The 72,089-nt window shown below is 35.5% G+C and overlaps 1 protein-coding gene across 1 annotated transcript; it reads left to right on the top strand.

Moving 5' to 3' along the window:
• Positions 1 to 11,701: 11,701 nt before the first annotated feature.
• On the top strand, positions 11,702 to 68,371 carry GABRA1 (gamma-aminobutyric acid type A receptor subunit alpha1). The gene is made up of 9 exons (XM_049647832.1): positions 11,702 to 11,993; positions 15,404 to 15,516; positions 29,917 to 29,984; positions 37,082 to 37,302; positions 39,557 to 39,639; positions 46,532 to 46,675; positions 55,938 to 56,090; positions 61,271 to 61,473; positions 66,641 to 68,371. The coding sequence occupies exons 1-9, from the start codon at positions 11,920 to 11,922 to the stop codon at positions 66,950 to 66,952; spliced, it is 1,371 nt and encodes a 456-aa protein (XP_049503789.1). The 5' UTR covers positions 11,702 to 11,919; the 3' UTR covers positions 66,953 to 68,371.
• Positions 68,372 to 72,089: the final 3,718 nt, after the last annotated feature.

Genomic DNA, 72,089 nt, shown 5'->3' with positions numbered 1-72,089 from the left:
ATCTCTCAAGGTCACCCAAAGAGTAACTATAATCTTTTAACATGGTTCACAGAACTAATAATGAAGGCTAAGAACAGAACATCAGTCTAGTGAAGCTGCTTTTCAAACACCATTTCCAAGTTCTGCCTTTATTCTACTTTGGCAGTTTAATTTTTTTTTTAATGATTTATTTATTTCTGAGAGAGAGAGAGAGAGAGAGAGAGAGAGAGAGAGAGATGGGGAGGGGCAGAAAGAGAGGGAGACAGAGAATTTGAAACAGGCTCTGCACAGTCAGAGTGGAGCCTGATGCTGGTCTTGAATTCACAAACCTTGAGATCATGACCTAAGCTGAAATCAAGAGTCTGATGCTTAACCTACAGAGCCACTCAGGTACCCCTACTTTGGTAGTTTAGAAAAGTACACTTTTAACTGAAATTAGCTTATAGAAAGAATGTAAATCAGACAAAATGCTTTGTCTGATTTACAATTCAATACTAATTGATATCTGTGTTTTATTTGAATTCTAAAACATTGATATTCAAATGGTCCATTATGGGATTAACTTCCCTGATAAAATAAAATGTTCCTACACAAATAAATAAGATCAAAATCATGGTATAAAAAAATAAATCTCTGCAAGAGTTTTTTCTGATCCTTTCTTGGTCTAGTAAAAGTTACTTTTCAATTTCAGAATTTGCTGAATCTGTAATAAATGACCCATTTTTCAATGCTCCCTACTGTAATTTTCTGAACTGCTTCCTTCTTCAGAGGTATCTGCTACAATTGTCAAAAAAAAAAAAAAAAAAAAAAGAATAAGAGTAGGTAATTTTTCTTAACTTATTATTTATTCATTAATTTTCATTCATTGTTTTATTTTATCTCATTTTTTGAGTTTTATCCCATTTATTCCATTTTATCTGATTTTAATATTAAGCCATCCCATACTTTGACTAAATATATATCATCTTATTTGCAAAATAGTTGAGCAGAAGTTGGATAGAGGATTTTTCACCTCCTGTCGCGGGGTTATGGTTGAGTCTTGCTTCCGCCTTAAGCATTTTGTGTCTTATGTTCTACCACCTGCTGAGTCGAATTTCTCTGAAATAATGAATTCACTTTCCTTGTAAAAGCCAATGCTTTCTTGCTTCAGGCTATAACTCCATGATGAAAAAAAAAATCAAATGGTCAATCTGATATTTAATAAATTTTGGCTGAGTGAGTTGTTCCAACTGCAGAGCCTTAACTTAATTGGTTACCATATATAAAAACATAATTTGAATATTTGAAAAGCTAAGCAATCTTCTAGGGTATGTTGTATGTTATCGCAGATTGTTGCAGTGTAAAGATTGTGTAATAATAACCATAACTACCAGTTGTTGCACATATTTTAATGTATTACCTATTTTATAGGTATTATCTTATGAAAATTCCATGTAAAACAAAATTATTAATCCTCCATTACAAAGAAGGAAACAGAAATTCGGAGAAGTGGCTAAGCAGTAAGTAATTGATGGAAAAATAAAATGTCTGACTCCAAGTTCCACTTTCTTAAACATGTTATTCTGCTTCCCTCTAGTAAACATTTAAAAAATTTTTAATTCATATAATTACATTTCTTCACAAATCACAAATTTGCTATCAGAAATACTTTCATCAGTCTATCATGACAGTTCTACAGCCAGCCTCTGAGGAAGGAAGTTACCTTCACTTACCTTGTTATCATGAATTTTTGGAAGCCACAAAATCAATGTCTTCAGGTTCAAATCTGGGTTCTAATTTATGACCCATGTGTGTCTGGGAATGCCCCCTATTCTTTTGAATCTAGGTTTTCTGTCGGTAAATGGCATTGTTTTGAAAATGCAATTGCAAAGATTATGTGGAGGAAAAACACCCAGTACGGTGTCTGGTATACTTTAGCTACTAAATAGGAGATAATCTCTTTTATGGGGGGAGGGAGTGGCAACTTGGAGTCCATTCCCTCATCTCCTTAAGTGGAATTTAAGAATGGTCTTCTTTATGTTGAAATTCTAACACTGAAAGTGAATAGTGACAAACAGTGAGCCCACTCCATTGCTTTCAGAATCACACTTCACATCTTTTAAAGGCAATTATGTGCTGTCATCTTTATAAGCAGATGAAGTATGGAACAAGTAAATATATCTTCAGTTGTCATCTTGATCCTTTATGTTAAGTTGGTATTGGACTATATGGTTTCTGATATTGTATCTCTTTGCCCATCCAGAGCAATGCTTTCTGAGCTAAATCTCCAGTTCTCATGGGGGACAATCTACATTCCTGAGATTTGCATGGGCTGATTGTTTCACAAATGAAATTACTCAAGAGTAATTATCACTCACATTTAAAACCCTTTTGTTCCTCCCTACCCCTGCCCAAGATCATAGGTACATTTAAAATGGAAGTTGTGAAATTTCTTCCAAGAAAAACCAGGGTGAATGCTATTGTAAGTGAAATTGGAAATGGGTTAGTTGACATTGTTTCATTGTAAATTATAGTAAAAAAAAAAAAAATTCTAATTGGTTCTATGTTCTACATTTAACGCAAAGCCAGTAGATAATTTGGGATATATTTGTGAACAATCATAATAAAAAATGCATCCATATCTACCAACTCATTTTTATTTCACTGCACAGAACACAATTATTGTAAACATCAAGAATTGGGAGTTACTGAACAGATGGGGCATTAGGGTCTTAATTCTTGATCTGTGTTCTAGTAAATCCTTCCATTTCATATCCTTTCCACAAATCCTGTGGCAATTCAGGGCATGATGAGTGATTTTTTTTTAAGGCTGCTTTAATGTTTATGTCACTTTTTGAGTTTTATGATTTCAAACAAATATGTGAATGCAACTGCCCAACAGGATAATGAAACCATATTAAAATCCTCAAATATTCTAAATTGGGTGTATCCTTACCATGTCAGAAGATTTTGCATCAACTAAATGCAGTTTCTTGGTACCAACAAGCTTATTTATTTATTTATTTTTATTATTTCTCACAAGTAATCTTTCTAAATTGATTCCCCAATTCAGATCTTTATTTTTCCTTTGTGCATGCTAAACCCTTAATAAATGATATTGATTAAATATCTATTCATTATGTTCACCCGAACAAAGAAAAATAAGGAAAAATAAGCATTCCGATGGGTTAAAGGAGTTTACATGGAGATTATGTGTACATATACACACTTTAAGCTGATTATGTGTACATATACACACCCTGAATACCTTAATTTTACCATAAAAGTAGAGAATGCGTGTTTCCTCCATCAAGTCATCTATTTTAAAATATCTAATCTAGGGTGCCTGGGTGGTGCAGTCGGTTAAGCATCAGACACTTGGTTTTAGCTCAGGTCATGATCTCATGATTTGTGAGTTTGAGCCCCAGGTCGAACTGTCAGTGCAGAGCCTGTTTGGGATTCTCTCTCTCCCTCTCTCTCTGCCCTTTCCCTGTGCGTGTGTTCCCACTCTCTCTCCTCTCAAAAATAAATAAACTTAAAGAAAATAACAATAAAATATCTAATCTAGAATTGTGACAACACTTTAATAGACTGTGCTCATGTTCTTACCCCCCTCCTGAATTACATTGCAATCTTCATGTGGCTAATGGAACCTGCAGAGTCTTCAAAGTTTTGAAAGTTATTGATATTTATTTGATATTTGAAAATAAATGATTTCTTTTAACTACCAGCTTATTATCATTCCTCTGAACCCTGAATAAATCTGCATTTTCCCACTTGGATTGATGGGTTTGACATCTGTGAAAAGATTTTGAAAGAAAATGGGGGGATGAATCTGGGTTACACATGAGTTGCTGATAAACTGAAAACTGCCGCAAAAGAAGATTGGATACTGTCCTGCTTATAAGACTCTTCAAAAGAGTCTGGTTTTTGTATCTATATTTTATTCCTAAAAGGTATTTGTTGGGTTTTTCTTAAATCTTATAGGACAGTGTTGTAAAATGTACCTTTGAAGGGGTCTATGGCTTAGTGTAGAAACTGTGATTGGCTCTATCTTGGAGCAGACTCTTCAAATCCTCCTGGTTTAGAGTATATGTAAAATATACAATGCCTAAGGCAGGTGCAGTGAGAAGCATTCTTTTTCTCAGAACACCCTAGAAATAAGAATATGGGCCTAAGGTTTAGCCTGGTGTGCAAGCTAGCTAGTCTATTAACTGGGAATTTTATGTTTCCATTAAGTCTAATGTGTAATGTAGGCAATATAATCATTATTGTGAGTTATGTGAATATGGTATACAGAATGTATAACAAGGGTAGAAAAGTAATGAATCTGTACTGGGGTGAAAGAGAAGGAAAGTGGCATTCATTGGATACCTACTAGGTGTTATGCAAGAGGACTACGTGAGTCACTTTTGTTTTCCTATATAATGCCTCAATCAACTAGTGAGGTAACATTACCTCATTTTAAAACTTCAGAAAATGAGGTTCAGAAAATTTCCACAATATACCAATGGTCACGTAGCTTTTAGATACCAGTGGCTTCAGATATCTATCCATGCGTGAGCAGTCACTGCCATGCTAACCTAAGTTCTACTTCTATAAAGATCACAGGAAGAATTACATAGTCTTTGTGACCTGTCAAACTGGTTGAGGCAAACAATCTTTAAATCCTTTTAGAGTGTTAAACAGTTGTGACTCAAATATGAGAAAATTTTTGTTTTGTTTTTATTATACGTACATTGTCTCTCACTGTGTGGAGATGTCAAAGTAGCCTTCCAGCATGGGAGAAAGAATTTGTCTAAGTAACCCAGATGGTAAATGTATCTAGGTTAAGGTTCAAAAAGTGGTCTATTACTTAAATCACAGTTCTTCTTCCCACTGAGCTATTATTTCAATACCAATTATAAAAGAAGGTATAGTCCTCTAGGGGCTCCTGGGAGGATCAGTCAGTTAAGCACCAACTCTTGATTTCAGTTCAGGTCATGATCTCAAGTTTCGTGAGTTTGAGCCCTGCATCGGGCTCCACACCAACAGTGCAGAGCCTACTTGGGATTTTATCTCTCCCTCTTATTCTGCCCCTCCCCTGCTTTCTCTCCCTCTCTAAAAAATAAGTAAACTTAAAAAAAAAAAAAGAAGTCATCGCTCTCTGAATGTGCTAGTATAGTTCATTAGCAAGATGGTCTGTATTATATACAGGGAAATTAGAAAAGGAGGACTAGCTTAGTGAGTGTAAAAATTTCATATGAATATCCGAGATTATATGCATAAATGCAGGTGTCATCATGTTTAACTGCAACCTGTACATTTACTGATACAGATTTATAACCATGCTTCATATATGTTACAGCATACTTTCAGTGTACATGTCTAAACCATGCAAAGACATTTAAAAAGACCACTTTATTCTAGATTGCAGTTGAAACTTATTTGATATTTCATTATGTTCACTTGTCTCTTCTTCTCCCTCACCCCAAATTATTTTGTAAATGATAAAAAGCCACACTGAATTAATGAGAACACTCTTGCTATTTTTTTTTTCTCATTTGGTTCACATTTAGTTGGAGAAAGTAAAAACATTTCTGTTGAAAAGAATCAGTACCACTTCTTCAATTAGGTCAGGGCTTCCTGCCATTTAAAATTGACAGAAAAAGCAAAATGTACCAGACTGCTACACTGGAAATAGAGCTATCAGGCCTCCCCAGGATCTGTGGTCCTAGGTTTGACCTCAAATCCCTTCGTCCCAGAACCAGTGACTGTTTGAGGGTCCCTTAAGGGAATGGCCTTGTAAGACAGAAGGGAAATATTAGGAACCTCTGAAACACTAAAGTAGGCTTGACGCTGTGTTGTAGTTTGATGCACTAGACCAGCAAAAGGAAGAATCTTGTCATGAATAAATATTATTTTTTAAAGATTTATTTTTGAGAGAGAGTGTGTTTGCACACATGCAGGAGAGGCAGAGAGAGAGGCAGATAGAGGATCTGAAGTGGGCTCCGGGCTGACAGCAAAGAGCTTGATGTGGGGCTTGAATTCACATACTGTGAGATCACTTGAGCCCAAGTGGGATGCTTAGCTGACTGGGCCACCCAGGCGCACTGTGAATACATGTTTTTAAAAAATGTTCAAAGGAAGGTTTTATGTAACTGATAAGAAGATGGTTAAACATAGAGTAAGATGAATACAACAGATTTTAACATGAGCTTACAACCAGAGTAAAAAAGGACATAAAGTACTGTGAAAGTGTGGTTAAGAAACTAAGCTTTGGAGTCAGAAGATCTGAAATGCATGAACATTCTCTACCCACATGACCTTTGGCAAATCTCTCACTCTCTCTAATCTATCATTTATTGAATGATTTGTAAAACAGGTGTATTAAAACTATCTCTCACAGACATGTTTTGGGAATAAGTTGTTAGGTTTATGCAAATTTGTTAGCACATTACTTGGCACCAAGTAAACCCTTTAAGAATATTAAATATCATGGTTATTACTATTTCAAGAATTTACTTCAATCAGGTGCATACACACTTTGAAGGGATTTATTCCCCTGGGTAGAAGAAAAAAAAACAAAACAAGAGTGTCAACAATTATTTAAAATGTTCAAGGAGCACCTGGGGTGGCTCAGTTAGTTGAGTGTCCTACTCTTAATTTTGGCTCAGGACATGATTCTAGGGTCTTGGGATCAAGCCCCCACAGGGGTGCTTCAAGCTGAGCATAGAGCCTGCTTAAGATTCTCACTTTCCCTCTAACCCTCTCCCCTGCTCACACACTCTCCCTCTAGAATAAAAAAATAATAAATAAATAAAAGATCCAATATAACAGGACAATATAAAGTAAATTAATTCCTTACTATTAATTTCTTATATTCCTATATTTATTCCTTGGTTTTATGTTCATATGTTAAAGATATCTTGATGGGAAATAATAAACACTGATAATCTAGAGTTGCAATTGCTGTTTTTGGAGTAGTCAAATTTTCAACACTTAAATGGCTACAATTTATTTATTAAGGGGCGCCTGGGTGGCGCAGTCGGTTAAGCGTCCGACTTCAGCCAGGTCACGATCTCGCGGTCCGTGAGTTCGAGCCCCGCGTCAGGCTCTGGGCTGATGGCTCGGAGCCTGGAGCCTGTTTCCGATTCTGTGTCTCCCTCTCTCTCTGCCCCTCCCCCGTTCATGCTCTGTCTCTCTCTGTCCCAAAAATAAATAAAAAATGTTGAAAAAAAAATAAAAAAAAATAAAAAAAATTTATTTATTAAATTCATTTATTAAAAACATATATGCCCAAAAGCAAGTTATACAAATATCATCTAGTAAAAACTGCCCTGTGAGTGTTGTATTTAAAAAAAAATTTAACATTTATTTATTATTGAGAGACAGAGAAACAGAGCATGGGCAGAGAGAGGGAAAGACACAGAATCTGAAGCAGGCTCCAGGTTCTGAGCTGTCAGCACAGAACCTGATGCGGGGCTTGAACTCACAAACTGCGAGATCATGACCTAAGCTGAAGTCAGACACTTAACTGACTGAGCCACCCAGGTGCCCCCATGTGAGTGTTGTATTTTAAATAGAAACTCATAGTATGGACATTTTCCATTTTATTAAGCACATAAATAAATTTTAAAAAATTGAGTAATATCACATAGGGAAGCTATGATGAGCCTCAAAGGATATCTTTAAGAGTACATTGACCTTTGTTGTGTCTGAACAGAGGAGGCAACATAAAATGATCTTCAAATTTCTCTTCCTTAAAGATTTATTTCTAAAATCATTTCCCAGTAACATTTCCCGTTCAAAACTCAAGATAGCAAAGCCGGTTGCGGAAGGTGGTCTTCAATTTTATATTCCTGATCATCTCAATCACCTGTCTTAAGTTGTAACTATGTAAGCTGATTGTATTGCAGCACAGGGTCAAGGAACGTTTGTAGCATCATAAAGCCATGAGTGGTATAGACTGACCATTTAGGTTTTTTATTTCACTTGGCCAAGCTCCGCCCCTATCCAAAACGTCTCCCCTGCTAGAAGTCTTCTTGGACAAAATGATTAGGGAGCTCATCAAAGTTCGGACCTTACTCACCAGAAGCATTACATGGAGGCACCCCACCATTTCAGCACCTCCTACCTAGTCGTGTGCAAGTGCTGAAGGGACAGCTCCCAGAGTTTCAGATCATTTCAGAAAGCACTCCCAGGAAGACAGTACCCATCTCCTCTCTGCTACAAACACCCATTCACAAAATCCGAAGAGAGAACTACAGTCGCCCCTAGTTCCTTGAAGATTTAGTTAGACTGATGTTGGAACACACCCTCCTTCCCTAAGTGTATAATTACTCGTGGGTGGAGAGCCACCAGGGAGGGTAATAGAAGAGGGCAGAGGGAAAAAATTAATTAATTTAAAAAAAAAGTAGAAGACGGTTTTGTCCTGACTTCTGAAAATCTTGTTAATTTTCTCTCCTCCCCCTCTCCCATTTTCCCAATCCGGAGAATGATGGAGTTCGAGGCAAGGCAATGATTCCGGAAATGGAGATATGACTCTCAAACCTAGAAATGATCTGGGTGATTTATTTAAAGTTAAATACGCCTCGCCCCGGGAACCCAGCACAATTCTTATTTAAAGGAGCTTGTGTTTTCTCCTACATAACGTAAACAGGCAAACAGTTGCCTCCAGAGGTTGAAAACCCGGTTCCGGAGCGCGTTTCTTGCTGTCTTCTAAGCTACAGACGAAGGTGGGGTGGACAGCGCTCACAACCTGTGAAAGTGCAAAAGCCTCGAGAAGCCCGGTGGCCAATTCCCTACTGGCCAGAACTCTTCCCCGCCATCCCTCATCATTCGTGACTCTGCAAGACACAGGGACTCAGACATGTGTGTGGGAGTGCGTGCGAGGGAGGCAGGCGAGAGGACAGCGGCTCTCCACATGTGCAACCCTGCAGCTAGCTCCCTGCACTCATTCATGTGCATGCAGTGGTTGAATCTTTGATCAAAGCTGGACTAGTTATACTTATCAGCTGTCTTTTTTTTTTTTTTTTTTGATGGGCACACCTTAAAACAGTGTTCATGAATTGGAAGTGTGAAAAGGTACTGAGTGGAGTCCCTATGCCTCTCACCCTCGCTACCCTTTCCTCTCTCATCTCTACTCCCCACAAAAAAAGGGAAAGCTTGCAGCAGATTGTGGAAGGATTTGAGTCTGCAGCCAGAGAGAAGGGGATTAGGGCCAGAGCTATGCAAGTTAAATTGTGCTGCATATAAAAAATGGGCGGATTGGTCTCCAGATCCAGAGGCTGGTACCACCTTCCTTTCTAAAATAAAATCTCTCTGGCATGAAGTCACCGCCTATTTCACATCCGGTTTGCCCTGGGACGTATTACTACTGTCTTGGTAAAGAGAAATCTTTTGTTGTATAGCTGCAGATCGGATACTGGGAAGCAAATTTGGGTGTGAAATCTTCAGCAAAGGAGCACGCAGAGTCCATGATGGCTCAGACCGAGTGAGTGAGAGGCAGAGCGAGGACGCCCCTCCGCTCCCGGCGCGCCGGGACTCGCGGACTCGCGCTGGCTCCAGGTTCTCCGCGATTTTCTCTCGCACACTTTTCCCGGGTCTTGAGCGATCCTGTGCCCAGAGGGGGCCCGAGGTAAGTGCGGCTTCGGACCGCTACACGCACAGCCTTGAACGTGGCTTTTCCTAGCTGGAGAGACGGGAATGCTAGAGAAAAAAAAGAGAAAGAGGGAACAGGACAAGAGCCTGATCCCATAGCAGGTAGAAACAACGAATGTTTTTCTTTCAGGGTGAAAACCGCAGCGATATAGAAGCATTATTCCCCCCCCCCCCCCCGTACCTCTTGTCTTTCCTTCTTTTCTTAGGCAGATATGAATTTATTCCGCGGGGTGGGTGGTGACATGTTGTTTTGATTTTTTTTTTTTTTTTTTTTCAGGAGGGAGCTGGGATGAGGTGGGGAGGGGCTTTGGGGGGCATCGTTTAAAGTTAAGATGCTGGGACAGAAAACCTGTGTTAATGATCCATCCTTGGGAAGGCACTTTCTCATTCTGGCTGCAAAAATGCCTCTTTTCTCCTTTCCAGTGGACGCTGCTAAAATGCCCTCTGGTGTAGGGGTCTCTCTGGTTCTGAACATAAAAAACTCAACTTATCATTTGATATGGGTGGTGCGGGATATAGGTGTTTGGAGGGTGTGTGTTTGGCAGGGGGGAGGTTGAAGGTGGAAAAGGGTAAGGAGGCAGCTTAGCATTTCTTTTAAACTATTATGTTTGTATTTGCAAGAAACTTTCTTACTCAACAACTCAAGTGCCATGATAGGTTTGTTTTTCTCTTTAAAATGCCAGAGGAGGACAAAAAGCTATGGTACCATGCCTTGGGATTTGTTTTGTTTCATTTACCCCTTCGGGAATCACCTTTTTTTTTTTTTTTTTTAATTTTACAAAGGCCAACAATTATTAATGGATAAGAGAAATTGTTTTTCCTTCATAACAAATGTTGAAGATTAATGCAAGAATGAATTATAACTGTGCAATTTAGATGCAATATTTTAACATAATGATATTTATCCAATAATTCTTGTCATCTGTGCCAAAATCAGTGACTAAATTAAGTAGAAACTATGAAGCTCACAGCTCTTATCTCTAGATCTAGACCATTTCACTCTAAACACATTAATTATGTTTCATTGCTTACATGCCTGTTTGTAATGGTTTTTACTGATATAAATGATCCCCAAGAGTGTGGAAAGCATTTGTGTAGATGTACTTAAAGGCATACCACATTAAACTATACAGTGCTTAATAAAAAACATGCTTTAAAAGACATGCAATGCATTAATCACTCACGGTACTAAGGAGTATAGATTCAGGGAAGGGCTAATAAATACCTCTAACATTTCTCATGTTATAGCTGCCATTAATTGTAGCAAATTAAATAAAGTGTTGCCACATCTGCTCTTACCCAGGTAGTGCACTGATTTTTAAAAATCGTCTCCACAAATAGGTCCTAGTTTTTCAAAATTCTCTAAGCTTTCCATACTCCTCCTTTCCTCCAGCATCCCACTATCAAGTCTAAAATTCGACAATCAGATGGTGATTGATTGCACTTTACCTAAGAGGGAAAAAAAGATTCCCTTATTCATGCAAAGCAAAGCACTCTAGCTCCCATCTGTCTGAGATGAAACATTTTCTAGCAGCAACCTGGCAGAATTCAAGAGGGCTTAAAAGATATGTGTGGGCATGTTTGTATGCATTTATGTGAGTGTGGTTTGTGTGTATGAGAGAGATTAGCACATGGCTTGACTGTAAAGTGTGTCCTTTAGCCTCACAGAAGCATTAGTGAGCATACTTAACAAGGCAATCATAGGCAGAGAATATAAGCACGACTTCAGCATTCAACAGTGTGTTTCTTATGTTGTTGTTTTTTTTTAAGATAAATACAGTTGCTTCTGAAACCAAGGTAAATCCAGAATTCAAAGATGAAGTCAGTCATTGAAGCATATTAACCAACCCCATTCCAGCTCCTAAGCATGTTCTCCCCATTATAGACACCAGCTTACAAATTTCAATGCACAGTTCAGGCGTGGAAACTCAAATCAGAAAGGTCAATATTCTCAAATGATAAACAACAAGAAGAGAGTAATTCAAGCTATATTAGAAATATAAAACCTGGAGGAAAAAAAAACTCACAGTTTTCATGTTGAGCAGTATTGTCACCTGAAAGGATTTCAACTTGTATTCTTTTACAGGAGAAATTAAGGCACTGATATATTTCTGAATGGAGAAATGGAAGGGAAAGTGGAGAATGGATGGTCCAGGTTTCCATTGCTTCCAATGAGGTGTCATATCCCAGTGAGGTCATTTCCTGACTTCAAAGCATTCATCTGAACTGCCTCAGTCAGCCCTAGTGGTTATAACCTGATGTTTCTTGCAAGAGACATTGATCTCTACTTGTTCTACTTTTCAGCTGCACAAGCCCGCGATGAAGAAAAGTCCGGGTCTCTCTGACTATCTTTGGGCCTGGACCCTCCTTCTGAGCACATTGACTGGAAGAAGGTGGGGGTACTTTATTTTAAATCTGCATGAGAATTTCTGTAACTTTTTGTTTATTCTTTCAGGGGGAAGAAAATTGTCCTTGGATGAATTCATGACTAAGGGAATCCAAAAAAACTTAACTGCAATAAAATTCCAACTAAGAATAAAGAAGAGCAGTATGAAAAAATAATCATCTTATTTGCGTGATAGTTAGAATACACTTAACACGCTTTTGTTAAAGGAATGTATTCATTCAACATTTAAAGCTTAAATTGAACTTTTTACTGTTCAGTTGTAACTGAACAAAATAAGTTGTTTCCTAATTCATAGAAAAAGTTACTCCAATTAATGTCTGTGTACTATGTGAGTTGATTTTCCAACAAGAAAATTTCTAGCCAGTTGTAAAGATCATAGAGTAACTTGTGACTATATGAAAGTGGGAAGTTTAAAATAATATTTGTAATCTGAAAGTCATACGTCTCTATAAATGCATGTGCATATTATTTTGAAACCATTATTTGTGTAATCGATTGAGGTAGAATATGCCAAACAACTATTTGAGAACATTAAGTAAAATTGAACTTTCCCATTTAAGCGTAACTGCTATGGAGACGAGTTATGATAAAAATTTAATAATGTGCTTAACCATATTCAAAATATTTACTAGTGATCAAATCAAGCATATAAACACATTATAGAAGCAATGATATAAATGACCAAAGAACCAAGAAGAGCTAAAGATTTTTCTTTATCTGCTTTTGTATTTCTTGCGTAGTCTACTCCTATGGCCCATAAGAACGTTTTAGACGTATTATAAACACCTAAGGTTCTTCAAAATGTAATGGAAAGTGAACTCTCATGAATTAAGGCGGAGAGAAGCACTAGCTGGAAAGATATGAATTTAGGAGGATTTTTTGAGTTGGGAAGTTGTCTGTTTTTATTTTCTGCTATTGTGTATGGTAAATAATGACTTACCAGATAATAAAGAGATTCCCTATAACCAGATACTCTTAATCTGAGGAGTTAAATGTTATTCATTGCTTTTGAAAAATTATAAGAAGTGTTACTATTGTAATGACCTGTAGATGGAGTTAGTGCACAGCGTTTTATTATATAGTGGTTCATATGGAATCAAAATCAGGTACTGTAACTGACATTTCTTTTTGAATTATATTTTCAGTTTAGGAAACCTTACATTGGCATAAGTGTTTAAGAGCAATACATAATCTTGTTCTTTATCCTGGGGTTATTTTCTGACAATTACAACTGGACATGGTAAATTAGAAGTAGAGATAAAAGAATAACCTGATTAGAAAAATCCCATGAAATAAAGATTACTATTCCAGTTGGGATAGCAGAACTAGTTTTCTGGGAGGGAAGGAAAGTCTCTTTTGGCTTTTGTATGACAATGAATACAATTGCTGGAAATGGCATTTGTAAGATAAAACCAGAGATAAAAACATTTCCTGAATTTGATATAAGCTTAAACACAAAGAAAATGCAGGAAAAGGTAATAGACAACCGCATATTCTAGGAATCCTATCAACAATCTAATTGTGCTCTGTCACGTCACCCCATCTCATCTTTCCCCCTTCTTATTTCATGCTTTCTTCCTTAGACCCCTTGATCAGGCCTTCCTCACAACTTAAAGTGTACTAGCATTTCTTTTCCACCTTTATCAAGATGACCTTCCAATATCCTTGAAAGATGCATACATGGCAGTTCGTTTTGTGACGAGTTTTTATAAATAATTGCATTCAGACAACTATTTTTGCTTTATTGGTGTTATCTACTAATGAGACACCCTGGAAGACACAAAGCTCAGTAAAAATTTGATTTAAAAAACTAGTAAGATGTTTAATTTTGCCAAAGGAGAGTAAACTCTCAATCTATATGGTATAATGTTGAATTTAGGAGAATGAAAAATTGTTTCATAGAGGTACATTTCATATATTTAATATCATGAAGAGCTTTTAGTTTTAATAGCTTTATTAAATTCAAATTTTATCAGAAAAATGTCCATTGAATTTTGCCAATATAAAATTAAGTACCTTTTAAAAAATAGTCTTTGTTTTTGAAATGTTACTTTGATTATGTTTCTTGTTCTGGTCAAATAAGTGTATCCTGGTTTCAATTACTAATTTTTTACATTGAGCAGTAATATAAACAAACAAGAGTGAAGCCGAAAGCATATTAAGTTGAAAGTATGAAAGTGATATTTTTGTGGTGTTTCTTAGTTTACATTCTGAACTCGTTTTTCTTGTACTCAAGGTCAGAGCTATTATTGAAATATATCAGTGAGTGTGATCCACCCTAAGATAGAAAACTCTTCTCTCAAAGGCTTTTGGAAGTGTCATCCTAATCATTACATAGAATATGATTCAATGAGCAAAAATGATAATGTGATTAATAGAAGAAATACACAATATTTGAACTGTGGTCACTATGTGGTTGAAACTCAAAGATTAATGATAAGGGGTAGGAACTATACTTGCAAATGAAAAGATTTAAATAGAAACAATTACTCCAGGATAGAAGAATAGAATTAAAGTTTTAGACTAAAAGTTGAAGAAAACTGAATTCGAGTTTAAGCTCTGCTCACAAATAGCTGTGTTTTCTTAAACAAAATCTAATCCCACGCTACAGTTTACTAAACCATAAATTAAGAATATTGGAACATGTCTTTTTCAAGGTATCTTTTATTTTTAAGACAGAAATGATACAAATTCAATTAGAGTTTTAAATAGACACGTCACAAAAATTGGTTCATAAACCTTAGGGGAATGGAAATTACACACTGACTTGAAACTATAATTATCCTAAGAAACAAGTTTTAACTATTTGTCTCATCTAAATACCCTGAGAGGATATCAGAAGGACAAATATATATATATATATATATATATATATATATATATATATATATAAAGTGGATTGAAGGAAGGTTATGTTGGTAGGTGAAATCTTAGACTAATGCTGCATGTTAATTAAATGAAAACAAAACTATTAATTTGATAGCTCATAAATACATTTTTTTTTAATTTTGGAAGAGGTTTGCCAGATTTTTTTTCTCTCCCTAGCATGCATTAACATTCTTGCTTGCCCAGAGAAAACATGCATTATAGCATTGTATATGTGCTGAAATTTATACATGTAAAGAGACAAAACACATTTACTGTTATTTTGCTTACATAGAAGAAATAATAGAATAAAGAACTTACCATCTGTGAGAACAAATATGAGAAAATGGTAAAAATTAAAATCTTACTTTTTTTTTTTTTTTTTTTTTTTTTACTTTACCAAAAGGAATTTTCAAATTAAGATTCAATAGAAAAGAAGGTAGGAATATCCAGGGAAGGGTTTATTTGGAAAAAGGTTTTAATAGAAATGTATAATTTAGATTAATACCTGAATTTATGCTTTTTTTTCAGCTATGGACAACCCTCATTACAAGATGAACTTAAAGACAATACTACAGTCTTCACCAGGATTTTGGACCGACTCCTCGATGGTTATGACAATCGTCTGCGACCAGGATTGGGAGGTGGGTCACATTATTGTGTTTTTATTTTAGAGAACAGTATTAAATATTTACTAATGAAGCCTTGCTTTCCTTCTAAATGATAGAGTAATAAGAATGGCAGTATGTAGTTTAATGGACTAATCCTATTTTTAATAGATGGCTCATTGTTAACTCAATTTACTAAGGTAGTTCTGTGCACATACCTATATGTAGTAAAAGGCAGATACAAACTTCTCATAATTACATTAAAAATGTTACATTTGCTTGTCAATCATAATGTTTTCTGTGCAATGACTTGATTATCCAGGGGAAACATGAAGATAATTTTCTCCCTTCCAGCCCAAAGGCTACATCTACTTCATTTGGCATTGCTATGTTTGCATTGAATTCAAGTAGATTATCTCTGAGCCTAATGCTCTAAACATTTATTTTGGAATATTACATATTGATCCACTATTTTGCATTAGATTAGCACCAACTCTAGGATAAAAGGTGAATGTGATAGATGGTAATTTTTTTAACCATGCATTTGAACTTAAATCTCAATTTTCTGTAGTAAAAATATATTTTTCTTTCTTTACCAATTAATTGGTTACACTAATGAGTTTCTACTTAGGAAGAAAATAGCACTTAATAATACAATATTTATAAAAATAAGAGTAAATAGTGTTAGCTATTACACACTTTTTTTAATAACCTTTGAATAAGATAATTAACCAATCTTATTTAAACAACGACTAATGAAACAAAACAAAATATTGATCTAAGAGTAAAACAAGGGAAGCAAGGAAATAAATTATTGTTTAAAGTCACATAGGAAACGAAGGTGAGGATCTATGATTTCCAGCTATAGCTAATGCTACACTTTCTCTGAAGCATTTGTTAGCAACTATTTAACAGGAATATTTAAATTACAATTAAGTGGCAATATTAAGAAAGTCAGCTCTTCTTTACTTAGATAGCAAACATATACAAATAATAAGCTTAAGAATCCAAATTTTGATTTTAAAACTGAATGGTAGACTGCACTTACAGTCTATTTTTTTTTATATTTTGAATAGTGTAATCACATAGATGGGGATCATGGGTCTGTTTTGAGGCTGCCAAATGCCCTTAGTGTCTCAGAGGTTTAAGAGGAACTGCTGTGTCAAAGACACAACTCAAATATATCTCAGAGGTCTTACCAGGTGTTTTTTCTTGTCAATTAAAACGTTCATTCTTACACATGCTGTACAAATTCCTTCAGGTGTGAATTCCACCTAGTTTTCCTTTTCTACATTCTTAGAAAAAAAATCTTAAGGAACAAATGTATTGTTAAGAAAATGGAGTGCATAACCGTGTATGTGATGTATTGCAGTAATGTTTGTGTATATCTAAACATCTCAATTGGCTTCAGGAAAATTGTCCTTAAATCATAAAATTTGAAATAAATTACAAAGACTGCAGGTAGGGGATGAATGTACAAAAAGAAAAACAGGATAGTGATATAACTTTTAGAAAAAAGACTTTCTAAAGTACTAATGGGCATGCATCTGATTCGTTTACTTCCTGCTCCATGACACCAGTCCTTACTAAATCAGCAGAATTTTATAATGCATCTAGAAAACGTTGTTTTCATTCTGGCTTAGGAAATTCAACATATGAATATGAGTATCCTCTGTCAGCTTGGTGTGCATAATTTTCAGTTTGTGAAAGGATTTTTAAATATATACACACACACCTTTAATGATCAGCTGTGTGGTTGTATAATACACACATACACACACACACACACACACACACACACACACACACCTTTAATGATCAGCTGTGTGGTTGTATTGTTGTTTGGAGTGTAAGTAATAGACCCTGACTGCTCATTGACATTTAATTATATATCTTAACTATTATAGACATGTGTATGTTAACTCTTTAATCAAATATAGTGTAAGCAGGAAGCATTTATCTACTTCTTATATGCATACCTGGGTCTTGGAGAGACACAGAACTCGAAGATATAAGGTAGACTAAGAATAAGTTGAAAAGCTAATTTTCAAGAACTGAGATAATGGTAGATTTGTTAACAGAAACAACTACATTGATTCACACTGCAACATTACTACTTTGTTAGAATTTACTTTTAATACTGATTTAATGCCTCCTAATAACAAAAATAGACATGTATTTAAAGAACAGGAATAGTAGTTAGCCAAATGTAGTCGAGGTATATTCTTTTTAATTGAAATGGATAAAATGTGCTATGATAATAGAGAATTCAAGGACTCAAGAAAATTTAAAAGAATGGATGTGCTTTAATATTTGCTAAGATGACTTTTCTGATATTTATTATTCCTGGAAACAGTGATTTTAAGGATATGATAGACCAAAAAATTTGAAAAGTAGCTCAAATTTTTGCTTCTGTTTCTATTTTATGTATCATCCTGGGATGTACTGTAATTAAATCTGATAAACTTGAGAGTTATGAGGAAACTTTAATACTGACTCACTTAATTTTTGTTAATTTTCTTGGAGTGCAGTTTTTAGCCATAAGTGATATACTGGTATGTGTTTATTACATGTATCTCCTGAGTCATCAATATTTTTAAGTACATTTTGAAAATGTCTGTCTTTAGAAAACTACACCTTAGAATATTAAACATAGTTTTTAGATATTTTCGAAGACACAATCAGCTACAGAATTAGAAAAACATTACCCCCATGATTTCTGGATGCTATAAGCTGAAATTATTGAATGCATTTTCTCTGTAGTTATTTTAATTTCATTTCTTTACCATAGATTTGTGCGAAGTATAACATAAATTCCAGTAGATCTCCATTGCAAAAGTGTACTTTTGTTGTTGTTATTGTCACATGATCCATTTGCTTCTTTATCTACCCATTTTCACTGATGAAAAGTCCATGTAGACGAAATACTTGAAAGATTATCATTAGCTTCTAAGAGAGTAAAAGTTTCCTCTTAATAGCTTTGTGATCACAATTGAGGTAATCTCTAGCAAGAGAAATGGGCCCACTCTCTTCTCTATTAGGACAAAAGTCTGGTTTTATAAGAAGAGTAACATATGCAGAAGGCAGGGATGTTTTATTCTGAGTATCTTCCAAAGGTATAGAAATGTAATAAACTGAGACTCGAGACAAATGTAACAAACTCTTGTATGTGCAAATTCATCATGACCTGTTTTTCAGAAAAACACACTGCCATCCGAAGGTATAGCAATACTCTTTGGAGACACACACAGTGGATCTAATAACTAAGCAACAAAATATGAAGCTTGGTTCATCTAGATGATAGAAACCAGTTTGCAGATATTGTTACACTATTTAAAAAGTCTACCTTTTCAGAGCCCAGAGAGCAATCCTGGGAAAATGATAGGATCACATAAAGAAATATACCCTGGAAGGGATATTCATTCTTTCTTTCTTACTCTTTCTTTCTTACTCTTTCTTTCTTTCTTTCTTTCTTTCTTTCTTTCTTTCTTTCTTTCTTTTTGTAATAGAAGAAATAAAAAGGAATACAATGATACAATGTGTGGAATTCTAATGATAGAATGTACTTTAGTCAGGAACAAAAGAGAACAATAAGTTCGCCATGTTTATATTTTATTTTTTAAACAAATTTTTAACGTTTATTTATTTTTTGAGAGACAGAGAGAGACACAGCATGAGCAAGGGAGGGGCAGAGACAGAGGGAGACACAGAATCTGAAGCAGCCTCCAGGCTTCGAGCTGTTAGCACACAGCCCGACATGGAGTTCCAACCTAGGAACTGTGAGATCATGACCTTAGCCAGAAGTCTGATGCTCATCCTACTGAGCCACCCAGGCACCCTTGGCCATGTTCATATTTTAAATACAAAGTTAATGAAGAAACCTTTAAATAGACTCAATTTGAAATAATCAGTAGCCAGAAAATACAAAACAAAACTGTCAGAAATTGTGGGATTCATTCTTATTTACAAATCTCTTTTTTTGAGGGCAAGGTATAGAGGGCTGTTTCTTCTTTGAACTAGGGACTAAAGCATGTTTTGGAAAGGCTCTTGCCCAAAGCCTGGTCATTACAGAATACAATCGTTGGGGGAGGGGAGAAGGTAAAAGCCAGAAAGAATGGCAAGATGAGAAACAAAAGGTTAGATAAGAAAGGTGAGCAAATTGGGCATTGAAAATAAGGAGAGGAGGGGAGCCTGGGTGGCTCAGTCAGTTAAGCATCCCATGCTTGACTTCAGCTCAGGTCATGATCTCAAGGTTGTGGGATGGAGCCCCACATAGGAGCCGAGCGTGGAGCCTACTTAAGATTTTCTTTCTTTCTCTCTCTCTCCTCTGCCCCTCCCTGCCTCTCATAAATAAATAAATAAATAAGTAAATAAAATGAAAATAAGAAGAGGGAAGTGAGAGGGATAGAGAAGGTAAAGGAGAAGAACACAGAGAAGATGGTAAAAGAGAGGAATCTGTGTTATGAAGATTGGTAGGCTCACATGTTCCTTGATTAATCGAGATTCCTCTTCTCTCTTTAAATCAGGACCAAACCAAACACATTCTGAGTTCACCTTCTGAAGGTTTCTCCTTATTGGCTATGATTAAAATATATTAATGAAACCTGAATTTCTTCCTAAAGCGTTAAATGATGCAGCCCCTGAATTGCAACTGTCTGAGTTAACATTTGGCCACTATCACATTGGTTCCCCCCTGCACTCTTGGTGGGGGACAAAAACAACCCATAAACATAGATCCCAAACTCAATTCTGAAGGGAGGTTTCAGTGTTTAAGGATAGGTAATGCCCTTCCAGTGACATCCTTTCCTTTTGCACAGCCTTCTATATAGGCTACATTTTATCAATAATAGGACAAAATCCCAGGGTGAGCAGGGCTGATGTTTGCAGTTTATTGTCTGGAACATAACACCAGGCTGAGGGGCTGCCCTTCTTCCTGTTCACAGGCTTCTTAAGCATCTTGCTTACAAAAGACCTTTTCTTCTATAAACAATTTTATTTCACTCCTTGGAAAACTGATTAAGGTAAAACCGTTTCTTTAAGTTTATTTATTTATTTTGAGAGAAAGAAAGCATAAGCACAAGCAGAGGAAGGTCAGAGTGAGAGGGGGAGAGAGAGAATCTCAAGTATGCTCTGTGCCGTCAGTGCAGAGCCAAAGCTCGGGGCTCCATCCCAAGAACCGTGAGATCATGACCTGAACTAAATAAACTCCAGAGCAGGCCTGCTCAAGTGCTCAACTGACTGAGCCATCCAGGTGCCCCAGGGTAAAACCATTTTTAATGGAACTCTAAAAGGATAGTGCCAAAGGAATGATATCTTTCTTGGTTGAAGCACATTTTGAAAGGATTACAGAACATTTTTGACTCTCTCCCTCCCTGTAACAGTAGTTTCTAGAAATAATATAATTTCTTAATTTTGCCTTAGGTTTAACCTCAATGAATAACATCTAGGGTGATGGATGCCTCTCAAAGACTTCATCATTAAGCCAAAAAGATGAAGATGGTAAAGGAAAGAGAGTGAATGCATACTCATCACGTGACAAACCTAGGTGGATGGGAGAAGTAGAGAGCTAGATGAGTAGATAATGTACTTTACTTATCCCTTCTACACCCTTAAGAGATATTTAGTTAAGATTTTCTCCTTTTTCCATAAGTCTTATAGATTTGGGGTTTTTATTTATTTACTTCTCTCATATTTTACTTGAATATATCATTTAGATGAATATTTGGAACTGGAATATAATTGGGGTTATTCTCTCAAGGTAACCTTTTTTAAAAGTACTAACATAATATTTAACAACCAATCTTATGCTTCAAAGCAAACTTTCTCCTTAACTTTCTAATTTTCCCAATTTTGGATTTGTTATGCTATATAAGACCTTTTAGACTTCTTTTAGCCCAATTATTGCAAGAGATCTCAGCTTTAAGATGCAAACGTCTCCGACTAAGGAAGGTGACTGGCTTGGATATGTGCACAGCTGGCAAAATGGTGTTAACTCCTTGGAGAATTAGTTTAGGTTCTTTGGTTACGGTTCTTTCTACATCAAAATAAGTAAAGGTGGAAAACTAAGTGCTCCGGAAAAAAAGCAAATCAACTTTTGTGAAATTTTGTGTAACTTTGTAAAGTTTAGGTGATTGGGGGTAGAGAAAGCAGTATGGTTTACCTCTTTGTCAAAATTCAACTTTGTATTATTTGTATTATTATTTGTATCCTGTGTGATGATGATATCAGAAGCAACCATTTTATTCATGTTCAACAGAAGCTAACACATACATTTTATATTTATATTAAACAGCCAGAATTGCAAAAATTAAGAGGCTGAGATATTAAGAGGACAATGTGGTGGCTTTTGACAGAATAGAAAGATTCTAAGTTACTGACAATATCCAAAACAATTTAAAAGGTTAGATTCATCCAGTACTTTTTGTTGGTGGTAGTGGTGTTATATTTACGTTGCCAGATAATGGTCTTTGGTATTGTCTTTTGAAATTGGACTCTGGGATCCTTTTCTCTGAATTTGCTGTAGTTTTATCGGGTGCTTTTAATGTGAGGTATGAAACCGATGCTCAGACTTTGGCATAATGCAATCCATTTCCCCAGAAATACTGTATCCAGACATTCCATAATTCAGTTGAATTTTTGAGAAAAAGCAGTTACCAAAAACCCAAGAGGAATTGTTAAAATGAACAGAGAACACCTTTTAACCTTTCCTGGCTGAGATCTCCAGTCAGTTCCTGAAGCCAGCTTGTCTAATGAATCCAACCTAGATACCCAAAGGAATGTTGTAGCATGTTTAGAAACTTTCTACTCTCATCTTTTCCTATTGTATATAAATCATCTTCTGATCAGTGCCAAGAAGTTCCTGAGATGAAATGTAGCCACTGAGATTATGCTCAAGTTATAAAGATCAAGTTATTAGTGAACAGCTGCAGTTTATTTTTTGTGCAGTTACTTTTGAAATTTTTATAGTTTTTATTTCTCATCTTGATTCTACAACCAATGTAGAATATTTTTAAAAATGTTTTCTGTAGATGATTGTGCTTTTTTTCAGGTAGAATCTGAACTCGTTCTTTGAAAAATAATGTTGTAGTGTTTCTGAGATGAGAAACTCTGCCATTTTGGAAAATTTAAGAGAAAACAAAATCCTAAGTGGATGTCATATTCCTCCAAGAGTGCTATAGTTTCGTCTCATGTAACTAAAATGCTATCATGCAAACAGGAAGTATGATGCCTCAAAGCTATTACAGATTATACAGTCTTGTTCAAGACTTAATATAGACCAAAAGAAACCCATTTCTCCAGCACAACCATCATATTCTTCTCTAAAGGTTACCCTCTCCCAGTAAAAACTGCCTATAATATAAGGAAGAAAGGAGGGAAATTCTCAATGGAAATGAGATTAATCCCTGCCACAATAAAATTTATTTATTTATTTATTTTTGTCCTGGAAGATACCTGTATCATTTGAGTACTTTGAATCTGAAAACACGAAAGGATTAGGGATTGATTAGATATCTTGAAATGTGAGTTTCTACCCCATATCCAGATATAGTGGCTGTAGGCAGCCACAATTAAGTAGCTCTACATATCAGCTAGGGAAAGTTGCCAACTATTCTAAAGAATTTAGGGAATGAAAATGAAGGATAGGGAGCAAAAATGTTGCCCCAGGCATATTGGCAAGGAGTTGAAACATTGTCCATTCCAAGAGTACACACTGATGGTTATGTAGGGAGCCCAGAATATTTTCAATTTCCAAACAGGACTATTTCCAAGTGGGGTTTTAAGATATACTTTATTATGATGACTAATGTTAGTCCATTTAGTCTCCATATAGTGACTGCCTCTCTGAATTAATAGACAAAAAGTAACTCAAAGGAGGCAATAAACCTCCCTCATAAGTTATAAGTCCACAGAACAGGGCCTAGTGAATATTACTCTGAGTTCTTCAGCAGACAGCATTTCCAGGAAAAATATGGCCAGTACCATATTAAATAAATTATTGGGATAGGCATTCCTAATAAACCACCACCTGTAATTCTTCACTGTTGATTCCCTCTTCCATTTTCTTTATTACACTCTTATAATGCATTATTCACACAGCATCAGCTTTCTTCTTAAATTGCAAGTAACATCATTTCACCTCATTACCCAAAGGCTTCTTATTGAATTAGAATAAAGGTCAACTGCTTGGTAAAATGCACAAATCTCTTTAGGTGTGGCCCCACTTGCATCCAGAGTGTCATCTTTTACCATGACCATCAGCATCACCAGACTCCAGATATATTATTGGATTTTCTGTTTCTTAAACATCACACATTTATTCTCACCTTAGATCTTGTTCTTTCTGAAAACTCCTCCTTTAATTGTCTTTCCCTTTCTGCTCATCCTTGAATATTTCTCATTATTGAGGACTCAGTTCAAAGTTATCTCTTCAAAAGTCATTCTTTCAGAGCATGTATAATGATCTGAAATTAATTAGTATAATTTGTGTATGTGTTTGTATATAACTACGATCTACCAATCTACATTTCTAATCTATCATCTATTTATCCCATCTATGTTTCTAATCTATCTAAAATGTTTTCCCCAAGACTAAAAGATAAAGTACAGAATAGGAACACTTACACTTTTTTTTCATAATATTACTATAACTTGGGACAGTGCCTGCCTGACATTTAGAAAATGCTCAATAAACATTTTCTGGTTAAATTAATGTACCCAAAAAACGCATCTCAAAGTGTTTTTGGCATCAAATATTATTCCACCCTTACTCCAGTGTGATATAGTCAACTGTACAGGTATTATTTCTTCACTGAAAAGGCAAGAAAACAGGCTCAGAGAGATTAAAGTATTGTACCTGCAATCACACAGCTTGTTCTCCAGGAGAATCAGAGTAAAAATCTGAGTGTTTTGACTTTTAATCCAATGTGCTTACTTCTTACTATACCACACTGCTTTTCTCATTTCTGCCTCAAGCACTAATCATCTTTTCGAATTATCACTTAAAAACATCTGTTATTTCAATACTTATCAGCAGGATATCAACATTGTAAGAAATCCCTGGTAAAAACAAATTTACTGCTGTCTAGCAGCTATAGAGTATATAATATAGTGTGTGTGTGTGTGTGTGTGTGTGTGTGTGTATGTGTATGTATATATATATTTCTGTGTGTGTGTGTATATATATATAAAGCATATAAATGTATATAAATCATATATATAAAGCACATAAAATACTTATATATATGTATGTAAAGTGTATCTTTGAAGGTTATGCTTCTTTAAAGACTGATTTTGATTGGTTTACTTATCATTATAAATTTTATTTATGTTGATATACTATTTTAAGATATCCCCAGGGCACCTGGGTGGCTCAGTTGATGAAGCATCTGACTCTTTTTTTTAATTTTTACTTTTTTTTTAATGTTTATTTATTTTTGAGAGAGAGAGACAGAATGTGAGCAGGGGTTGGGGGGAGGGACAAAGAGATGGGGAGACACAGAACTTGAAGTGGGCTCTAGGCTCCATGCTGTCAGCACAGAGCCCAACGCAGGGCTTGATCTCAGGAACTGTAAGATCATGACCTGAGCCAAAGTTGGACACTTAACTGACTGAGCCACCCTGGTGCCCCAACACCTGACTCTTGATTTCAGCTCTTGATTTCATGATTTCACATTCATGGTATCGAGCCCCGTGTCATGATTTCTCATTCATGAGATCGAGCCCCGTGTCAGGCTCTGCACTGACAGGGCTGAGCCTGCTTGGGATTCTCTGTCTCCCCCTCTCTCTGCCCCTCTCCTGCTCACAAGCACATGTTCTCTCTTTCTCTATCTTTCAAAATAAATAAACATTAAAAAAAGTATCCCCAACCACTGTATTCATCATCATCATCATCATCATCATCTCATTTTACATGATTCCACATTTATCCCTTTGACACTTGAACATACATATAAATTTACACAAATTTTAAAGACTGTTGATATTTTTTTTTACAGTGGACAGATAGATTACTGTGAAGAATATACTTTAAAAAATTTATTTGCTAATTAATCTGCTCTTTGAACGTTTCCTCCAGCTGAGTTATTTTAATTGATTTCCATTTTCAGACAATTTCCTAGTTACATAAGGGGTCCATTCATGTTTAACTTTGGCTAGCTGTAAAATCATTCCAGCTGAACTTTATTAGAAGTTCCTGACTCATGTTGTGTGCTCTTAAGTAGAATATTGGAAACATAAAAATATCTTCACTTTTCCTCATGAGATCCATAGAAAGGCCTTGAGTATTTTCTAGATGTTTCTAATAATACTTTAAGAGTCCAGTGCAATGTCATATATATATATATATATATATATATATATATATATATACACATACACATATATATATAAAACAGGCAAGTTAACCATGTCACTTTTTACAGTTTGGGTAAAGTACATTCATAACAGTCCTCATTCTTGAACCTTTGCACTCTGAATTATAAATCTTCTGTCTTAAAGAACAATGACTTCACTTATCACTAAGGAAATTGCTGGTGAGCTGGAGTGAAAGACATACTTTTGGTCAAAGGAACCTATTTCTTATCACTGAAATTGTACTCAACTGAACGAGAATGTGGTTTGAGGATAATCATTAGGTATGTATTTGAAAAGGAAAAACGAAGGAAAGGAATACATAAGATGTTAGCAGTGGATTTATGTAAATGGTAGTATTCTAGGGAGTTTAATTTTTTTTATGTTTTTTTTTTGAAATTTCCAAACATACTATGAAGATTTAAAAAATTAAATAAACAACATGATGCATTCTATTGGCTTCATGTTTACCCAAAAGCTTTTGTAACATTTTAGAGCAGCATTCCTAGATAAGTTTGGGAAATACGGGGCTAAACAAGGTTGATCGCATTTATTTAAAACATGACATCTTAGAGACATTGGCACGCTAATATTCATAATGAATCTTTCAGAGGCATGCATAATAAACAGTGGAAACTGGACAATCACAAACAGCCAATGAGAAATCAAAGAAAACTGTTTGGGTATGCGGTAAGGAAAATATTTTAGAGGGGAAAATACAGAAGGTGTTGTTTCCTTTCTCTAGTTAATCTTATCCCAAGGTCCAGATGGCTTCCTGGATTTCACTGCATTGTGCTTGGTGCCATCACCCACCTCTTCCATTCAGTAGTTGAGTGGTCCCTGCAGGCCCCTCCCCCACCCCCAGGCAACTTCAGTTTGGGGACTTGGAAATTTTGCTACCTTAACCTTAGGGTTTGTGACTATGTTTGGAGGAGAAACAGGATGAACAGAGAGCAAAAATCAGAAACTCTTTAAAGATATCTGTATGGTTAGAGTGCAGGGTGAGGTCATTTGAGGGATTCATGAGGTAAGGGCTCTTGGTCAGGGTACATACCTGGGAATATTACAGTGGTGACTTTTGGGAAATATCAGAAGGAGGTAGCTAGTGCAAAATAAGATGAAGCACTTGAAGATGATGAACTGGTATGGTAAGTATACTTAGGGGTAGGGATAGATAAAAGATTAAAGAAATATACTTTCAAAGTGTGATTATAGCCATTTGTGTGAACTGCTTTGCATTTATGCCTAACCTCTATATGGCACACTAACAATTATGTGTGGCAATAAATGTATGTAAACTTAACCATGTTTTACATTCTATTTTATTGTTACAGTAATCTTTATAAATAGGCTGTTTGGTCTTTATAATTTGTTAGTTATATAGCATCGTCATTTACTAACAATCTAAAACAGCAAGGGGAAATGGCCCATATATTTAGAAAGTGGATATCTCACTTCTTTGCAGTGCTTTATCATGCTAGATTAAACAGATTGGTTGCTCCTAAAACATCTGCTAAGTCAATTTTTGTAAAGCTACTAGCTACCTTGGGGAGTTACCATGAAGTGCAGAAATTATGCCCTGCCTGCACCCAAGAAATAGATAATGGTGATAAAGGAGTTCAAAAAACTACCCCACACTGCCAAGCAGTTGCAAGTGTGCAGACAGGGATTCATATATATTTCCTAAATGAACATGCATTTAATAGTGGATCCCTGCCACAAAAATAAAAATGAAAGAATGGGCATCATTTTAATTCTGCAGATGTCTCTCAGATCTATAAGGTATTCACTGTAAGTCTTACAGTTTATAATCTGCAGAGAATCAAAACTCAGCCTTAGAAACAAAATTAGGTTGAGCCATACAGTTAGAAAAATAAATAAAATAACAGGATGATCCAACTATTTCAAGACTTATGTAGAAAGAAAATACAGACATTAATTTTTTCTCTTATCACACAATTTGGAGTGCTTTTAATTGCAAGAAATTAATCTGTAAATAATAAAGAAAATTATTTCCTATAAGGAGCATACCTGGTATTCAAAGAATTAGGATGCAAATATGCCCAATTCTATATTATCTGTTGTCTTTCTTTTTGTACTGTTTTCATGACAGTAAGTGTATATTTTGTCATATCAAAGAAAGTCCAAGTGATGGTTCCTTTGCTTCAACTAGAAAGGAAAATGCTGAAAGAGAAAGGCCAAAAATGAGCTCAATTAATAAAATAAATTCTAGTTTTTGTGAATAGATAGCATACATTTTTCTTTTTATTATTGTTTTAATTCGAAGTCAGGCCATGACATTCTAATAAAGTATGAGCTCTAGATGGAGTCTTAAGAAATAGCAGATGTTTAGGCTAAGGAAAAGAATTAGTCTAGTAAAAAATACTTTTGGAGGGGCGCCTGAGTGGCTCAGTCGGTTAAGCGTCCGACTTTGGCTCAGGTCATCATCTCATGGTTCGTGAGTCCAAGCCCTGTGTGGGGCTCTGGGCTGACAGCTCAGAGCCTGGAACCCGCTTCAGATTCTGTGTCTCCTTCTGTCTGCCCCTCCACTGCTTGCAGTCTGTATCTCGCATTGTCTCAAAATAAATAAACATTTAAAAAAAATTAAGAAAAAAATACTTATGGAAAGAGAGTGCAATAAAAAGAAAGAGATGTGTGCACTGGGAAAATAACTGCAGAAGGGGAGAGGATGGGGGCAGGTAGAAGAGGCAAATGGTTATTGCAGCTTAGACGTTGCTGATGGCTGTGAAGGAACAGTGAAGGACAAGTGAAACACTTGCTGTAGAATGTTAACACTGATGTTGGAAATAAGTTCTAAATACATAGCTCTATTTTCTTTGTCTCAAACTATGTCCTCCATTTTGAAGTTTTTAAAGGGTAAATCCCAGATAATTCTTACATCAAGGGGTTCATTTAAGCATTTTGGAGCCAATGAAATTGTTAGCCAAAAAAAAAAAAAAAAGAATAGAAAGGAAAAAAAAAAAGAAATATTGGATTGGTTGTTGAAGGGATTATCTGTACCTCCAACTTAGATTATAATTTGTGGTACACATTATGTGTAGTATATAATAAGACCTTCTTGAGAGAAATTTATACTGAAAGTATTTACTGTTTGCAAGTGACTTGCTCAAAGATAAAATTCTTGATTTTCAAAAGAATTCATTATTGCATATATCAGATCACCTTCTTAATGTCCTACCTTTGAGATATAAATGTCCTGATAAATAAAATGAGTAGCTTAAGATACTGGGCCATTAGTTCTCAGAGCTACAGTTGAAAATGACAAAGCCACCTTTTTCATTCTCACCTCAAACAAATTGTGTCCTTATATGAAAGCAACATTTTTCAATTTTTGGGGGGAGGGGGTACTATTTCCTTCAAAATTTCTGTGTTGAGTTGTCACCTAACTACAATAAATATGTTTTGTTGGTTGATATATATGCCTCAGAGATTAATAAAATAAAACCACATTGAACTTGAAATGGAATCTATTAAAGGAACTTTTTCTGTGCCAATATATGTCCTTCTTATCCTCAAAATTGAAAATATTTGTATAGGTTGTCAGATTTTTCCCAGGGAGTAATTTGGATAGTTCAGTTATGATTTAGTGCCAGCAAGCAGTCATTTGTAAAACATACCCTTGAGTCTTTAAAGAGTTAATAAAGTTTGCTGCAGTATACTATATACTTCCCAAGAGTATCCTAAATACCTGGAGGATCTGGTGAGCTCTGTAAGAATGTTTAAGCTGAAATCATACCCATATGCTAATGTTGTTATGACAATGTGAAATGGCTTGGTATCATTTAGGAAAGTGTGTCCATTATTGAAGAATTCATTAAGCAGCCACTGACTCCTCCATGGAGTCTGCCTCCCAAACTGGCATATTTGGGCTGCATTCTCCACTGAAAAATATTAACTGTGAAATTTCATGTGTAAGCTGCAAATTATCAGGACTACACAGTGGACCAATTTTAGAAATAGCTAATCAAAGCCAATAAATTTCCCATTTGGGTGTGAGTATGTGGTGGTGAGATCTAATAAGGACTATTGATGGACATTCACTGTCCTCATTTCCTGCTTCATCAGAGCGTGTAACTGAAGTGAAGACTGACATCTTCGTCACCAGTTTCGGCCCTGTTTCAGACCATGATATGGTAAGTGACACTACATTTTTGGTTTTCTTGGTATATTTTCTAAATTTAACTTTGGAAAGAAAAGTACAGACCAAGTATGTCGAAAATAACTTCAAATAGCTTGGCTGTATCTTTGTGTCTTTCCATAAGTGTAATATGTAATATATACTTACATATAATGTATAATATTAGCATAATAGGAATATATTAGACAGAGAAATAATTAAAATAAAACACACTGGAGGGAAATGTTTAGCTTCACTGCAAAAGACATTCATTAAATTATTACCAAGAAGGAAAATAAAACTAATACATACCTGTTCTTTCTTTTCCCAACCCAATAAATTAACATGGATATCTCTTCTGTCTTATGGGAATTGGTAAATCAGTAGAGCTCTCAGGATGTTATGTAATATTTGTGAACTATAGAAGCCAAAAAAATCATAAAGAAGTCATGAAGACATATTGTTATGAATTTTTCAAAGATCTATTTGTTGAATATCATTTTTGAAATGCCTTTTTGTTGACACCATCTTTACATAAGAGTTCTCTCATTTCAGAGTAGTTCAGATGATTCAGAATAAAAATTACAGAAAGTATCAATTTATTCAGAATAAAAATTACAGAAAGTATCAATTTAGACCAGCATTTCCCAAAGTGTGGAAGCTCACAGTTTGGCAGGGTAAAAGCTCTGATAAATCCCGAGGTAAGGAAACCTGTTTAACTACATTTAAGCTAGTGTTTTTCCAATCATATTTGCCTGAAACCTTTTATATGATACCTGTTGACATTCTGTAGACCTAGTATTCTGTGAGTCAAACACTGGGGAGTGCTGGCTCAGGATAATTACATATGTTAGATCTTAACACAGGTTGAGAAATGTACCAACTATGGCAATTAGAGTCAGCAGAACATAAGAGAGACAGCAGAGTAGTAGATAAGAATACAGATTTCTGAACCAGAACGCTGCCTGGGTTTATAATTCCAGCTTCTGCACTTATATTTTATATTGTTGTATTCTTGGAAGTTCCTTAATATCTCTTTGCCTCAGTTTCTTTACATGTAAGATGGTAGTAATGATAATACCTCATGGGGTTATCACAAATATTAAATGAATTCATACATGACAAGCACTTAAAAAAATCTTGCCTATAGGAAGCACTCAACAAATGTCAGCCATTATTACTATGCAAGAAATAGAGATATAAAAGTATCCACAATTGTGGATTTATTCCTTTGGCAACTTATTACAGTGGTTGGTTTGTAGACCACTTTATTGAAATGTTGTGTTCTACAATAGTTTTTTGCTAAACTGATCACTCTCTGAGAACGTCTTGTGATTCTCCCATGTTGGAATTCTGTCTTACAACACTATTCTCTTATGCTACTACTCTAATTAAGAACATTTAAAAGATCCCAGTCAGATTTAAGGTCAGATTTAAACTTCCCTGCCTGTATTTCATACAGTCCATAGATGATGCTACTACTCATCCTCACTTGTTCCTAATGTTGACTATTTACTTTAGTTATTTGCTTACATACTACTTTCTGTGAGGCAACACCACAGGGGGGTGAGTGAACTTGCCTAGGATTCAGGCTGGCTGAATTCAAATCTTACCACTACCAATATAACCTTGGTAAGTGAGTAAGCCTCAAAGTACTAAAATGGGTATACTATTGTAATTGCCCATCCTTATAAGATAGTTAGGAATTTTAAATGACCTATATAAAGTGTTCATAGACAGTGCTCAATAAATAATAGTTACTATTTTTGCCTCTGAACTCCTTATCATGCCATGTACCCTTCATGGAAATTCCCTCTATTTTGTACCCATCTAAATCCTATGTTTCTATAAAGGCCCAAATCAAAACCTAAAAGATTAATGAAAACTTTTTTTTACCAATCCAATAATGGATTAAGTTTCCCTTTCTGCATTCTAGTCACATTTACTGATGGTAAAATAACAACTTAGCTCTTGGTCTCATTTATAACAATACTTTGTAAAGTTATTTCTCTTATATAAATGTCTTATTTTCTTCAAGTGATGCCAAGAAATATAAAGGCACATTTGTTTCATATCCCTCACAGTATCAGTGCATCGCTGGGCTGCAGTATGTGTTGACTTACTACTTATTTAGTGATAGGTTTAGGAGTCTATATTGTCTTTAAAAAAATACAGTCTTATGGGACTCAATAAATAATGCCCTCTTTCCTATGTGAGTTCTGAGCCTTTTTAGAAATAAGGTAATAGAGTAAGGGGTTTGGAAAATGAGAATACCATCTTTATTACTAATGATGGTGGTACTGCAGGAGTGGCTTATAACTGCAGAAAAGTAGGTTTGCAGACAGTAAACACCAGAATCAGCTAGATTACCACCTAGTTAACAGGCAACACTTTGGCCTCCCTCTGTTAAGGCATAGACTGTCTATGTAAAACTTCTAGCATAGAGAAACAGCCGAATTTATGAGTCTTATGGACAGCGCAGAGCAGGAAGAGGCTGAGATAGACAAGATTGATTTCTCCTTCCAAATTTACCCATCAAATTAAATTATTCTTCCTCCTCCCCTCCCTAAATAGAAGGGTATGGGGAATGGGGAGAATTCAGAAGATTTTGCACTGCTGAAGCTCTCTTCTCATCAGTGGAAACATTGAGAGGGGATGAAGCATTACAAACATCACACACTAATAATGATATTATTCCTCCTCCTCCTCCTCATTATTATCATTATCATCATCATAATGAAAAATGAATATTCTCTATCTCTGGCATCTTTCATAATGCCTCACATAGAGTAGATGCCCAATAGGAGTTTTAAGGGACAGTGTTCAAGTAAAGGTATATGCAATCAAAAACTTCTCTTGAAAATATTTGATATACTTTTGAGTCATCGGTTTAGATTGTGATTTAAGGAACCACAGTTGTTTGTTCGTTTGTTTGTTTGCCTGTTTGTTTTTGTCTTGGACTAAAGGTGCATGCATTAACCCTATGATTATCATGAGTTACATTTCATACATGGCCTTTGTCATATATCAGATAGGAAGAAGGAACAGAGTGTCTAAGCCAGTTATACTTCTTATTGCCTAAAATTCCAGAACCAGACGATGTTTGAATTGTTCTGTCAAAGGACAAAATTAGTCAGGTCTACAACTGATATGCTAAGTGGCTAGTGGAAATTATACCTGGCCAATTCATTTGGGAAGATTACTTATTTAAACCACATTATGGGAGGGGCGCCTTGGTGGCTCAGTCAGTTAAGCGTGACTCTTGACTTCGGCTCAGGTCATGATAACACAGTTCGGTTCGTGGGATCGAGCCCCGAACTGGGCTCTGCACTGATAGTGCTGAGCCTACTTGGGATTCTCTGTCTCTCTTCTCTCTCTGCCCCTCTTTTGCTCTCTCTCTCTCTCTTTCAAAATAAGTAAATAGACAAACAAACAAAACTTTAAACCACATTATGGGTGAATTATGCATAAAGAGCAGTAAAGTATGATTTAGAGGCTATTACAATTAGAAGGCCAAATGAAAAAGCTATTTTTCAAGACCAGAAAACTTCATAGTTTTTAAAATGAGAATTACTAAAATATGTAATTAATAATAAACACTATTGAATGTTTATAATATGTGAGGCACCATGCTAACAGTTTTATAGATCATATTTCATCTAGTAACTCATACTGTGTATTTTACCTACGTATTATTATTATTATTATCCACATTTTCCAGAGGAGGAAAGTGACCTATCTAGGTAGCAACTTGAACCCAGGCTCTGTGTCCCTAGAGACTCTGCTGCTCCCAAGGCATCTGACTTCATCTGGAATAGAAAACAAAATTAGGACAACTCCTTAGCTTTATTTTAAAAACCATTAATTGGCAATCAAACAGCACATTCCCAGGGCACTAGGTTCTGACAGAAATATCTAGGCAGCACAATCACAGAGCCCTGTTTTCCATGGTGCTTAAAATGTACGAAGTCAGAGCACACACAGATGGTAATAGCTGGTGCGAGTGGGAACACTTCCACACAATATTTATTTAGAAACATATCGGATGTTTTATCCCAGTCTTCAGAATAAGACTCAAATTCTACAGGGACCACTGTATTGGACAGGGTCACTTGGAGAGACTTTTCACTTGGATGGTGGGGGCTGGAACACCGGACCTTGAACAGATTCTTCACCAGAGCTTCCTCTTTGTTCAGACAGTCTTCTCTAGAGTCTTTTCTTGTGCCTTCTGATTTTTCTTTGCTTAGTTATGACCACCTCACTTTCCTCAGGTTTCCTATCCTGCTGCCTGTCCAAACAAATAGCACTTTTTCATTCCCAGTGACATTGAACTCTAGTCTAAATCTGTGTTGATTAGAAACAAACAAAAAAAAAAAATTGGGAGACAAATAACTTCTAATGTTTACTGAGAACTTCCTATGTTTCAGACATTCTTGCAAGCTATTCACTTGCATTAACTCGCTTCTCACAATAGGCCAGTGAAATCAGTACTGCCATGATCCCCACTTTCTAGGTCAAAAACTGGAGTTTAGAAAGACAAGAAATGACCTAAAGTCATATATCTGGAAGACAGACAATTCAGTTCTAATTAGCAAGTTTGGAACTTATATCCATAACCATCATGCTATGTAGGGGTCTATTTCCTCTCTCTTGTTTCAGCTTCCTGAAGAAAGCGCTGGCCCATCCTGGCCTAATGAACTCTGACCCTGAGGGTTAGGTCATGCCAAGAGCCACCTGCCGCTCCCATGGCAACATTGCAGGGCCTTTCATAGAAAATGAGAAACCAAATATTTACACTCTTGATTAGATGGGTTTTGATCACTATCAATAAGTGCTTTTATTTCAGTTTTCATTTCTACTTCGAACTGAAGGGAATGTGGGAATCAAAGCTTATCCAGTTAATTTTCTGTGTGTGTGTGCCTGTTTGTGCCACCAGTACGGTATTTGAAGGGAGAATTTCATAAATGAATTTGGGCATTTCAATGTCTGCCATTAGCACAGGTAAGTAAAGCTGGTTGTAAACATGACAAATATGTAAAAAAAGCAATTTGGCAAGTTTTGACATAATTTTTTGGAATCATTGGCTTTGGGATAGAGCTTGTTAAAGATTTGATAATAAATACATTTTAAGGTTTTTAAAATATTTAACATTTCATTTTCAAAGATCTCCTTGGAGTGAGTAAACAAGCAAAGTTGTTGGATTCATGGGAATATGGTCAGTCTAGGCATCCTTGAAATCTTGATTTACAAGTGACTATTCCCTCTACTGTTTGACAGGGTAAAGTAGTTCAGTTGGACAGAAAATAGAGCTTATGTGGCTGATTCCTGAGTAATAGAAATATCATCATTATCATATCCCTATCTCATAAGCCTGTCTGTTGTCCAGAGAAGAGAACAAACACAGCTCAGGGTAAATCCTTCCATTTGCTTTCAGGGTAAGCACTGCTACTCTGTATCACTTCCCCACGTAGCCCATAGGCTCCCTCCCCATTTCTCTCCTCATGGAAAATGCCTTTCCAAGCCCATCGCACTACATGAGTTTCCCTTACAGCATCCAAATCTAAACAGCTTCTCCCTCTGCTAAATTAAAAGATGCTTAACAAATGTTTCTTGGTGAGTAAATTCCTATGTCATGTATCTCAGTGCTTTTTCACCTCACACTTCCGGACACAGGAAAACCTAAGCAAAAATCAAGGTATTTTCTCTTGCCCACAAAAATAAACTGGCATTATGTCACACTTCCTTGTCGCTGTCTCAATCAGCATTTAACACTATGCCTGACGTACTGTAAACTATGCAGTAATAATTGTTAGCTACTTGATCAGTAAGAGCTCAGCAATGCCAAACATGTGGCCGAAGCATAAACATTTACTCAGTCTTTACCCAATCTTACTTAAACCCTGAGAAAGAGACAGGTGGTTAAATTCATGCACAAAATGTCTATACACAGACATTATATATTCTGCATGTTTTAAGATTATATGTATAAGATTAAAAACAACAACAACAACAACAACAGCTTTCTGATGCATTGAGGTTTAGGGGATTAAGAAAATGTACCATGATGTTTTCAAGTTAGTCTTTCTTCCAGTTTGGAGCAAGCTAAGATTAATGGAGAATGTGGTAATCTTTATTTCAAACCATTAAGTTCGAAATTTAGTGTCAGTGTAGCAAGTGCTGCAAGGAAGATGGATATTACCCTTTTCAATTTTAGGAGCTGGTAAGTCACATTGCTTGTTTTCAGATTAGCAGATGTTTGTCTCTGGGTATTGCCATAAGGAATGCTGTGTTTATTCAAATAAATAGATTCCCTGGCTGTGAATGATGATGAGCTTCACACATTTCTCATGTGTCTTATACACACATAATCTCACAAACACACACTCACACACACCCGCATATTCTGTATTTTTTTTTTTTTTTGGCAAAGATCCCAATTAACAGTGAAACAGATTCTTTATTCTCATAATGTTCTTTGTTGTGGAGAATTGAAAGTCTCTGCACATTATATGTGAAAAAGAAAAAATTTTACTTAGCCAAAAAGGATATGGGATTCTCACACTCTTATTAGAAGCCGGAACAAGAGAGAGGAAAACACAGCCATAGAAGCCACAGTGGATGATTTGAGATTGACTGAGATTTTCAGAAACTATGGAAGCACCGCCCCCCCCCCTCCCCCACCCCCACTCCAAATACTATGCTGGGTCTTCATAACTGGAATTAACCTAATTTAAATATTTTCCTGTATGTAGTAAGCTCTAACATGAATTTTATTTTTTATGTGTACTGTGTTCTGTTTTTTTTGAGTGCTGGTGTGGTGGAGCTGTAGGGAGTAGGACATGATTTTCCTCTCACATATCTCAGGAAATAATCAGTGGAAATTTTCTGACCAAGAAATATTTCAGGCATTTTAGGTGTTTTAAAAAATGATTATGCCAGCCAATGATTCACCTGCCACCAATATGTACAGGCTACCACAAGTTTACTTCTGGAAACATCACCTAGCTCATATTTTGCTTCTAAAGTTACAGAAATTATGCATGGTCTGTGTAAGCTATTTGCATTGCAAAATATAGCTCAGTGTACTCTTTGCCATTTTCCAAAATTACCTAGGAATATACAATAGATGTATTTTTCCGTCAAAGCTGGAAGGATGAAAGATTAAAATTTAAAGGACCCATGACAGTTCTCCGGTTAAATAACCTAATGGCAAGTAAGATCTGGACTCCAGATACCTTTTTTCACAATGGAAAGAAGTCAGTGGCACACAACATGACCATGCCCAACAAACTCCTGAGGATCACAGAGGATGGTACCTTGTTGTATACCATGAGGTAAGGATGACTGTGTTCTGTTTGGGTCTCTTTCTGAACTTCTTTCTCTTCCATATATATGTGATCATGAAGCCAGTGGGCCATGGTAGAGTGTCTCGTTTCCTGTCTGCCCTATTCTACAACTTTAATAATTACTCTGTTGTGAGAAATAAATTGACTGAAATATTATGCAAGTATTGAGGTGTTAAGTAAAATGATTAGATAAAATGGGAAAAAATTTATAATGTGTACTAAGTGATATATCTCTCCAACATACTCTAATTCACTATAAGGAAATTCTTCTCCTACTATTAACCCCATATATTCCTGCATCCCAGTAAAGTCTAGATTAAATTTCTAGAAGCTATCTCAAAATATATATCTGAAAGTTTTTCTACTTAAAAAGAGAGCGGGGGGGAGGGAATAAAAGGAAGGGGAAAAATTAGGACAGCACAAGGGCCTTAAAAACTATAGATTCATGTGAAGGTATACATTTAGAAGAATTTATAATGATACTATTAGTTATATATATATATATATATATATATATATATATATATATATATTTCTGCTTTGTAAACATTTCCCTCATTTTGAGATTACTGAAAATCCAGCAGCTGGATACCATTCATTCATTCATGATTGAATGAAGGAAACATGAATCAAAAAAGTTGTGAATATTTTTAAAGAAAAAATATTTAGAATACTGCTAATTCATGAGAAATTAAAAATTGTCCAGAACTCATTCTTAAGGGAAGCAGTGATTTCATACCCAAGTGACTTGTTAGAATGTTGTTTTTGTATATCTGAACAGTACTTGGTAACTCAGACTGTCCAATTATTCCTTTGTCATGAAAAGGTAATGGAGGCAAAATCCTGGACTTGATGGAGTTTGTTTAGCATGGGAATAGAGTGATATTTTGCTTTTGAAGAAAGCTGCCAGAATTCCTACCTTTTTATACAAAAATATCCAAATGGAAAAGAAAGAAAAATAAAATGCTTCAAGAGCCATTTTAGATGTTGGATTCAACTAGTAAACGTATAATAGGACTTAAAGAATGAAAAAAAATCTCACAAAAAAAAAAAAAAGAAAAGAAAAGAAAGAAAGAAAATAGAAGATCAGTGGACAGATGTGTTGAGACCTTTCCAGATCATCCAATAGGATCTATTTATAATTGAAACTTGAAATATTCTCCCCTTGTAAAATATCTTGTTTTTGAGCCTAAGTTCAGTATTTATTCCTCCAAGTTGGCACTCTTTTAGGGCAGGACTTGCATATCTGATAAGTTTACCAATTAATGCTTTCTGATGTATTCAGTGTTCTTCATCAATAACTAGACTGTATCTCCCATCTCATAAATTTCTCACCACCTTTGCTAATATGTTATCACTTTCCTTAATATTTTATTTTTAAAATGTGAGTTTAATCATTAATTTACCCATTTCATATTTGCTTCAGTCAGTATTATAATCACTTAATGAGTTTACTGGCTATAAAGCCATCCTGACCACACTTCTTGAGCTACTTAATAATATGGGTAAATATATTTTATAAAAACCATAAATCCCTTCATAATTCCCACCAAACAAGATCAAACATATTTCAGTGAAATTTTTTCTTTACCTTTTTTCAAACATAAATAGAACTCATATTCTCTGAAGATAGGAACTAAAGAGAAGCACAGCAGAGTCCTGGCTTCCATTAGTCAGTAGATTTGTAAAGAAAATGAAATGGTTAGAATATAGTGAGATCACATGCAAAATCTCAAGGAGACTCTATGTTATTGTCAATCTCACAAAGCCTGCAGACATTTCCTCCTTTACCTACGCCTTTGTTGGTTTATGCATTTGGTGCTTTTTTGGGAAGGAGATGGAAGGAGATAGGGAGAGCTGCACTGAGGAGAGAAAGCATTCTCTTCTCTTCCTCACCACCCATGTCTTCTCCACCAAGTCTTATACCAGCATTTATTTGCTTACATTTAATTTTAGTCTCCAAATATTTGCTGGGTTTAATGGATGAGGTGATGATCCTTGTCTTGGGAAACAGTAACAATTCTTGCTCATCATACAAAATCCGGTGTCATCCAGTCATTGTTGTAAATAATTCCTTTTAGATCTTTTGATTAATAGCTCAGAATAGTGCTGCAGTTTGTGTGGGCCTCTCTTGCTTTGTTAATATATTTGCTATAGTTAGTAACACACCATTTGTACTTATCAGAAAGTATCTAATCTATAGGGCTCTTGTTTATTTCTGCTGTTTTCTTTAATTGATAAGGCTGACAGTGAGAGCTGAGTGTCCAATGCATTTAGAGGACTTCCCTATGGATGCCCATGCCTGCCCACTAAAATTTGGAAGCTGTGAGTAAATTTCTTTTAATTTTTCTTTATTCTTATGAGAGACCTACATCTTTAGTAAAGAAAGCTGCGGTTAATAATGTCTGTTAGAAATGTAAAGAGCATGAAGAAAGTTTAAATAGCTATTTGCTGCAAGTACTTTCTATAAGTAATAATCTTTTATTTCATTTTTAATGTTATTTCAGGAAGACATTATTCCCTATCTCCTCAATGAGAAAGAATGGATTTAATTAATTAGAAAAATTCTACTTTTGTTAAAGTTGTATTAATAGAAAAACAAGTGGAGTATGGATGTTTTTACCCCATATATAATATCTTCCTTCCAATAAATGGAGAGCATTATGTTTATTTTGCATCATTGATGACATTTGTTTAACCTTAGGAATATTGCAAGTTGTGGGGCACCTGGGTGGCTCAGTTCGTTAAGCGTTCGACTTCAGCTTGGGTCATGATCTCACAGTTTGTGAGTTTGAGCCCTGCGTTGGGTTCCGTGCTGACAGTTCAGAGCCTGGAGACTGCTTTGGATTCTGTGTCTCTATGTCTCTGCCCCTCCTCTGCTTGCTCGGTCTCTCTCTCTCTCTCTCAAAAATAAACATTAAAAAATTTTAAAAAGAATATTGCACATTGTTTATCAGATAGAAATATTGGTAGGTGGCAGCAACAGATGGTACTCTTTTCTTAATAATGAAGCCTACACCAAAAAATATATATATTGCCAGAAAAGAACTTACCCTAATCATAGTCTTTAGAAGACTTCTAGGTCTGTTTGGATATACCATGAAATCCATGTGTCTATTAATGCTTTTGGAGGTATCCTAGATACCTTTATGATAATTGTCTGGGCTTCTGCTATTTGAAAATATGCAGGCACACATCAGAGGAGCCAAGAGAACCTTGGCCAATGGAATCAGGTTCTCTGGTCCTCCTTTATCCTTCTGCTTTGAATAGCACACACGCAGAAAGTGAGTGAGACCAGTGTATTCCTGGTTTCCTGCAGGAGAGTTACTTACAAATACTGAGTCAACTGCTGGACTACCTAACCAGCTTTCTGTTCCCACTAGACAGACAGTCTAAGCAACTATTTTGGTGAAGATATGATTCATAGAAAAAAAAAATAGGGGTAGTGTAGGAAGACAGCAAGCAAAGAAAATAGCAAAGGGCCTTCAGGCTCCTAGCAGCACTCCTCATGGAGAGACAAGTGTCTCTATTTATAAATCTAATTCCCTACTGAAACCCAAGGACAAACTACTTAAAAAATTGCCAGCCAAACAGGCCTTTGGTGGTAACTCTCCCCTCCCCACTCTTTCCCCAATTTAATGTATATTCTATGTTATGGACTAATATGTTTTCTCTTGGTTACCACTTTCATTTTTAACAATAATATGATGTATTATGTGTTACTTGTATGTCAGGTAGTATATTAAACATTTGAATATGTATTAGTTCATCTAATCCACAAAATAATCTTATAGTTAGGAAAATCATTCATTATAGTTTGCCTGGGACTATACTTATTTTATGCCTAATATCATGGCATAACTACTAATAGTGCCCCCTTTTACCTTCAGAAATACCTTGTCTTGGACAACAAATTACTTGTTTAGTATATTAGTCAGGAATGTTTTCAAGCAGTTTGTATAGCTGAAAAAAAAATAGTTTATATTTTTATATGAGATGAATTAAGGTAAATGATTGTTGGTTGATTATTGGTTAGTCAGCATCTCAACAAGGATGATGTTTTAAGATGCCCTTAGACGTTCTTCCTGATCACAAAATGGCTGCTGCAACTCTAGTCATTGCATCTGCTTTAAAAACAAAGAACAGTAGACAAAGAAGAAAGAACTAGCACCTGTATCAAAAAGATAAAAGCTTTCCCTAAAATCTTAGCAGGCATTTACTCACATCTCATTAATCAAAGATGTGTCCCATTGCCCATGCTAACTGCAAATTAGGCTGGGAAGAAATATTCTTAAGTAGGCACATTGTCAGCCTACTTAAGAAGAAAATAGGAGGTATTTTAGGAAGGGGGAAATGGATAGTGGGTAGAAAACAAATAGTGTCTTGTGTAAGAAAAATAAAAATCTGTTTTCCACCTCAGAGCCTTTTTACATACTCTTTTGTCTATTTGGGTTACTCTTCCCTTGGTTCTTAATGGGACTGGCTTCTTTTATTTTTCCACTTCTCAGTATAAATGACATTTCCTAGGGCCTTCCCTAATGACCTTATCTAAATTTACATACAGTCCTGCCAGTCTTCTTGATTACAATACATGTTTAATTTAGATGTATTACAGCAATAATTATTAGTTTTATTTATTGGTTGACATTTTTATTGTCTGGGGACTGTAAACTCCATGAGAGCACAGTCTATTTTTTTTCAGCATTTCCTAGCACAGAGCCTGATATAATGGAGACATTCAGTAAATATTTATTGAATGGATAAAATTATAACAATCAGGTTTAAAATGCCCCTTCAATGTTTAAGTCTCAGAAAAGATAGCCAATTTAAGGCCTGTGGGGAATTAAAGAAACAGAAAGGACTTGACACTGAAAGGTAAGCATTGGAGCTCAGTGGGAGAGCACCATGACTAATTACAGTTGCCTGCCATTGGCTTGAGAAGCCGCGGTGGTTGATTTATTGTATGGTTAGTTCTCTGACCTGGCCTAGTCAGCACACTTCTGAAATGAAGAAACTGAGGCAAAAGTGTGCTAAAATTCCTTTGACCCAGTTTTTGAAGCAAATGTCTTGCCAAAATGTCAGAGAAGAGAATAAGCAAGAGATAAGATAGAGGATTTTGTAATAATTTAGTAGAACACTAAGTAATCTATGTTTATGAAGCATTCAGGGCAACCTCATCCATATGTTGATAAGAACTAAACTCAGAAAAGCAGATGTTTTTCCTTACCACTCTCCATTAGACCCTGATTGTCAGTGTTACATCACATTTTTTGCTTATTGGGGATAGAGCCCTCTTCATAAGGCCAGATAACCAGAAGACAACAGGCATGCTCCAGCTGACGTCTTTTAACTGCACTTTGAGGGAAATACAAATGGGGCTTTGATACTAAAAGAAGAGATTCAGGGGTGGCTGGGTGGCTTAGTCGGTTGAGCTTCTGACTTCAGCTCAGGTCATGATCTCATGGTTGATGAGCTCGAGCCCCACGTCAGGCTTTGCATTGTCAGCTCAGAGCCCAGTTTGGATCCTCTGCCCCCGCCCCGCCCCCCCCACCCCCGCCCTTCCACTGCTTGCACTCTCTCTCTCAAATATAAATAAACCTTTAAAAAATTAAAATCAGAGATTCAGGTTATATTCTGAAAAGAATATCTAAGCAAGTGCTAGATCTAGAAAGGACTTGATAAGTGATGGTTCCCTGACTATCAAGCACAGTGCTTTGTAAATAAGGAGAGAGGGATAAGTAGAAATGTAAGTGAATTCTGAACAATAAATAACTTTAGAAATTATTCAGTGCACCTGCTTCATACAAATGGAGAGATGAAGGCTCCTAAATGTAAAGTGATAGTGTCTATAAGTAGCTGCTCTTCTGATACCAAGTCTATGCTTCCAGTGCTGTAGCCCCAGAAAGTTCTTTCATAGCCCCAACCAAAACTTTTTGTCGTATATTTTAAATTTTTCTTAGGTAATCTGCTCATTTATTTGAAATTGGAGCTTAACATTTTGACTAAATAGCTGAAGGTTCTCTTTAAGCTTCTTTTCTCTTTGCTGAATAGTCTCAAAGGAAGGAAGTTTTCATAGACCTACTTTCTACTAGATACTGAAATGAAGAAATAAGGTATATTACCTATTACGATGCCTTGTGTATATCTGTCTTTTACATCTTAAAATGCCATTTTTTAAATTTTTATTTAAATTCCAGTTAGTTAGCATACAGTGTAATGTATTCAGGTGTACAATATAGTCATTCCACACTTCCATAAAACACTCGGTGCTCCTCACAGTGGCCTCCTTAATCCCTATCACCCATTTCACCATGTGGATCTACTCTGCATTTTGGGAGATTTCCACTGAGAGACATGAACAATACGTAATCTCCACTTTCACAACAATGTCATGTTTATTGTAGATTTTGTGCACAATGGAGTTTCTAAGAAGTTGCAAGAATCAGACATGGAATTATATGACATGAGAAGTCAATGGTAACAGATCTTTTCCTCTAAAATTATATTAGCAGACCATTGGCAACACATGATGAGGTACAAAAAAATAGGGAGTCCAGGCACTGTTGCTAATGCTAGTGTAATACGGTAGCAAGAGTTTTTTTTTTTTTTATTAGTTATGAAATGACACAAAGTGTAGAATTGGTTTCATCCCTAATTACTTGACCAACAAGTATCCTTACTTGGATTTTAAGCATCTAATGTACAGTTTTTGCCTAGAAAATCTTTATCAATAGCACTGGAGTAGAATGGATGTCATCCTATGCTCTTACTTCGGTTTTCCCACTATACAGCTATGCACCCTTAAACAAGTCATTCACAGTTTCTGTGCTTCGGTCTATCATCTGTAAAATGAGATAAGCTATATCACCTCTAAAGTCCTTCCATATTAACAATCAATGATTCTTTGTTATCATAAACTTGATATGTCTTCTTAGATAAGGCCCATTAAAAAATTTTATCACGATCAGAAAATTATTTTACTGAATATAGGTACCTACAAATTGTAAGCAATATGGTTCTCAAACTAATGTGCTCTGCACTCTTTGAGGGATTTTATAAAAATAAATCATGTTTCAGATGCTATTAACAAATGCAATCCTCCTCTCTAACAAATGCAATGCTAAAATGATTCAAAACATTTTTAAGTCAATGAGATGTGTTAACTCATTGGTAGGAATTATTTCACAATGCATATGTATATCAAATCCTCATGTTGTACACTTTAAATGTCTTACATTTTTGTCAATTATACCTTAATAAAGCTGTGAATAAATACACACACACACACATATACATACATACATACATACATACATACATACATACAAGACTAGTGCCATGAAAAAAGTCAATGAGGACAGCCACAATTAAAAAAGAAAAATCAGTGAGAACAAATTCCAAAACTATTCATTTATCAGTCTTACATATTTATGAAAGAAGCAATAACCACTAAATTAATTTCTAGTATATTCTCTCAAACTCCTGGAAAATTTGATAAAAAATATACTTGAACTTGACTATCAATCTGTCCAGAAGTAATGCTGGAGCAGATGGGGTACCCATGTAAAATTAGGAGAATACTAATACTAATATTGACTGCACCTTCTGCAAAACTCATCCCAGAGACAGAAAAAAGCTTTTGTTCAGAGAATGAGGGGCACGGCTCGCATCTTTTTTATGGCAGCTTCACGTGTGTGTAAAAATGCAATGATCACTTCATATCTCATAATATTTGAGTTTGGACAAATAAAGATTTGAAAAAAAACACACCCAAGTTTGGTTACCTTGGGATGGGAGGGAATGGGTAAAGCAGGGATGCATTATGACTTTTATGGGCTCTGGGCACTTTTGCCTTTTTTGAACAATTCCTCAAAAAATGTATATTAAAACTATACTTTGATTTATAATTTTATATTTTTAACTTTTATACTTGAGGACTATATTTGTATAAAGATTAATAAAACCCAAATGGGATCACTTTTTTTCTGATTTTAAAAGAAATTAAAACATTATTTGTCCACCTAAAGGTATTGTGGACCCTGGGCATTTTGTCTACCGTGCCTAATGCAGAAATTGGGTAAGGGATAAAGCTTTTACAGTAAAGCCAACTTTTGCCAACATATCTGCCTCTCAATCACCCTGGAAACTTTGCTTTTGCTAATCTAATAGTCTTTTAACTTTTAATATCACTCTGCATCTCAAGAGAGGAAAGTGTGTACTATCTTTCCACCCTATGTATAGTGGGTGTCCTGTGACCACCAGAAAAACTATGGAATCTCTTCTTCTTCTCACTTATTTTGTACAATTCTTCCCCCACATTTCCTGAGTAATGAATCAGGATTTTGACCTAGTTTCTCATATAGAAGGATGACTAGGTTAAAACTGATATGGTAAATGAAAACAATTGAGAAGTGTAATGAGCTAAATGGTGTCACTCATCAACATCATCATTGTCATAGTAAATATCTATTAAAAGGAGAATTAATTAAAAAAGAAGTAAAATCAGACTTCCTTTAGAAACAGATGTTCCGTAAAATTTCCAGTGTTACTTTTTACATTTATTATGACCTTCTGCTGGCCAGACATAATCTGGACCCAGGCTACTACCTCTAGCCTTATGTCATCTCTTATGGACTTCAGTTCTGCCCATATTGGTATTCCTGTTCTTATTCAAATATATCACACTTTTACCTGCACCAGAGGGAAAAAAAATTTGTTCATTTATCTATCAAACTCTTCCCCAAGACTTATATAGCCTACTCTCATTTCTGTCATGCATATAATTGTCATTTCCACAATGACCCTCTCTGAGTCTTTCACCTAAAATAAGTGCATTCTCTACCCTCTTACCTATTGTGAATGGTTTTATTGCATTTAACACTACTTGAAGTTATATGTTTATTAGCTTATCTGTTTTTGTCCCCATTACTGTCACAGCGGTAGGGAACCTTGTTAGTTATGTTCAGTAGCATATTTTCAGTAAGGCACTTTGTCTTTTGTAGATGCTTAATAACCATTTGTTGTAAGAGTGAACAGATGACTGAACAAATCAGGAAAATGTGTTTTAGTGTTCTAAACTATGGGATATGGGCTCTCCTTTCCTGGCCTGCCCTCTGCAACCATGCAATAGAAAATATGAAACTGATAGGACTCACCAAATAATTAGGAGAATGAAAATAGCATAACACATGGGCCATGTACCCTTCTTTCCTTTCAGATGCCTATACCAGAGCAGAAGTTGTTTATGAGTGGACCAGAGAGCCAGCACGCTCAGTGGTTGTAGCAGAAGATGGATCACGCCTAAATCAGTATGACCTTCTTGGGCAAACAGTAGATTCTGGAATTGTTCAATCTAGTACAGGTAAGTGCCATTTGATTAATTTGATTATTCCAGATATTTCAGAAGAAATATAAGCAGTTTTTGTGAGAATGTGAGAATTCAGTAAGGTCTTCAATAACACATATGGAAACAAGAAATTCTGCTAAACCAGGACCAATTAAGCGAGTTTATAGTATACACTCTACAGAGTTTTGCCCTTGGATTCAGCATTTAACGTCTTTTGGCCTCTGTTTCTTTGTTGGCAAAATAAGGTACTGGTTCTATGTGATCAGGGTAGCAGAGTATTTAGGAATGTGAACTTCTGGGGAAGAATGTATGGATTAAATTCTTACTCCTACCTTACCTGATGATTGTGGAAGAAATAAATTAAATCCATAAAGAGTGCTTATGATATTTTCTGGCACATAAAAAAATCTTTTTTAAAAATTTTTTTAATGTTTACTTATTTTTTGAGAGACAGAGAGAGACAGAGCATGAGTGGGGGAGGGGCAGAAAGAGAGGGAGACCCAGAATCTGAAGCAGGCTCCAGACCCTGAGCTGTCAGCACATAGCCCGATACGGGGCTCAAACTCACAAACCACAAGATCATGACCTGAGCTGACGTCAGACTCTTAACCAACTGAGCCACCCAGGTGCCCCATGAAAAAATTCTTAATAAATGTTAGCTATTAATATCATCTAGGCCCAATTTATTGCCATGATTCGATGAATCTCGGTGCATTTGTAGCAGTGACCTCTACACATATGATACCAAAAATCAATTTCTTCAACATAAACCTATCCATTCATGTCTCCAGCGATGGATCTTCCACAGCTAAATTCCACAGAAACATAATTACATTACTGACCACTTCACTTTGGAATTAAAAGTAGGTGGGGTACCATTCTTCTTAGTGTTGTAACTGCTTTACCAACAGAATACTGAGAACTAGATCGGATAACTATTAAGCAGCTGGACCCAAAACTTTAAACTTTTAAAGTAGCTTCAAGAAATTAAGAGTTTAGTTATATAAATATCCATTTTATGACTAAATGTAATGTGATCATCAGGCTGGAAAATTATAAAGTTTGGATTTTAACCCTCCCTCAATCCTAATACTTTTAGTTATGCTCAACTATTGAAGACTTAACAAGTTTATAGTTGTCTTTAAAATTTTAAATTAGTTCATTCACTTTGATTTGTAATTTCTAAAAAATGCGATTTGGTAATACGTAAGGGTAGAAGTGCTGATTTTCTAAGAAAAATTTCTTCCTTATGTTTCAGGCTTTATATTAGGACCCTGATAATTCTAACATGTTCATGTAATAGGTCAATATATCTTATTCTGGTTATTGGAAAATTCCTGCTTAATGGTATCTGCCTTTTGCTTACTTTGTAGAAACCATGGCTAATCTGTAAATTCAAATGTTTATGTTTCTTGTTTTGAAAAATGGAGAAAATTGCTCCTCAGTTTTGCCAACATTAAAAATACATGTGGCATAGTATAAAGTTTTCAACTTTGCAGTGAGAAATATGTAGACTCAAATCTTGGTCCTGCCACATAGAAGCCTGGTGACTTTGGGAAAGTCCTGTATCCAATTAGAAACTCTGGTGTCTTCTAAGAAGTGGTGATTCTATAATTTTGCATTAAAGATGAGATAATATAAAACATTAAACAGAGTGTTACATATAGTAAATACTCAAAATGGTATGTAGCAGTTATTGCTATAGTCTTGAAGATATTCCATAACATGGAAAATAGTGAAAATGTTTTTTTCTTCACAAGTGAGAAAACATATTAAAATGAGCAGTGTTTACTTTTAAAAATCGAATGCTATTTGGATATTGTGGCAGGCACTGGAGAGTCGATGACAGACAAGGCAGAGATCTTGCTGTCATGGAATGTGAAATCTAAAGGAAGACAAACATATAAACTATAATTATCAAAATGGGTGGTAAGTGCTGTGATTAACATTTTGTGAGGGCAGGGACCACATCTGTCTTCTGTATCCCTATTATTTACTATAGTAACTAAAACAGAGGAGACACTAAATATTTTGAATTAATGAATAAAAAAAGAAATGTATCCAGCCTAGAATAATCAAGGAAGAGTAACTGCAGGGGTTGACTTTCATGTTGTTAATTTGTATTTATTGGAAACCAAATAATCAGTATTTTAAGCCCAGAACATTGAAAATAATAATCATAGGACTTTACCTCTAGAAATTCTCCATCTAATATCAGTAGAATGGAGGCTGAGGGATGTGAATGAAACAATAATTCAAATTCAGTGGCATGCAGGTATTCAATAGTAAAAGTATACACAAGCCATGAGGATTACTCACGGGAAGGTGTGCCTCCACTCTACTTCTAGTGCTAGTGACCTTGACATGTCTCTGCATTCCCTCTTTATGACCAGTTTCCATGTCTTCAAAGTGAGAGGCTTAGTCTGGTGAACTCGGAGACTTCTCTGGCCTCATCAGGCTTTAGCCTATATACGTTCTAGTTATTCAGAAATAATACACAGGCACAAATTGGGGCTAGGGGATGAGAGGCAGTGGCCTAATCTACCACCACCATGCTGGCTGGACCTCATAAGTTGAGTACCTTAAAAGTACTCATCTGTGCTAGAACAGCAAGTTTATCTGTACAAATAAAAGTTTTTTCTTACCATTCCCGTAATGGATATTGTTTGGGGGATGGGAGAAAGGGAGGCGAGGAAAATAGTGAGCAAATTCTCCAATGTAGGAGCTCAGTTTGGTGTACATTTTCATCTCCACGATAAGACACTGAACTATACTTCTTCTGGGTCCCCTTTAGCTCATCAAAAACCCACCCTTATAGATTTCTGTGGGGGAAGAAACAAAGATCTTTTCTAAGGTCTTCCATCCCATATTTCAAATATCCTTGTGGAGCCCTAAAAACAGTAAGTTAAAATGGCACTGAGTGCTGTTACCTCCCTTTTTCTGCCAGAAGACTAGGAATGATAGCAAGAAGGAGCACACACATTGAGAATGATTAGATAAAAACCATCTTCTACCTTAAATTTCTCTGTGGGGAGAGAAGCAATATAGATCACCTCTTAGAAGGGGTTGCCCTACTTGCCTGAGCCAACTCACATGTGAACACCAGTGGTCTTTTTCAGTGGTCTTTTTCTGTGACCTAGGAGGGGGGAAATAAGAGGTTCAGTTCAATCCCTGGATTTTTAAATTCAGTACAAACCCACTAAAGCACAATCTTTTTTCTGGAGTCTGCCATAAAATTTTGGAGAAGAAAGTAAGTTGGAGATTTAGTTTGAAGTACAGCTAGTCACCTGGCAGAGAAAAACCTTAAAGGCACACTAAATGATGAGACCAGTCAGCTCTCAAATCCAATACAATCCTATGTTATTAATTTATTTATTAACTAATTCCTTCAGCCATTTGCTCAATTACTGTGTTTGACATTGTAATTGGGCCTGGAAAAGATAGATGAAGGACACATAATTCCTGCCTTCAAGAAGCTCATAGTTGATTGATACAAGTAGCTAACCTGCACTTGGCATTGTTCAAATCATCACAACAATCCTGGGATATAGGTATTATTCTTACTATAACCATTATACAGATGGGACATAATTGAATCCAGGGAGATTTAACTATTCTTCTTAGGTCATACAGCAAGGCATTGGCAGAGCTGGGATTTGAACCTGGGTAGTCTAGCTGCAGAGTGCTCTCAACCACATGACTAGAAACAGGAAATGTAGACATGTGTGAAATCCTATAATGTGGTGCATCATGGATTTAAGAGTGTGGGCTCTGGAATTATGCTGTGAAGTTTTGAATGCTGGTTTTACCACTTATTAACTTCCTGACCTTTGGCAAGACATTTCTCTGTTCATTTTTCTCTTGTGCTATTTGGCGATAATAAGAGGATCTATTTCATGAGCTACTGTGAGACTGAAATGAGAAAATGCACGTGACCTCCTTAGCAGAGCACCTGACATGTAAAAACTATGTAATAAATATTAGATATTACTATCAATAGTAGTGATAGGGTTAGTGCAAGAGAGCCACATGGCAAGAAGAAGAGGCCATTTCTGCTTGACATATCAGAGAAAGCAGTTTGGAACTAGACCACAGACATGGCCCCCATCTCATTCTACTATACCACATTATGTTTCCTAAATAATTCTTTAAGGAGAGCCCATGCAAAAATCATAGTAGTCATTAAGAGGCATGGAAATATGACTTATACAGGGAAGTATAATAATTAAATAAGTATAATAATTAGTCATTAAGTGTAATGAAAATATGGCCAGAAAACAATAACAAAATAATATGTAATGCATTTTTTAAGTACACAGTGATGACTAAAGCCTTCATATTTACCTAAGTTACTAGATGGATTTGATCAGAGGAAATTTAGGTGAGCTTTGCTGAGTATGAATATTTCTTCTTTGTGAATGACTACCTTTTATCCTTAGAACATCAGACCAAAAGAAATTGTGACATCCTTAAAATCTTCTCTGGATGACTTTATTTAAGGATGACCCTGCAGGGTCAAAATGAATGAGGAAACAACCATTTTCCCAGACCGGAGGCAGCAGTGTTGTTAAACATTCATCCAAGGAGCCTCAAGTCTCTCATTTATGAAACCTAGTACATGATCTCCAGAGAAATCATTGTAGCCATAAAATGTAAAGCCTGGCAGTTGGGGGTGGGGAGAAAAGACTCTATAGTCATCTGATCAACCTATTCTTATCTCAGATGAAGAGATGTGTCTAGAGAGGCTAAGTGGCCTAGAACTCTAACCATTTTTTTTTCTTATTTCTATTTCATAACCCTTTGAGCAGATATTAAAATATGAATTCTTCCCTCTATATTTTTCATTCCTCGTTCCCATTAAAAAGGTATCATAGAAACAGGAAACACATAACTTAGAAAACACAAATTTTTGAGTACTTGGAAGGAAAGGTTCAACTTTATATGGGCCTAATGTTCACTACAACTTTGTTGAAGTGAATGGTTGCTTTCTAGATATGGAAAGAATACCTTTCTATCCTTTTGTCTACACACTATAAATATGCATGTGACTCAATTTTTTTTAATAACTTCCATATCTACCATTTCATTTTATCCTCACAGCATCCGAGGAAATAATTAAGTAAAGCACTATCATTTTAATTGAACAAATGAGGAAACTGAAGTCAAATAAAGTTAAGCAAGGAATTTGCTCTTCAAGTAAATGGAAGCCAGTTCTAAACAAACCCTCAAAGCTGCTTTCTGACTTAGATCCCTGTTTCTTTTCCTTCCTTCTCCTTAATTTTGTATGGTAATGTATCAGAAATATTGTCACATCTAATTTACAAGCTTCCCTGAGGGTTACATGATATGCAAGGATATTTGAATTACAATTCTTCTAGATTATTGAATTAGAGGAAAAGAATTTGACATGCTTAGTGCATAAGCACTTGATGTCTAGAGATATTCTTTAGGAATATCTCTATTCAATTTAGGAGACTGATTTTTTTTGTTGTGTTTTTCTTTTATTTTTAAACTATTACAACATGATTCTGATTTTGCTGCCTTTTCTTTTCCTTACTTAAATGTTTTGTGCCAAAGCTTCTTAGATTTTGTTTAATTTAAGAAAATGATTTCAGAAGATTTGAAATCCTCCTTTCTCTATTTTGTTAGTGACAAAATGGTTTATGTAACAAATATGTTGAATAATAGTTCCTCCAAAATAATATCATTTTCAGAACCTTCCTAAAATGTTCATTGTGAACAACAGAAGATGATAATGGAATATGTATAGATATTCATCTTTCTGACATTCTGGAATTTTTTCTTTGGGCTGGTAAAATTTTGTAAACCTCAGTTGAATGAATGGTTAGAATAATAATGCGTACTCCTGAGAGGATAAAATGTAACATGGCCATGTCCATAAGATGACATTTTAGTAGCCCGGGGAAAATTGTTTTTTTGCATCTTTCTCAAATTTGAATAATTTAATTCTTTTGGGTGACCTTGGAGGTCACCTAATGTATCTATAGAAAATTAAAAGAAATTAGTAAGCATATTTCCCTCCCAAAGAGAGATTCTGATGGATGTTGATTTGAGTGAGTGCCCTTAAATCTCAGTGTGTCCCTTTCCACCATACACAGATATTTGAATACTTAAAATATGTAAAACCATGCTATATTCAAAGAACTATCCTTTTCCAATTAATTTTAAGTTTGATGAGAGGGATATAAGCATATAAATTAGATAAACTAAAAAGTATAAGATATTATTATAAATGTAAACAAGCTATAAATAAATTTGAAATTACTTACAAGGGATCAGTAAATCATTACTGATAACAATTAAAACAACTAACATTACTGATAACAATTAAAATTGTTATCATTATTAGCAATTATCAGTGAAAGCTTATTTGCACTTGTGAATTATTTCCTACTGTGAAGAATAAATGCATTTATTTTACTAATACTTTTACCAATTCTGATTGGAGGGAACAGATAAGAAAATGGGAAAAGGAACTAAAATTTATTTTAAAACTCTTACACAACATGATTTAAATAGACTCCCTATTCTTCATTCTCCCCACAATATACTTCTCACTATTTTATAGATTAGGAAACAGAGGATCAGAGACTGAGTTGCCCAAGGCTAACAGTAAGAATATAAGATGTCTAAGTTTTGAGCTCAAATCCATTTGCTTCCAAAGCTAATAAACTTTCCTTTACGGTACATTTCTTCCTATTCTGCTATGGATTCATCCCAACCCATAGGTGAACAAAATATTCAGCAGTAATAGGTGTCATGTAGAGAATTTTGTATCAGTATCTCAATATACCGAGTTGTGAGAATGAGTGCTGAGATATGAGACATAATGCTAAAATGCATTTTTAGAGCTGTGACAGAGAGAGTCTTAAATACAGCTTAGGGAGTTTGCTTGTCACTATGTAACACTGGAGACAATGTTGATTGTGACACTGGGGAAGAGTGGAGTATTTGCTAGTGGCATCTAGTGGGTACAGGTCAGGCTGAATATACAGCAACATATAGGACAGCCCTCACAATAAATAATTATCTGTTCAGAAATGTCAATAGTGCTGAGGTTGAGAAACCTTAATGTAGACAATGGGAATCCATTAAGGTATTTTAAGATTTTACATATCCTTTTTTTATTATTATTTTAGAGAGAGAGAGAGAGAGAACAAGGAGGAGAGGAGGCAGAGGGAAAGAGAGAATCTTAAGCAGGCTCCATGTTCAGCGCAGAGCCTGACGCGGGGCTTGATGCCACAACTATGAGATCATGACCTGAGCTGGAATCAAGAGTAGGATGCTCAACTAACTGAGCCACCCAGGTGCACCTACATATGCTTTAAAAAGATTACTCTGCATCAAAGTTTAGGGAAAACTGGAGAGAGGGAGTGGCTAGAGATGAGCAAGACAATTAACGGATCTACAAAGGCATTAAGAGCAGTGACCACCAGATGAACGATAGACTGGGAGATACTGCACAGGAGAAATTAAAATTGTGATGATCAACTTATTCCTTTCTTTCTCCCTCTGAAGCCCTACTTCACATCCATGGATCAATTCCAGGGTTTTAGCCTGAGTGAGTAGAAAGATGAGAGTACCATGAATTTAAAGATGGACTCTAAGTGGAAATTCAACACAGCTGTATGCTGGTCATTATTTTTTATGGGAAAGGTTAATTAATGTCTGTTTTTGAATGTATTTGGTTGGTAATGTCAATAAAAAATCAGAATGTCTGAGATGTCTTGTAGATATTTGGGAATACAGGTTGATTTTAAAAACGATGTTACTTAGAGCTCTAGATTTGGCAGCCCTCTAGGTACAAATGACACTAGGGTCAGGGGTGAGAAAGGAAATCCTGGCTAGAGTCAGGAAAAAAAGGGGAAGAAAGCTGAAAGCCAAACTACACTCAGAACCTCTGTAATTATTTTCCAGAAAGATGAAGTTTAGGATATTAAGAGATCATGAACAGTTTTAGCCTCATTAAGGGCTGAAGCTGGATGGCCACAGACTGAAACATATATAACAGGTTGCATAGGAGGAAGTTTGGAGTTGAAGGGAAGGAGAAAGATGGAGAAATGTGAATACCAAAGGAAGTGATAGTGTAAGAATACACCTAGTTCTCTTCTACCCACTGACAGATAGCTAAGTATATATATATTCAGAATGGATTCTAAAGGTTTATAATTGAGAAAATATAACATCAATTAAAAAAATAAACTCCTACAATTTGGTTTGTATGTCTATCACTTTCGACCTCTAAATGAAATCAGATTTTGATACATACCAAAACCATGAATTGTGCCTACCTAGTCTACTATTTCCTAGCCTAGGCTAGGAATTGGGACAAGTTCAAAAGTTGTATTGGAATGGATTTTCCTGGGCCTCCCTGAAGAATGGTTTGTGGCGGCACCTGGGTGGCTCAGTCGGTAAGTGTCCGACTTTGGCTCAGGTCATAATCTCACAGTTCATGGGTTTGAGCCCCACTTCAGGCTCTGTACTGACAGCTCAGAGCCCGGAGCCTGCTTTGGATTCTGTGTTCCTCTCTCTCTGCTCCTTCCCGACTTGTGCTCTGTCTCTCTCTCTCTTTAAAAAATAAACATTAAAAAAAAATTTTTTTTTTTAAAGAATGGTTTGTGTATCTAGGTAGGACCTGAAGAACTGAATGTCAAAACATTTCCAGGTGATTCTGATGAATGTATTCCTCAAAATAAATTTTGAGAAACCCTGGGAATAGAACCCAGGGGATAGCTCACTCTCCTATTTCAAAGATCAGGCTTAAGCTAAATAACTTACTGAAGGTGACAGAGCTGCTGAAAGGAATTGTTGGTGTTGCGAGGAACCCCCCCAAGTTGGACACCAAAGCTTCTTCATTAGACAGCCTGAATGTCTTCCATAGTGGTAAACTGGGGATCTGATCTGTTCTAACCCATTAGTATGTGTCATCGGGGACTCACACATTGCCTTCATGGTCATTAAAGCCAATCTGTAAATAGATGCTCAGATATGTCTGAAATGTGTGATGTACCATGATAAGGTTCTGACAATATCTATGACATTTCTGGCACCTCAGTCTCATCCTCAGACCCGTCTTGGTGTGTTTTTGTAATATCTCTTTCCTTTCCTGGATAAAAGCTTTTCTCTTTGGGAACCAAATGTCACCTGGAGACAGGATAGGTCTAAAGAACAGGCTTTTGCTGCTGCTGGAAAAATTTAAAGATAACTTCTTTTCAAGGTCAAATTGTTTCACCTTACTGTCTGTTTTACCCTCTAGGAGAATATGTTGTAATGACCACTCATTTCCACCTGAAGAGAAAGATTGGCTATTTCGTTATTCAAACATACCTGCCATGCATAATGACGGTTATTCTCTCCCAAGTCTCTTTCTGGCTCAACAGAGAGTCTGTACCAGCAAGGACTGTCTTTGGTGAGTGCCGATTAACATTTGCATGCCGATTAACATGGAGGGCAAGTTCTATCATATTGGTGACGTTGCTGATGGAATGAAAAAGTAATTATACATTAAAATCTGAAGTTAGCACAATAGAAAGGTTCAAAGAGTTACCATTCTCATTATGGTATGATTTTTAAAAACTTTTTATCTAAATAGCAAAAGTTGTTTCTAGTGCATGTAGTTAGATGGAACTAACGAACATTTGATGTGATGTTTTGGGAGAGTTGAGGAATGAAGCAAACATAAAATACATGGTGATAGATGAAAAACAGAAATATTAATATTGAAATCATATATTTAGAATGTATAATCATGTATCAGTGTATTTTTGGAGAATCTGAGAAAATATCAGCAGAATTACTTCCTTACATATATGAAGGCAGGGATTCTTTAGGTAGGGAGAGCTCATGAATGACCATCATCAGTATAGAAATACCTCATTTTACCTCATGTGTGTGCTTCTGAAGACTTCCAAATACACTTTTGTTTTTTCCTATCAAGATGTTTTAAATGTTCTATATGTTATGAGTTAAGGAAATCTAATTGCAATATTGTTTAAATTGTAACAAACTTTTTACTTATTGGAAAAATCACCCCCTAACTTATAATTTTAGAAGCTTGTATTTCATATAAAGAGGGATTTCCTGCCTGTATTGTAGTACACTATATTAATTTTACTCTTAAGACTGATGAAAACAAAATATTCCATTACAAAAAATGAATTCATTGATTGATTCATACATTGATTCAGCGAACATTTCTTTGAAACCTCCTGTGAGCTCCTACTATGTTGTAGGCATAGAATGCTACAGTGAACCAAACATAAACTGCTCCCCTTATGAAGATTATATTCTGGAGCTTAAAATTTGAGTCATATTGAAAATCATAGATAATATTTATTGAATGTTCTTATATCAGGTTATATTATATAAACCTATATTCTCTTATTTAATGCTAAAAAATTCTATGTACTGTTATTATCCCTGTTATAGAAGAGAAAGCTAAAGAATAAGAAATTGGGTAACCTGCCCAAGAATAGCACCTGCTGAAGCTATTAGGTGAAGGTGTCTGTAGTAAGACCCAGACTCTCTCTTCGCTGTAGAGTTGGTGCCCTTAATGACCATTCTAAACCAAAATCAATATGCTATATAGATGCAATGATGAGACATGAAATCAGGTGGTTGTGGGATTCATTTGGAAATAACAATCACATATTTATTGGTGAAATGTGAAATTATCAAGGTTTATTCTAAAACATCAACTAGGCACATGCTATATTTAAGCCTCTTTACCATAGAATAAAAAACCTTAAGAAGCTTATAATCTAAATTGAGGATTATTCATGTGCCAAGATCCCTATGGCATCAATCTTCAATAACAGGCAAGGCATGAAAAATCTGTTATCTCATGAAAAAACAAGACTTTGCTACGAGTGCCCAGGAAAGAGTCTTTTCTTTTGAACTTAGCAAAGTGCTTCCAGGTTGGAAATGACCAAATCTTTGCTCTGAGTGTAGTCTAGGAACATAGCTGTATTAAGGTCTGAGATGGGGGCGCCTGGGTGGTTCAGTTGGTTGAGCATCTGACTCTTCGTTTCAGCTCAAGTCGTAATCTTGAAGTTTGTGGGCTTGAGCCCGGAGCCCCCACGTCAGGCTCTGTGTTGACAGTGCAGAGCCTGCTTAGGGTTCTTTTGCCACCTGCCCCCACATCTCTAAAAATAAATAAATAAACATTAAAAAAGATCCCAGATGATTCAAGCTACAGAGCACAAGAGTAGCTCATTTCAAATTCTTTCTTTAATTACCATTTGTTAATATTAACTAGTGTTGAAGCCACTTACAGAACTGAGGATTGAACTCTTGTCAAGGTGCTTACTTCTATATGTATATTTAATTTGAGCCCTTTATTCACTGGAAATTGAAAAAAAGGGGGAGTAGAGAAAATATTTTAATATTTGTGTTTATTTTTGTAGAATGAACCCAGAAGTGCAGTGAAAAAGTTATTTTTATTTATTTATTTATTTTTTTAATGCTCACTCTCCCTCCTTCTCACCCTAATAAATTCTATCCTCCTTTTTGGAAATTCTCTAAAGCATTTTGGAATCTTTTATAAGTCAAAACCCTTGCTCTTCACATTTCCAACAATGTGATATCTCAGCCAACTCATGCCCTTCTGGTGAACATAACTACGTATTTGTAAACTCAGCTGTGGCAAGTATTTCTGTGTATCAAGTCATATATTTGTAACATTTTAAGTTCAATACAATCACTAGTACAATTTCTCAAGACCTTTAGCCTTTTAACATTTACTTAGTACACATGTTTCCATTGTTTTTAGTCTCAATTCAGCACATTCCTCTGTGCTGTGTCAGATGCCTGACAGGGTCACGGATATTTAAAGAAAAAATATACAAAGGAAAAAGAAAAAAAAAGTTGTTCTAACAGGTTAGTATAAGGTTGAAGAATGCAGCAAAGCCAAAGCCTGTTTCATGTCTTAAGACATCATTTTGATGGTCCATGCTGTCATTTAGAGGCAGTGTGGTCCTGTAATTTTGTTGCCACATAGATCCAAGTTTTAGATCCAATCTTCATTTTTCAAAGATTCAGTTGCCTGTAAAATGAGAGTACAATTAATGTAAAATAGTGCTTTTTAAAATATTGAGAAAAATAAAATATATGCATTGTCAGATTGAGTTCTTGGAACTTTTAATAGGTGCTCAACACAGTTTTTTTTCCTTTCTCTGCCCCTGTAGCAAGTGTTGGAAGACCACACACACACACACACACACACACACACACACCTCTGTTTATGCTAGTCTTCACTCTTAATTTACCGATACATTTAGTTTAAGAACACCCATTCCCAAATTATTTCTGACAGTTGTCTACATGAACCAAAATTAAAAAAAAAAATGAAATTCACTGCAGCAGAGATTTACTAACAAGGACCAAAGTTGTCAATAATAATAGTCATTGGGGCACCTGGGTGGCTCAGTCGGTTAAGGATCTGGCTTCAGCTCAAGTCATGATCTAGCGGTTCATGAGTTCAAGTCCCATGTCGGGCTCTGTGCTGACAGCTCAGAGCCTGGAGCATGCTTTGGATTCTGTGTCTCCCTCTCTTGGCCCTCCCTCTACTCATGCTCTCTGTCTCTCAAAAATAAATAAGCATTAAAATTAAAAAAAAAAAAAGTTCAGGATTGTGAGGCAGTTTTCCCAAGGTCATTCAGCAATTACAGAGTTGGGATTTGAACTGGGTTGTTCAGTTCCTCAAATACTGACATTTAATTACTTTGCTTTTAGCTCAAGTTAATATTGATATGTAAATTTAAGAACTGTTTACCGGCCAATATTTCTTAAACCATTTGTTGGTTATATAATACAGATAATTCCCCAGAACTTTCTGTAACACCTCCAAAATTTAGAGTAAGTCTACTCACTATATCTGTGACCATGTATCAAAAAAATATGATTTAATAAAAGTCTCAATGTTTCTTTTTAATCTTATCACTCCCTAATATAGTTACAAAGATCATCTACCTTAAAATTCATGGAAAACTAGGAAATATTGGATGGCTTAAAGCAGCTTAGAAAAATTAGTCACCTACCAGCTGTGTGACACTGCTGATTCTCTAAATATTAATCCAAAAGGGTAATCATAGATATGAGTTTTAGACATGAGATGACAGTATCTTCCATGGAAATAATTTACCATCTTTAAAATTCTTTTACCTATTATTACATTTAATCCTCAAGTAATCTTGTGGAAAATTGTACAGAAGTTTCTCTGATAATTTTACAATTATAGATAGTTGAGAGAATGAAATCTAAATCACCCCTTTTACAGATGTGGAGACTGAGGTCCCTACAAGTAAATTTGCCTACTTGAGGCCATAAAGCTAGTAAGTGGTAAGGTTGGGACTAGTCACTGGAAGAGGTTAGAAGTCTTTCCATCCCATGCAGCCTGAGCCACTCCTATGGGACTACTGTGAGTTTTTTAATACATTTTCAAATGGCTTAAGAGGTACGTTACAATGCTTCTGTTATAGGGTTTTGCATATAGTAGGTTGATTGTATCAATTTATTAAATGAACATTGATGGATATCATTCACATACCAACTCATAATTGTCTAAATAAGCTAAAAACAACTGGCTTGAAAACTGCTTTGAATATAGGTAGCATTAATCACTAGGAATGGATTCACAGAATCAGGCAAATGAGGCAGCATTAACAAAAAAAGGGGAAAGATTGTGGACATTTGAATCAGACAAACTTGTGTTCGTATTTTTGTCTTGCCACTTCTGAGCTGTATAACCTCAAGCAAATGACATGCAACTTATTTCAGGAATTTCTTAAAAAGAGGAGCTGTTTTATTTTATTATATTAATGTTTATTTATTTATTTTTGAGAGAGTGAGTGGGGAAGGGGCAGAGAGAAAGGGAGACAGAGAATCCCAAGTAGATTCCACACTGTAAGCACAGAGCCCAATGCAGAGCTTGAAATCACGAACTGTTTGATCATGACCTGAACCAAAATCAAGAGTAGGAGGCTCAACCAACTGAGCTACCCAGGTGCCCCAAAGAGGAGCTATTTTAGAATTAGGGGGAAAATAGTATAAAAGCAAAAAAGTTAACAATGTAGCAAAATATTATCCTAAAATAATTCAATTATCTATCAATTATTGATTAACAAGAAGCTACTAGCTTCTTGGTTTATACATTTAGGATATGCAGATAGAATATTAAACAGAGATGAGGGTACAACAATTTCTTGTGGATCAGAGACAATGAAGATCTATGCTTTCTGTTTGAAAGCGTTGGGGACAGTGAGACAGTATTGTTTCCTTCCCTGCCCAGGACACCTTGTTCAAGGTGCCCGTTTAAGGGAATTCATGATTTTATTAACAGCTTCTCAGTAGCAGAGCAGTTTATCTCTCCAAGAGATCCCCCTCAATACTGCCATACCATGAACTATACACTACACTGGGGTTGTATTAAAACTCATTTATCCCAAACCAACATGGGATGATTAAAAAAAAACAACAACAACCCACTGTATCTATGGCACTGTTGGTTACCTTTTGCACAAGTGGGTTGGCCTCCAGTGATCAAATTTTGCAGTATGAACCTACAAATTCACTTAATTTCTCTCTTTACAGGGGTAACAACTGTGCTCACCATGACAACTTTGAGTATCAGTGCCAGAAATTCTCTTCCGAAGGTGGCTTATGCAACTGCTATGGATTGGTTCATTGCAGTGTGCTATGCCTTTGTGTTCTCAGCTCTGATAGAGTTTGCCACAGTAAATTATTTCACCAAGAGAGGTTATGCATGGGATGGCAAAAGTGTGGTTCCAGAAAAGGTAAATGCTTTAAGATCCTGTGTAATGCATCACTGGTATGTCTTATTAGCCCTGTGAGATGGCATGTTCAGACTTTGGGAAATGACTGAAGAATGCAGAGACAGGGTGATGAGGATTCTTTGTTTCTTATATCATCAATGACTATGTGTTATGGTAATTTTGGTAGTGCTAAAGAGAGGGGTTGTTTGAGTGGGCAAATGGGCAGAGCAGAGTAGAGTAAGGAGATCATAGAGAGATGAAGGAGAACGTTTCTACTCAAGTATGCTTTCCTGTGCCTTCCATCGATTTGAGAACAGCTTTAATCAACCTGCCATTAGGAGCAAATAAAGCTATGCCATTATAATTTTTAGAATTTGAAAATCATAGCCTTTTGGTCATTTTCTGAGCCTAATCACCTTGGTCATAAATATTATGACTATAATGCCTCAGTGGAATTGAGTTTGTGAGATGCATTATCTCCAATTTTCAGTAAAGCAAGGGGCAATAAATATATTTCTTTCCCCAAATTAGAGTTTTGCTTTAAGGATCATAGACAGAAATCACAGAAAAATTCTTCTTTGTAGAAAATTATCAAGTACAGCTCATTACTGTTTTTCTAAATTAGAACCTATGCTAGAGTGTATTTTAAAGCACATGAAAGGAGGATATTTCTACTTCTGTGGCTTGAAAGTAAAGTATGTCAAAATGCAGGTGAACCTTCAGATGGTAGAAAGAAGGTCAAAGTCAGAGACACAGAGATTGTAAGACATCTAGAAGGAATTTAGAAGAATTCACTCTATAGTAGTTTTCCCAAAATTCTGTTCCTCAGAGTACTAATCTCATGAGATAGTCCCTAAAAATAAAGTTGTGTGGTTGAATACACTTACATAATGGTGTATACTATATCACAGAGTCAGAATAAATTCAAGAATCTGAAAGGGTCTATAGTAAAGAAATTAATGGTGTTTTCCTCATAGCTCTACAGATGTACTAGAAAAAGGAATGCTTTGTGGTGGAAACATCTACCGTATTTAAATGAATTTATAGTGTTACTGATTATAAGATGAGTCATTAATATATGCATATGAAAGAAAATATACCGCCAAGTAAAAGCCCTTTTAGATCTACCCCAGATGAATCAGCTGAACACCCCCATGCTCTCCTACACAGGTAAAAGCGAAGGAAGGCTCTGTGTAGAATGCACTGTGGCAGCCAACAGTACCTGAACCACACCCTCAAAATTTGCCTTCCCTTGAAACATGCTTGGCAAGTATTAAAAAAAAAAAAATCTCTGAATTTTCAAACCAAGAACCTTGGCTCGGGTTCAGTAGAGAGAGGAGATAAGACAAAGGGATTGTGTTTACTAGTTGGAGAGAGGAATGAAAAGAGTAAAGACAGAGTAATTGTCAAATACTTTAGCCACTGATGGCCTCCATTTGTCCTAGAAAAGAAGAGCAGCCCAAAGGAGAGAGAGCCAAACATAGAGATGGGTAAGACATAGCCCAGAGTCATAGATGTGAACAATTTTTAAATGCACATCTTAGAATCACTGGAATAGTCTACTAAAGTTCTTCAGAATTAATGATATGCAAACGTGGGTGATATGCAACTGAAGTGATGTGCAAACATTGGAAAAAATTGCTTTTCTGTCTTAATACTTTGCTGCATGAGACCAGTGTCTTTCTGATTCTGGCTCATCAGTATTGGTTGTTAGTGATTTGTTACATGAATTTGGTCTGGAAAACATAGAATTTAGGTTGCAGCATTGGTTGAGCTCACAGGTAAGTTTATATTTATCTCTGTCTGATGCTGTATTAGGTTTCCAAGTCCTGTGTCTTAATGAAAATATTCTAATCTCTATCAGTCTATAGTCTATGTTATTCAGTATACAAATGTAGATATAGGTATAGTCATTTCTTACCTATATATATACACACATATATATTTATCAGTGAATCATCTATATCTATCATCCTAAGAAGAAAGACAATATTTTCTGTAAATTATCTATGCCTCTGTAAAAATCTTCCCCAGGGATTTGACAGTTTGATTTGCTTATTACAGGGAGTGTGATCACAATGTGACCCAGGTCTCATTTTGACATTCAGAGAGGATGAATAAAATATTTTTTATATGACCAGATGAGTGTATTCTATGATCAGGAGAGTTAAATTTCAGTCTCTAACATGATATAACTTGAAAATAAAAAGAAAATTTCCATTAAGTCATCACATTATCAAGTCAACATTCAGTAGCCGGCTTAAGATCCATTCTCATATACTAAATTGCTGAAAGAAACACCAGCTTCTTAGAGAATATGGGGAGCTTAACGTTCTTAAAAATTAAAAAAAAAAAATGTTAAGTGCTCTTTCCTGATAAGCCAACCAGATATTTCTCAATATGTTATTCAACTTGATGTTGCAAATAAAAGCACTTGATAAATTTTAGTATTCTAGTGCTGGAGTACTATAATAATTTGGCACTGGGAGAAATGAAATCTATTAATAATATAAACTCTCCTCCAAGAATTATTCTTGTTGCTGATTACCCATTTCAGCTTATCTAATAGGGTGTCTGTCATTCAACAAATTTTGGTTAGATTGGAACCCATTGCCTCTCTTCAACATCAAAGTACATATACATTTTATCTAAAGGACATGCATGCTTGTATTCTGTAATATTAGAATTCTTATTTTTTAAGAAATGGACTATTACAAGTTCAGTTTGGCTGTTTAACTGTGTTGAAACAAACCATATCTTTTTTTTATTCTAGTACGGTGACAAAAAATGTTACATTACTTCAGGCCTACAACATAGTGATTCAGCAACTCTACACCTTAATGCTATGCTCACCACATGTGTAGCTACCATGTCACCATACAATGCCATTATCATACCATTCACTATATTCCCTATGCTGTGCCTTTATTCTCATGACTCATTCCATAACTGGAAGCCTGTATCTCCCATTCCCCTTTCCCCATTTTGCCTTCCCCCCTCTGTATTTGCCTACCCTACTCTGTATTTGTGGGTCTGTTTCTGCTTTGTGTTTATTTATTCATTTGTTTTGGTTTTTTGGATTCCACATATAAGTGAAATCATGTGGTATTTGTCTTTCTCTGTGTAACTTACTAAACCATATCTATTTTTGACCTGTAGTCATTTTGACAGTGAAAGAGAGAATTACTTTTACTTGCCTCAGTTTTGTACAAATAATTATGGAACTTTCTGTCATTCTTCATAAAGCTTAACCAAATCTGTCTTCACTATAAAATAGGAGTACAGTTAGAGTGAGTGGCCTTACTTTTTATGATGTAATACTAGAAAAAAACAATTTCTGGGCTTTCTGTTGTTGTCTTAATGTAATGTTTACAGATTTGAAGGAGGGGAAAAGGTAGCAGAGACATCACAGGGCTGGATAATAAAGAAATCAACCTGTTAAAATTAACTAGTATTTCTTGTGAAGAGCATCAGGTCTTTTGGTAGTAAAATTTTATTCTGATTCAATAATAAAAATGCGGATTATTCAGAGAACATTGAGTCTGGTTGGCTAAGTTTAGCTGTTCATCAGTATTCTCTATACCTTTTTGGAACATCAGTAACCAGACTCCACTTCTGGTTTTCTGATTCAAAATATGAGATTGTGCCCAAGATATTTGCCCTTTAAAAATGTTTAACTAGTGATTTAGTGTGCACAAAAGAATGAGAACTACTCTTCTAAACTACTGCTATCCAACAGAAACATGTGAGCCACAAATGTGAATGATGTATATAATTTAAAATTTTCTATTAGCTTTTTTCAAAAGTACAAATCAGGGAAATTAATTTTTTTTTGTTTTCTTTTTCAAGTTTTGATTTAATTTCCAGTTAGTTAACATATAGTGTAATATTAGTTTTAGGTGTAGAATTTAGTGATTTAGTAATATGCTTTTACCAATATATCCAAAATAGCATCTTTATAATGTGTAAACAATAAAAATCATTATTAAAGAGATATATTGCATTCTTTTCCTTTTTTATACTAGGCCTTCAAAATCCTGTGCGCATTTTTATACTTACACACATCTCAGAGTAGCGATGTTTCAAGTGTTCAATAGTCACAAGTGGCTAATGACAGTATATCAGACCACATAGCTGTGAACAATGATCCACTTCATTTTTTGGAAATGTCTATATGATAGAAACCCCAAGAAATGCTGCAGTTGTGCAGGTAACATTGACAAGCCGCTGACGTTGAACAAGAAATTGGCTTCAAGATACCCTGAATAACTGTTTTATCATTTGCCCACTTGCAACCTGGGGAGAAGGAGCAAATAATTGTTGTCTCAGCAACTCATCGCTGCAAAACAAACCACTTCAAAACTTAGTGACCTACAGCAACCTCCAGGCATGTGGGGCTGGGAGCAACCTGGTGGTACTTCTATTAGGATATGGGCTCACCAACATGGTTGCAGTAAACTGGAGACTCCATCAGGAGCAGAGGATCCACAATGGCCTCTCACTCGTCTGGGGCCTGACACTGGGACTGGGCTTCTCACTGTACATGGTCTCTGGTCACTCAGTTTTCTAGTCCAAGCTAATTCATGAAGCAGTAATGTTTTCAGAGGGTAAATGCTGAGGCTGCAAAGCTTCTTGAGGATAGGCTCCTAACATGGCATCACATAACTCTACCTCTTGATAGGGAAGCCTGGAAAATACTGTGTCTGCATTTTTCCCCCAGCTTTATTGAGATATGTAACACATGATATTGTGTAAGTTTGAGGTATACCATGTAGTTGATATGATTGATGATACATTCATATATTATGAAGTCATTACTACCCTACCCTACTACTGTCTCCATCCCATCACAAAGTTACCATTTCTTTTTTTTTTTTTTGTGGTGAGAACATTTAAGACTTAGCCTTAGCAACATTCAAGTATATGATATGTATTTAGTATATCATAGTATATGATATGTATAAGTATATGTATGTCTCTAGGTATAATCACCATCCTGTACAGTAGATGCCCAAACTTGTCAATCTTATAACTGGGCATTTGTGTCTGCATTTTTAATTTGTCTCAATAAAGCAGGTATACATTCCATTTCTTACATGTTAATCAAAGTATAGATTTTGCTCAGCAACTTATAAACTTCCTTCCCACAGTTTACTGAACAAAATGCTTTTACTCTTTCCTTCGACAGCCAAAGAAAGTGAAGGATCCTCTCATTAAGAAAAACAACACTTATGCTCCAACAGCAACCAGCTATACCCCGAATTTGGCCAGGGGTGACCCTGGCTTAGCCACGATTGCTAAAAGTGCAACCATAGAACCCAAAGAAGTCAAGCCGGAAACAAAACCACCAGAACCCAAGAAAACCTTTAACAGTGTCAGCAAAATTGACCGACTGTCAAGAATAGCCTTCCCGCTGCTATTCGGAATCTTTAACTTGGTCTACTGGGCTACATATTTAAACAGAGAGCCTCAGCTGAAAGCCCCCACCCCACATCAATAAGTCCTTCTATTCACATTCCGTTGTTCAGTCTTCTGCACTGGGAATTGCTTTCTGTTCTCAACGCGGTGATTCCCATCTGCTTTCTTGCCTCTGTCTTAAAGAATTTGAAGGTTTCCTTATTTCCATAATTCATACGAGAACAACAGACCCCTGTCCAGCAGTCCAGAGCAAAGCAGAACATACAGCTGAGAGACAGGATTCTGAGAGAGGAAGCGAGAGAGAAAAATCACGACAGAAGGAGACAGAATGAAACAGAGAGGAAAGGTGGGGAAGGAGGTCCAAGCTATGAGGGAAAGTAGAAGGAAAATAAAACTTAAGTCTGTAACTCCAGGTCATTTGTAGATATTTATTTCCAAATATTCTAAAAAAAAGATACTGTATATGTCAAAAATATTTTTATGTGGAGGTGTTTCAAAGAATACACTATAAATGTTTAATGACAACAATTTTAAAAATCTATGTCTTTATTGCACAAACTACAGTGTGCTTACATTTTGTTTTGTTTTTTGAACGGATGTATAGCTTTAACACTTTGTTTCCAAAGCTAAAGATCCCAATTTTTTTCCTCCTTTTAAAAATGGCTAGTGCATTATATTGCTGTTAAATGCTATTTTAGAATCCATGGAGATTGCATAAGCAAACGTACAGTTCCTTAAGCATTTAATCCAAAAAAGAGAAATGCGTTAAATAGGCTACTTCATCATCATCTGAGCTTTTACCACTTGCTTCGATGAGAAATCATTTTAACAGAGACATACACTCAATAAAAACTAAAAAAAAATATTAATAAAAATGAAATAAAACAATTAAAAATATTCCCTTTGCCACCTTGTCTATATCCAGATAGCACATGGGTCCAATAATCACTTGATACTCATTATGAAGATGTTTTTAGAGAGGCAAACCTATTTTGCAAGCTCTAGAATTGTTGAATGTATTATTTTATATAACAGTACATTAAAAGCTTTAGATTGAAATTTATGATTAGTAAACAAATATAGACTATATAAACAAATTATATATGTAAATATACAGCATGAGATTGTACATTTTTTACTTTTTTAAAGTTGTGTTCTTAAAATATTGTGTAGGACTCACCGCTCTTAGCTGTTAGAATGTTGTTAAGTGCTATATGGGAATACCTTTAGAGCCTGCATTAAAAACAGAACAGCCTGTGGGAATCAGATGGAATTTAAAATATAAAGTCTACTTATGTAGAGAAAGCTTGTAATTTCGAACTATTATCTGGGGTACAGTAGTAAATCAGCTGCTATCTGCTCAAGTCATGCCACATTTCCCTATTTTAGGCTCTTGTAAAATAGAAAGAAAATGGAAAAGCATTAGTTGGAGCTAGAAGATCAACTGTATATTATCACTATATTTGCTGATACCAATTATTTCAATAAGTGTTATACCATATGTAGCATTAAATATAAAAATACATGAAAGAATGTACAGGAAATAGCTTTTATTGAGTAACATTATTACATTTCATTTATACTGTAGCAATATATTTGTAGGTATACTATGTAAGGGCTTTAACTATAGGAGGTCCATTAATACTCCCTATAAAAATTCTGGTCTGTTTCATTACTTCCCAGAAGTTTTAGAGATGAATATTTATGCAGAAGGTATTTTTGAAGTCTCCTTTTGTCTAACAGAATTTCAGAGATGTTTAAAATTAGCATCCAGAATCCACAGGTCATAGTCTAACCACACTTAAAATGCTACGACATATAAACCTATCAGCATAATTGCCAAATAAGTCCATTGGGATCCATATCCAACTTTTGAGCAATGTTTCTTTCAAAAAGCTGCTATCCAATGATGTAGGAAAAAACACAGTTTGTGTTTTCCTAAGCAAACTCTGGTTTTCTTTTTAAATGTGCTTTATTGTTTGATTTGGTCCTGCCGAAATTCAATGAGCTAGGCCAATAAAGACTGAACCAAGGACGTTTCATCCTCTGGTATCATGTGTAGATATCATGTATAGAAAATAAAAAATATATATATATGGCTCTAACATCCGTGTTGCTGTTTATATCTGTTATTTTTCGGCGTTAACTTAATGTGTTTATTAAGAGCATTTTATCTTCCAGACTCCTCACGCCTAACATTTCGTCTGTATTTTACTCATTAGATGTGAATATTTCTTATTAGTCTGCTTTCTGCTATGCAATGATTGCATTTCTATCATTTCTTAGTTTGTTAGTGTGTGTGGATAGTATTCTATTGTATAAATTGACTGCACAATTTATCAAAGATAAATTATTCTATGTAGCTTTTCTACAGTGCTTTGCTAAACCATGTAATACTAGTTAAGTCTTCCTTGAAAATAAAGATACACTCTTATAGAGGACAGTTCCTGTTTATTCCCAGGAACATTTTTTAAAAGATGACGCTGAATGTTTATTGCACCTCAGTGCAGTGAAGTGGCAATAAAACCTAACATGAATCGAGGTTGTTTATGGCAGATGCATGTATTGCTTTACAGAGTTTAGCAAAAGCTCTTAATTTTATGTCATACTGTATTCTATTATAACAATAAAGCTAACATTATTCAATAACAAAATGGAATGCTTGACTCTCTTTTCATATTATCAATAGGACCTACCAATGACTCGTTTTAAACATTTTCACATAGGACACCTAAAAGTGCCAAGTGCTAGCAAGAATCTCGGGTACAGAGAAGAATTTTGAACATGTATAAATAGTATGACTCTAAACTGTGGTTTTAATTGAATCACTTTTACAAAGAGGAGTTATGAAACACCCGGTATCTGATGCTGCCAGTAGCACGTCGACTTAAAATTTATAAAACATAAATAGAACAGAATCAAAACGCTGAACTGATAATGCAGTATCGACTGTCAATACAGCACATTTGTTTTCTGATCTACTTCGTAGAGACTGGTTTCATTTTTGGAGGGAGGAATCTGAGCACTGTATTTTAAGTCTCCCCTGGAGCTATAACATTCCTCAATGTTTCTATAACCACAAAGTCAGATTAAAGTACAAAATACTTATAACTACTTGAAAGACAATAGAAAAATTATTTCAGTGTAAGGCATAAAACTGTGCTTGGCTTCCACAGATAAGACTATGTGAGGCACAATCTTTCTGTGTCAGATGGTGGCCAGGCAAAAACAAAATAAATTGTATTTTTACAAATAATCTTCCTATAAAATGATTCAGGGTTTAGCAAAATTAATCATTTAAAAATCCTCCAAATTACTTATTCAATCCAAATATACTAGGAAAATTATTACATTCATTGATTTATTGGCTCTCACAAAAATGAATGTAGTGAATGATGATAATTTTGGCTATCAAAATATATGCATGTCAGGGCTCACCATAATAATTATCTAAGGTATCAAAATAAGAATGAATTTGGCATGGTAGTTGGCCATCTGTTTGAATTTCATTATATCTGTTTGTTAATACCTTCTGTTGGAGTTTTCTAAAATCTATCCAACTCTGATGACCAACAAGAACAATCATCTGACTCATTACATTATAACCACATTTCAGTCAAATAAACTCCAAATGTTAATTTAATTAAACTAAGTTCTCTAACATTTGCTGCATCTCTAACCTGTGTTAAGTATTGTGCTACATGATAGGATGGAGACATCAATATTTCATGGCCTTTTTCCTTTAGGAAATCGAAATTATGATAGGGGAGGAAGAGAATCAGGCGAAAATAATAATATAAATACTGTAAGAAAAGTAGAGGAAGCTAAGAGACAAACGGCAGGGCTAATTTGGCACTCTTCATAAGGTACATAGTTTTATCTAGAGGAACTAATAATATCCAAGATAAAACTTAAAATGTCAGAGGAATTGAAGTGGTCCTGGACAGTTTGTCAGTGGACTGGGGGTATAATGCCAACACTATGCGTTGTTAGCCATTTAACCACCATCTAACATTTGAGACCTCTTACAAACCTTCAGAAACTGTGGTAGGTACTGAGATTACAGAAATGAAGATGACTGTGTGATCTTGGAAAGTTCATAATTCATAGAGAATCCAAGGGAACCCAAAGTTACAACACTTTAAACAAGATGTACATCTACCAATAAATGTACAAGGTATGGGGCATTTATACTCAGGAAATGGTATGAGAGAAGGCTTCAAATAAATGTGTTAGCTGAGCTAGTTTTTAAAAGATGATTCAATATTTATCAGGTGCTCTATTGCTGAGGATGGCCGATGGTGATGAAGGGCAGGCCTTTCATTCAAAGATGGTAGTAACACATTAAAACTTAACTCAGAGAGTTACAAAGTCTATTGCCAGGGAACTAACACATGTGAGTGAAGTAGACCAAATATGACGCTAAAGGAAGCACCAGGTACCGTGAGAAACAGACCCCATTCCCAGTGTATTTAGCCTCAGCCCCAGTTATTTTGTGCCATGTGGAGAAAGAGTCCATGTATTGTAACATTACTCCAATGTTACAAAAAAACATTCAGTACTGAAATTCTTTTTAACTCTAATTTTGAAACTACTACATTTATTAAATATATGAGCCAGTTGAATTTGGCTAATTCAACTGATCTCTGTTTTTCAGAAAATCTATGCAGATTCATGCATTCATTTGGTGGTCATTAATTGAACAGCCTATACTATGTTTGGTGTGAGAATTATTTCACAGAGAAAGGGCAGGTGATCCTCCTCATTATTAGTGAGCAAGCTTTAAAACTGTATTTGAAAGAATACTAACTACCTACATCTTCTGAAGTCATATTGTTTTTCAACAAAATATTTGTGGTGTAAAGAGAAATCGATATCTTCATGGGGCTGAAAAACAGTAAGGTTCTTTTTGGTTTTTGTTGGTAATTTACCTTTCTCTATAATGTAGCAAATTTTATTATGGAAGGTATGATTTCTTCATTAATAGTTCATCAAAGTATAATCCTGGATATTATTTTCTTTGATTCTTACCATAAACAGTGTAGTTATAAAAAAAGAAATTCATACAGGTCTGTTGATTTGCCTAAAACACTGTGTAAGTAATATTGCCTTCATTATAAAGCTGATACTTTCAAAACTCATCTATTAAAAACACATTTACACTGGATCTCCTTGACTAAAGGTCTGTTTGAAAAATTAATATCTTATAATATATTACA

Source organism: Panthera uncia (genome assembly GCF_023721935.1).
Source record: "Panthera uncia isolate 11264 chromosome A1 unlocalized genomic scaffold, Puncia_PCG_1.0 HiC_scaffold_17, whole genome shotgun sequence".
In the NCBI taxonomy this organism is placed as follows: Eukaryota; Metazoa; Chordata; class Mammalia; order Carnivora; family Felidae; genus Panthera; species Panthera uncia.
This window is presented reverse-complemented; position numbering and strand designations above follow the sequence as displayed.

What these genes read in the sequence shown, in the direction of transcription:
- GABRA1 (XM_049647832.1), top strand. Translation starts at nt 11,920, where the DNA reads ATGAAGAAAAGTCCGGGTCTCTCTGACTATCTTTGGGCCTGGACCCTC. An exon ending in CCCACTAAAATTTGGAAGCT is followed by an intron (nt 39,640 to 46,531) that starts GTGAGTAAATTT and finishes CTTTCCTTTCAG; the next exon opens with ATGCCTATACCAGAGCAGAA. An exon ending in ACCAGCAAGGACTGTCTTTG is followed by an intron (nt 56,091 to 61,270) that starts GTGAGTGCCGAT and finishes CTCTCTTTACAG; the next exon opens with GGGTAACAACTGTGCTCACC.